Source organism: Strongylocentrotus purpuratus, unplaced genomic scaffold (assembly GCF_000002235.5).
Source record: "Strongylocentrotus purpuratus isolate Spur 01 unplaced genomic scaffold, Spur_5.0 spur5_scaffold_2, whole genome shotgun sequence".
Lineage (NCBI taxonomy): Eukaryota > Metazoa > Echinodermata > Echinoidea > Camarodonta > Strongylocentrotidae > Strongylocentrotus > Strongylocentrotus purpuratus.
The window spans coordinates 20,085,923-20,142,973 of record NW_022145605.1 but is presented as its reverse complement, the minus strand read 5'-3'; the positions used below and the strand labels follow the sequence as shown (position 1 = coordinate 20,142,973).

General features: G+C 38.2%; 3 protein-coding genes across 4 annotated transcripts; 1 reads left to right on the top strand and 2 right to left on the bottom strand.

The window, feature by feature from the left end:
- Positions 1-6,471: 6,471 nt before the first annotated feature.
- On the top strand, positions 6,472-28,675 carry LOC755286 (putative phospholipase B-like 2). Its single transcript, XM_030991930.1, has 12 exons — positions 6,472-6,633; positions 8,509-8,747; positions 9,604-9,847; positions 11,320-11,414; positions 12,680-12,897; positions 14,480-14,571; positions 20,296-20,456; positions 21,288-21,380; positions 22,320-22,391; positions 24,822-24,974; positions 26,430-26,589; positions 28,431-28,675. The coding sequence occupies exons 2-12, from the start codon at positions 8,527-8,529 to the stop codon at positions 28,599-28,601; spliced, it is 1,680 nt and encodes a 559-aa protein (XP_030847790.1). The 5' UTR covers positions 6,472-6,633; positions 8,509-8,526; the 3' UTR covers positions 28,602-28,675.
- On the bottom strand, positions 17,251-18,353 carry LOC115926726. The gene is made up of 2 exons (XM_030991931.1): positions 17,477-18,353; positions 17,251-17,415 (listed from the first exon to the last, which is right to left on the bottom strand). The coding sequence occupies exons 1-2, from the start codon at positions 17,959-17,961 to the stop codon at positions 17,397-17,399; spliced, it is 504 nt and encodes a 167-aa protein (XP_030847791.1). The 5' UTR covers positions 17,962-18,353; the 3' UTR covers positions 17,251-17,396.
- A 2,973-nt stretch (positions 28,676-31,648) lies between the features above and the next one.
- On the bottom strand, positions 31,649-43,477 carry LOC578165 (phosphoserine phosphatase). 2 transcript variants are annotated; one of them, XM_030991929.1, is made up of 6 exons: positions 43,339-43,477; positions 40,895-41,062; positions 37,936-38,070; positions 35,614-35,759; positions 34,237-34,385; positions 31,649-32,873 (listed from the first exon to the last, which is right to left on the bottom strand). In XM_030991929.1, exons 2-6 carry the CDS (start codon positions 41,032-41,034, stop codon positions 32,766-32,768), a joined length of 678 nt encoding a protein of 225 aa, XP_030847789.1. In that variant the 5' UTR covers positions 41,035-41,062; positions 43,339-43,477; the 3' UTR covers positions 31,649-32,765. The 2 variants fall into 2 exon arrangements, with proteins under 2 accessions (XP_030847789.1, XP_030847788.1); XM_030991928.1 differs by having other exon boundaries at positions 43,343-43,477.
- Positions 43,478-57,051: the final 13,574 nt, after the last annotated feature.

Below are 57,051 nucleotides of genomic sequence, written 5' to 3'. Positions count from 1 at the left end.
ATTCGCCAACACAGTTAAACTTATCAAATTGCATATCAAATTACTCGTCTGGTCATGAGGATTCCAAAAATGTATAGTTTGTTATACCTCCGACCTTAAATGAGGGCGCTATGGTCAAAAATGTCAATGCACTTTAGACTGGTGGTCAAATTCACCAACACGTCCGATTCTCATGATGTTAGTGTCTAATAATATGTTTTCTGACATGGCAAATTCAGCTACCGTATACAACTTTCAAAAGTAAAAGTGCCTTCATTGACCATGAACCTTCAAAATGGCTGCCGTTTCGGTGACAAACATTTAACAACTTCTTATCCATGGGTTTGGGGGAAATTTCAAGGTAATGGCAACCACTTTTGATTTTAAAAGTTGCTTAGATAAATTTTTGGAATCCTCATGACCAGACAAGTAATTTGATATGCATATCGACACGATTTGAATATATTTGAATGTCGACCCCTGTTTGACCTTTGTTGGCCCCTCACGAGACCTACAAGCTGGTCTCCTACTAATAACAAATTAAAGAAGCGATGTTTTACGTATTGTCATGAGCAAACCAGAAACTTTCGTCGTCTATCGGGAGAAACAAACTATATACGACAGTTGATTATATTGCAGTTAAAGTGAGGGTAATGACGAAATATACTTATTTTGACAAACTAGCTTGAACTAAAATCAAGAAGCGTGGGAAAGAGCGATCCTTATTAAATAAGACCTTGATCTTGTGTGTACATTTCTGGTTGAGGGAAGCAGAAGAATCAAAACATAAAATTTGAAGACATCAAACTTTTTTTCACTAAAAATAACCACATTGTACTGGTATTATTATTGTGAAGCAAAATATCTTTGCGGAAAACCTGGGGAAACCCCATGCAAGGCAGTCATTGTAAACTCGACATTCACATGCATTTAAAATCACGACATGCCTTACTCTTCGCACGCGACTATTATTTTGTTAGGGAACCAGTAACCTAACCGATAGCATTTCGCTGGTGTGATTGCTCTATATTAACTAGAAAGGAGTCAGCCATTTTTGTGAACTTTAAGAGGGTAACCCTGAAAACGCTTTATAGAATACAGGCCTTTTTTCATAACTTATTTTCCAAAAGAACATTTTATCTGGCACTTTAAAAACTAGATATACTCGTTCTCTCATATTTCGTCCATCCATCCTTGACCGGTATCCCCACCTTTCCTCCGTGAAACCAGCATCCGGCGCCCCCTCCCCATGGCTAGAACCACACTACGCCATGGTGACTGCCAATCTTGTTACTTGATCTTTCTTGTTATAGCCTGAACTATATATCAAATTAAAGAAGTGATGTTTTACGTATCGTCATGAGCAAACCATTATTTAATGGAATAAACATTTCGTCATCTATCATAATATATAGGGAGAAACAAACTAGAACGCGACACGATGTACCAACACAAATTAATTCAAACAACACCAAATTAACAGTTGATTGTATTGCAGTTAAATTGAGGGTAATGACTTATTTTGACGAACAAGCTTGAACTAAAATCAAGAAGCGTGGGAAAGAGCGATCCTTATTAAATAAGACCTTGATCTTGTGTTTACATTTCTGGTTGAGGGAAGCAGATGAGTTAAAACATAAAATGTGAACACATAAAACTTTGTTCACTAAAAAGAACCATATTGTGCTGGCATTAATATTGTGAAGCAAAATATAATTTGCGGAAAACCGGGGGGACCCCATGCAAGGCAGTCATTGTAAACATTCACATGCATTTAAAATCACGACATGCCTTACTCTTTGCACGCGACTATTATTTTGTTAGGGAACCAGTAACCAATAGCATTTCACTGGTAACTTTAAATAGAGGGTAACCCTCAAACCCTTTTTATAATACAGGCCTTTTTTCATAACTTATTTTCCAAAAGGATATTTTACTGACCTGGCACTTTAAAAACTCGATATACTCGTTCTCTCATATTTCGTCCATCTATCCTTGACCGGTTTCCCCGCCCTTTCTCTGTGAAACCAGCACACCCCCCCCCCCCCCCCTTATGGCTAGAACCACACTACGCCATGGTGACTGCCAAATTAATCTTTCTTCTTAGCCTGAACTATATATCAAATTAAAGAAGTGATGTTTTACGTATCGTCATGAGCAAACCATTATTTAATGAGATGAAAACTTTCGTCATCTATCATAATAGGGAGAAACAAACTAGAACGCGACACGATGTACTAACAATTATGTATTCAAACAACACGAAATCGACAGTGGATTATACTGCAGTTAAAGTGAGGGTAGTGACGAAATATACTTATTTTGACAAACTAGCTCGAACTAAAATCAAGAAGCGTGGGAAAGAGCGATCCTTCTTTCATAAATAAGACCTTGATCTTGTATTTACATTTCTGATTGAGGGAAGCAGAAGAATTAAAACATAAAATGTGAACACATACAACTTTTTTTCACTAAAAAGAACCATATTGTGCTGGAATTATTATTGTGAAGCAAAATATCTTTGTGGAAAACCTGGGGAAACCCCATGCAAGGCAGTCATTGTAAACATTCACATGCATTTAAAATCACGACATGTCTTACTCTTCGCACGCGACTATTATTTTGTTAGGCAACCAGTAACCAATAGCATTTCGCTGGTGTGATTGTTTTGTTCTCATATTTCTAAAGGGGTCAGTCATTTTGTGAACTTGAAATGAAGGGTAACCCTCAAACCCTTTTTATAATGCAGGCCTTTATTCATAACTTTTTTTCCCAAAAAATATTTTACCTGGCACTTAAATGTACATTCTTATCTCACAAATCCGATAGAACCAAATACAGGTTAAAGTCTTATCGTCGATAAAAGCAGACAAACTGAAAACTGACCGAGTGGATATGTTTTATTTTTTTGAAGGTGGAGACTGCACGAATGTCTTAATCTAAATTCGATACCAGTGTTTTACAAATGTTGCTGAAATGACATAATTTTCCGGGATTTTTCCTCACTTTTTACTAAATTATACTTTTTTATGCTTTTTTTGGACAATTACAAATTCCCAAATTTACAGTCAGGCCAAACAAAATTATGTTTATTTAGAAGCCTTCATGTCAGGGCCTGCAGAACAGCGGGGCTCGGGGGCCCCTCACTTTTTTGAAAAAGTATGTTAAAGAGAAAAAGAAGGACACCTGAGCTTCTGGGCCTTCGTCCCTTTAACCCCGCTGGGGTAAAGCCCCTGGACTCTACGCTAATTTATGCTCCACTCGCTTCGCTCGCTACACTGTACCCGATCGTTAATACTCTACTTTGAAAAACGTCCCACGGTCTTTGTATCGTTTTATTCAGGTAGTTGCAATGACATTAATTTGTTATCAAATCTCATATCTCAATAATTTGAAAGCACTGATATCGTAAACATAGAGAGAGAGACAGAGACAGAGACAGAGACAGACAGAGAGACAGACAGTGGAAGGGGGGTAGCTAAATACACAAAAGGAAAATCACTTTTTATCTCTCTTTCTGTCTTTTCTTCTTTTCCTTCTCTACATTCAGGTGCGGATCCAGGATTTTTTAGTGGGGCCCAAATTTGAAATCAATTTGTAATTTAGAGTGCTGAAATTTGAAAATCGTGCCGGACGATATTTCACTCAGTGGGGGGGGGGGGGGGGTTAGTGACTACTTATTTTTCTTTTCCTTTTCTTGCCCCCGGAAATTTGAAATTCGCGCCGGTTGATATTTTGCTCAGTGGGGGGGGGGGGGGGGGGGGGGGGCAAAAAAAGGGTAAATTTCTGGTCACAATTTTTTTTTTTTTTTAATACTTGTTATGTTGCCATTTCTTTTGGGGGACAAGACTGGGGGCCAAGACCCGCTCGCCCCCCCCCCCCCCTGGATCCGCTCCTGCCTACATTCTCTTTTATATTTTCCTGTCCCTCTTCTTTTTTCCCTTTCTCCCCCTCTCCCTCTCTCCCTCTCTCTCTCTCTCTCTCTCTCTCTCTCTCGATCCCTCCCTCTCTCTCTCTGCCAACCTACACAATTTGGCGTATGTGTGGGGGGATGACTCGTATTTTTAACATACATTTTCTTATGCTTAAAAATGGAAGCTATCCATTAAAAAAACCTACACGAAAAAATGTCGTCATTCTCACGAGTCTGTAATTACAGACTGTTCAATTTTGGGCGATTTTCTATCATAATGGTACGTAGACCGTCGAGGTATGGAGAAATATTATTTTTCTTATTTACTCGTTAAGGTATTAGAACCTTATGAGAACAGCTTGTATACTTGTATAATGCTTTTATACTAACACAAATATGAACTGATTAGCAAAATGCAGGCGCGTACGCAGGATTTTTTCAAGGGGGGGGGGGGTAACATTCAGCCAGCCGCTGAATAAGCGGGGGGGAGGGGGTGGTAAGAGGACACTTATTTTTGTTATTTTTTTTGGACTCGGAATTTGCAAATTTGACGTTTTGCTCCGTTGGGGGGGGGGGGAGTCAACTTTTTTTTTTTTTTTTTAATAACAAATAAAAATAAATAACAAAGGGTTTTTCCCCCCCCCCCCCAAAAAAAAAACACATAAAAATACTACAGGGGGGGGGGTTAACCCCCTAACCCCCCCCCCCCCCCTGCGTACGCGCCTGGTAAAATGAGAGCTTCAAGATCAAGAAATATAAATTTTAAAATCAATTTTCATTATTTTCGCTGCCCGTAGACTAAAGTAAAATTGCCTGGAGATGGCGTTCTAAAAAGATATGACAGGTTTGGATGTCACGCTCGTCTTGGAAAAGACAGTTTTGTGACAGGCGCGTAGCCAGGGGGGGCGGTGGGGGCGGTCGCCCCCCCCCCCCCCCCCAAAAAAAAAAAAAAAAAAAAACGCCGGCCAAAAAAAAAAAAAAGAGAGAAAGAGAAGAAAAAAAGTAAGAGGACGTAGGAAGAAAAAGGGAAAGGAGTCGATAATTTAATGAAACGTCAAAGCTTCCGCGCTTCGCGCGGAACGGGGGGAATTGAGTTCAAATTAAGTATTAAGAGTCGAGAACGGAACAAAGAATCGTCTTCTTTCTCTAATAATTTAATGAAACATGAAAGCTTCCGCGCTTCGAAAGAGGAAGACTGAATACAGATAAGGATTAAGGGTCGGGAAAAGTACAACGAATCGTCTTCTTTGTCTTCTTTTAATGAAACTTTAAAATTCCGCGCTTTGCGCGGGAGGGGAGGAAATTACTGAATTCAGATAAGGATTAAGAGTCGAGAACGGTACATCGAATCGTCTTCTTTCTCTAATAAATTAATGAAACGTCAAAACTTCCGCGCTTCGCGCGTGAGGGGGACTGAATACACGTAGGAATTAAGGGTCGAGAAAGGTACAACGAATCGTCTTCTTTGTCTAATAATACGTCAAAGCTTCCGCGCTATGCGCAGGAGGGGCGGACTGAATTCAGACAAGGATTATGAGTCGAGAAAGGTACAACGAATCGTCTTCTTTCAGACGTAAAAACTCCCCCCTCCCTGCACCCACCCCCCCCCCCCCCTAGGGAGCGCGCTACGCGCGCTCTTTAAGTGATTCGCACGCTTCGCGTGCTCACTACCGCCCGCCCCCCTAAAATGAAATCCTGGCTACGCGCTTGTTTTGTGAAACACTCCAGCTTAGTGGACAAGTTGAGCGACAGCGACGAGATGTCGTTGAGAAGGTAGAGGTTAGTTCCTGGGTCTCAATATTAACTTCCAAAAATACAAAATGCAATATTAATATATGTGTTGAAATAATAAAAAATGCAATATAAATATATGTTTTGAAATAATAAAAAATGCAGTATAAATATATGTTTTGAAAAGAGTATAGGGGAGGGCATCATTTGCCTAGTATAAAAAAGGGAGTTGAAGACGATTCGAAATATAAAGCCGTCATGAAGTGACTCTGTAAATGCTTGCAATTAGTTTTTTCTCGCATACATTAAATCAAGTATCAAGTATCAAGTTTATTTGTCTTCCAGAAAACACTTTGTGACAAAATATAATAGAGTATAATCATAACAGAACAATGTAGAATAGAGAAAGACGAGGAGCACAGCTTGTTAAGTTAAGGCCCCCTCATATGATGTGACAAAGATAACTGATTCATGAATACAACAACAAATGGAATATATAAAACTATTTACAAAATACTCTCAGAGAACAACTAGACTACCCAGCGATGCATCACTGCATCGAAAAGGAAAGAAGAACTAGAAAGGAAGAAACAAAAAACTAACTAACAAAAAAACAAATTGAGAAGGATAGAAAGAAAGAAAGAATGAAACAGTATTGAAAAAAGGAGAGAAAGAAAGAAAGGAAGGAAAAGTTGGAAGATATCTCTTTTTTTGGCAATTCTGTATCCTGTACAAAAAGTGGATCACCCATAGAGCGCATGCGCAGTAGTTTTGGAACCCTAGATTCGTCATCAGTCAGGTGATTTCCACCCTGTCACGTGATCGATCCGCTGACTCGATCCTGTTAGTACTAGCATCAGATGCGCTTGTGTGTGTTGTTGCTTATAAATTTGTATAAAAAACAACCTCATCCAATCTTTGCAGGCTGACCATCATTGTTTTGACGATCTGTGACTGTGTGGACAGGCATCAGTCACTAACAAAGCAGGCCTCTAGTCAAGTCAACAAAGGTAAACTCAAACTTAGTAAAAAATGTTAAAAACAAAACAAAGAAAGAATGAAAGATGATCATGAATATGAAAACCAAACCCAGGCCCAGCAGGAGTACTAGTAGATTCAAGTCAACACAGTTCGAGAGAACAAGAACTTGAACTTTGAAAAAGGGGAAGAAACGTATGGAACTTACAAGTTTCGTTAATGAAAATTTCCTTGGTTTTCCAGATATTTGAACCTACTTTTACCGATTGGGCCAATTAGCTATGCATGATCCACCATTTTCTAATTTTGTGACGTTTTTTTCAAAATGAAGCAAGACCTCAACATCTGATTAAATCTCATGTTATTTATCATTGCTGTCGAACGAGATCGGTTGTTACAACAGGTCAGCGGCAGGCTATCTGCGCATGCAAGATAGACAGCCACCCGTCGGCTATTGTGCAACTGCTATTTAATTTGATGTCACTGGTAGTGGTAGTGGTAGAGTGTGCGCAACGCACGCTTTTTTAATATTATCGATATCAGGAGGAGCTAAGCAGTAGTCTCTCAAAAAGGTGGAGAAAAAAAGGATTCGAGACATTACGGTAGATAACTTCACACAGGGGCAACCCACCATCGGTATGCACTTGTATTGTGCAGCGGTTCGCCGTGAAACCTGAGAAAAAGTGTATATTACTAGTATTACTAATATCATTGTTTTTCCGAAAAATACTCCAAAAATACAAGAAACTTGACACGAAACGGGTAATAAACATAACAACTTTTAACTCAGATCTTTATTTGGACATTTTCTGAACAAGCGCCAAAAAAAGAGTTCTAAAGTATAGTTTCCGAAATTTCTTTCCATTTTAGTACCAATATGCATAACATAACCCACATTATGTTGTATTTTACCGAATTACCGGTATAAAAGTTCAAATAATTGATTGTTTGATTTACACCTGTCAGCTGGTATGAGGTCCATTCCGTTTACAGTTGGACTTCATGCATTGTAGGAGTGGGTTCAACTTGGGTGGCTTCTAGTCCTGTCAATGTGTGGGACTGTACCAATGCCACTTAAAATCTACTTTTCAGTTGCAGAGGTATTTGTGCATGATGTGCATGAATTATTTACAAAAATAAGGGAGAAATTGCCTCTTATATATAAATGTCATGTAAGATGATCTAACCAGCCAGATTAGGATGTACATGTACATTTGATTTGTATATTGCACACAGAGTTCTTCTTGATTTGGTAACGTCTCAAGTTCTGGTCATGGAATTGCATTTTTAGAGAAATTGGCTTAATATTACTATGATTAGGCGAAATAAAAATTTTAAACATGTGTAGCGTCCTGCCTTTTTGAAAAAAAGGAAAGAAGGCACTTTATTTTTTCTTCAAAATGGCTGCTCGCCACATTTTCCGAGACCTCCGGCTGGGTTATATTACAAGATTGCCAAAGCTTTTTATTTCAAAATGGCAGAAAAAGATGATTTTAGCAGTATGTATTTCATGTTTTTTTCATGTAAAAAAAAAACAGGCGGCCTCAAAAACGGAAGCAGGCAGGGACGCTAAACATTTTTTTTTTTTTTTTTTTTTGCCTTACTGATTGATGAGTTGCAAAATGCAAACAAACGACCTAACAAAAACTTGCTGGAATTCACTGTAAAGTAAAAATTCATAATTCCAATGATACAACATTCCATGCACATGTGCATACGCATGTATTCTTGAGTGATCATCAGCATTTTCTAGATCAAAACTATATGGCAAAAGTGTGTCCTGAATATTCTGTATATTTTTAAGTTTCATTTCATTCTCTGAGAACAAAATGATATTGACCGTCATTACAAGAATTTCTCGAGACCTTCTTTGACCAGCAAGCTATTTGTCTTGTTCTCATTTTCAGGACAGAGCCAGAGGAGATATGAAGTCATCTAAAGCCCTGTACCTTTGCTTGATGGCAGGCCTAGTGCTTATCCAGCTAGGACACGCCAAGATCAAGGAGAGGGACTACACAAACTTCTCCAGCAATGTGATTGCATCCGTGACCTATGACCCTGCCCAGGAGACCTTTGACATTGTGAAAGGCAGGGTGGACAATGCAGTGGCCTGGGCAAACTTTACAGAGTCTGTTAACCAGACAGGGTGAGAGGAAGGATTTACATTTATAGTATAAAACAATAATCAGTGCATGGTCATCAACAAAATTATATTATATTGATGTATATTTGTTAATGTTTTTCAAGTAATTTTACCTTCTATTTCATTTCACTCTGTTTCCGAGTAGCTGCGCTATATAAATTTATCTAATTATTATTACTTAGAATATTTGTAGGATGTCAACCTGTATGTTCCCTGTAGGTACACCATATCTGTCTCACTAGTGAAAAGGCAATTTTGAAGTTCAGTAGTGGTATATCAAATGCCTATTGACTCACCTCGTAAACAAAGATGTTTTTTACAAACTGTTTGCTAAGCATACATACGTTCAAGTGTAAGGAGTACCGGTAGTCTTGTTGATTGGGTCAAATAAAATGTTCTGATCCTTGACTTTACTAGTCGTTCTCATTCTATTTAAAGGGATCGTTTAACAATGTTAAATCTGAGATGCACGGCCCTACGTGTTATCAGTGTCTGTGATACAGTGTTATATTGAAGCCCTAACAAAATTGCGCTTTACAATGATCAAGAAGTGTCTCAAAAAAGTTAAATCCTTTGAGTGACCAGTTTTACCATACTAGTTTTCCCCAATAGACTGTTAGTTTTATGAAAACTGTTTGGCAAACGCAAAATTCAATTTTGAAATTTAAAATAATAAATATCTTGATAATCAGACAGGTGATCGGCTTGTAAAAGTCACGGGGTTCCGGATTGACCTAAAGGTTTATAATTATCATTGCAGCATGAGCTAAATCAAGGATTTTTCTTAAAGGATCTAAGACAAAGTTACCGGATCCCTTTAATGATTAAATTCTCCATTTAATTTTCTGCATGTATCAAGATGGTCTCATCTGACAGTGACTACCAACGGGTCATACGCTGACTCCATCCAAGCCTACGGTGCGGGCTTGGCCGAGGGTCATGCTACGGCTCCATTCATCTTCATGAACTGGATGAACACCATCAATACCTTCTGTGAGGACGAGACGGAGTACTGCCAGAAGCTCAAGACGTTCCTGACCACGAACCTGGAGTGGATGCAACAACAGATCAAACTCAAGCCGCAGGATCCCTATTTCCATCAGGTATAATAATAATAATAATAATAATAATAATAATAATATTTAATTTTTATATTGCGCTTAATACAAATGTCTCTAAGCGCTTTACAAATATACTATTACCCCGGTCATTGGATTCAGGGCTTGGTATGGAGTTCTACCTCGTGTTCTCGTCCCTTTTTTTTTTTTTTTTGATGATCAAACCGACACGTGCTCCATGCTCAAAGACAGAGGCCAGTATTCTAAAATTTAAACCAGATACTGGTTATCAAGAGAACTATAGTCTCACATAACATTAAGTATTAGCAGGTGATTATTATCTTAAATTATCCATTTTCTGTTAAGTTAAGTATATATCAATTCAATTCACTTCAATTAAAAAATGATTTATTACATGCAACATATATGGTTTGCAGCCATATTAGCTGAATTGTACATAGCATTACATATATATATATATATATATATATATATACAAGTGGCAAATGAACATTAAAATTTAAAGTAAATGGCAATATATACAATTGATAAAAATGTTGTCAAACAACAATCATCGATATAATTATACTGATAAAATACCTTGTTAAAAAATCTGGAGAATTATTTACAAATATCAATAAAATTGAATACCTATAGGACTTATACCGTATTTGCCGGCGTAAAGGCAGTATTTTTGGAAGAGAAAATATCAAAAAGTCGGTGTGCGGCCTATGCGGCGAAAGAGTAAAAAAAAAAAATTAATAAAGTCAAAACCAGCACGAATTTGCACATATGGGACTAGATCTACGAACGGTACAATAACTATACATTTCCACACATCTTACCTACAATTTTATCTTGCATTGTTGACATGAAGACGAAAATAAACTTCCAAAAACAACGTCTGCCGATAGATCTTGATCTAAGTTTGTGCCAATGCATTACAAAAGTAAAAGAAGGGCCCGTTTAACGAAGCTGCCGCGAAGTCGCTATTTTGAATCCATTTCAATACACAAGAGAGAGGCGCAATGTATACATCACAGAAAACTCCATATGCTAGCATCAGTGCGGCATGGCCGACCTTTTTAAGGCGCTGATTTTAGTCACTTCAACATTTGAACGCAAGAGATCGAATCCTGACCTCGACAAAAATATTTATTTATTATATTTTTTTTTTTCCGAGCGGTCTTAGGCGGTGATTTTAGTCACATCAACATTTGTACGCAAGAGATCAAATCCCGTCTTCGACAATTTTTTTTTTTTTTTTTTTTAAAGTCAAAATCGGGGGTGCGGCCTATATGGCGCTGCGGCCTTATCGCCGGCAAATACGGTAATTGATTAATAAGACCTATTACTCAATGAATTGCAAGACTAATACCTGTGTTACGCACGAGCTCCCAGAGGTGAGACGATGGATAATGTTCTCTCATATTGCCCGCTTCTGCAGCACATGTGTTTAATTGAGCAATTGATCGATGCATGATGAATGATAGTTCTATTTTTCTCTGCCACCACAGCTGAATCTGCTTTTGATACAGATATCTGGACTACATGACGGCTATGTAGAAAGTCCAGACCATCCTCAGATAGACCTGGACCCGTTTGGATTCCTGTAAGCTCCCTTTTGATATCTGGGCCCTGTTTCATAAAAATTGATATCAATAACAAGTTACAAGCTACTGTTATAAGCTACTGAAATCATGGCATCTGATTGGCTGAGAGCAAATTTGTCATAGAAATTTAGCATGTGTTATAGATAACAAGTTTAATGAAACAGGCCCCTGTACCAGACTATTTGTAGATACTGTATTCACCAAAAGTCTGTGCAGCAGATATCATCTAATTTTCTGGATTTATATGTAGCCTAATACATCTACAATGTCTCAAGGCCCTTTACAGACATGATATTACCCCAGCCATTGTATTTGGGCTTGCCAGCACACAATGTAGACACTTTCTCCACTCCCTGGGGAGCATTCCAGGACGACATTGACTCTTGCATCCTCCCGGGTTCTAATTTATACACTTGGGTGGAGAGGTGCAAAGTAAATAAAATGCCTAGCTCAAGGACATTTTTTTAGGATGACAGTCCTGAACACAGGCATTTTTGCAAGCCTACTTGTATTAACAATAAATGTTTGCACATGCATGTACATGTAGCAGGCTCATTTTTGCATGTTGGTTATACCCTTGCGAAAATATCAACATATAGATTAAAGTAAAGAATTTCTGAGACGTATTCATATAATAGGGTTATTCATCCATTAAATACAGATTTTGTTGATAGATCATGGGTAAGTTACTTGTCTACCTATCAATTTATTTTTTTGGTTTCACAAGAGAAAGAGAAATTGAGAAAAGGAAAAAACAAAATGGATAAGAAGTTTAAAGGTACATGTAAATACCAGTTATGGTCATGCGATATTGCATTGTGAAAGAAACGTTGTGGAATCGATCAGAAAAGGTTGATCATCTAGCATCTAGCATCTGCAAGGTTCTGGAATCATCAAAATGATAAGAAATTTGGCCCATTCTTCGTAAAGTTACAAGCACTATACACAGAAAGATGTATATGGGACTACCCTATATCTCTCACAGACCATGAGAGAAACAAATTTACCAAATATATGAATTAGTAGGCGGTTTTCCGGCAAATTTTTTATCATCATGTATTAGTCAAAACATATTCTTTTACATGATTGGTAATAAGAGCTTCCATTTCATTTTTTGAAATAGGGGCGTTTCCAATACTGGTCTTTACCTTTAATAGATTGTCGTACGATTTACAATATATTTCAGAAATTTCCCAGGGTTATTATTATAAATATTGGGGCTTGATAGTTGGTATATTTTCTCTTTAAACAAAAAATTGTTCAGTCTTTTTCAAACTGGGGGAGACATGGAGGACCTAGAGAGTGCCCTCGGCAAGTCCAAGAAGGAAAGGTTACTTGGAGATGGCCACTGCTCTGCGCTCATTAAGCTGTTGCCTGGCAACACGGACCTCTTTGTATCACATGACACGTGGAACGGATACCAGGGCATGCTGAGGATCATCAAGAAGTACGACTTTGCGTTTCATCTCACAGAAACGTCGGGTAACTAGACAGCCCTGGTCGCACTAACTTTTATATCAAATGATTGCCAAACCGGGAACCTGTTTCATGAAACTTGTTATCATTTACAAATTCTAAATATCCCTGACAATTTGCTCTCGGCCAATCATAAACTAGGTGAACACACCCTAACAAGCCATAAACTTGGCTTTCATTGTGTTCACCATTTTCCAATTATCCACTTATGTTTTTTATGTAGTCTGTTAACACTAAATTATGTATTATATAGCTTACTTTGTCTCTTTCTTCACCTTGTTTCTCATTGAATGCTATACTTATTTTGTTTTTTTATCTTCTTGATCGTTTGATTGAAATGTCATAGTTTGATAATGTTTTTATTGCCCATTGACTGGGTTTTTTTTATGCATTGTTTTATTAAATTGATGTTGGAATTTGGAAATCAATGATTTGATTTGAATTGAATCAAATGCCATATTTTCAATTATCTTATTGTTGTATCTTGTTAGTGATAACAAGTTTTATATGGAACAGGGCCCTCATTAATATTGTGACTATCTTTTGTACAGGTATACACAAAATTTTTTTTTAATTGGTTCAAATTTAAATAAATGTAATTTGTGTTCCTTTGCTGTTGTTATAAATGTTGCACACTCCCCCCCCCCCCCCCCCCCCCCCAACACCATAAAATGGAGTGTACAAATTGGCCTGCAAATGTTCAACATTGAAAAAAAATAGTAAATGTAGAACCTTCCTGTTATTCCCCGACAATATTTCTTCAGAGGTTTTATTAATTTTGCACCCTGATTGATCATTGAGGTAGAAGCGATTTAGGAAACCAATTGTCAATAAAAATCCAAACTTATACCAATTGATTGCTGTGCTCTGTTGCAAATTTTCCATCAGGTAAAATTCCTAAGAAATTGCATTTTGGGGGGTTAAACATAAGATGAAAAAAGAAAAGAAAAGCTACAGAGATATCTACCACTTGGTTACTTTGGGGGGCACAATTTCAGTGTTTGCCCCGGGTGCCGTAATCCTAGATCCTTCTCTGTGTAGTGTATGCTACCAAGTAAGCGGTAATTTACAGAACCACTGCAAATTAATGACCAATGTAAAGTGCCCACAATGTTCACTGAAGCATATGGAAGAGTATTGCTCATGCTTATCTCCTTTCTAATGCGTATTTCTCTTTCCTCATCTTCTTCTTAACCCCACATATTTGCAGCTCATCATTTTGTATTATTTTCTGTACCTCTGATCTCTCACTTCTTTTTTGGCATTGTCTACTCTTTGTATTATGACCGTGTTCTTCTATCTTTGTCATGTAAAGTACTGTCTTGTCCCGTTCTCGTCTCTGTTGGCATCCCCCTTGTTTCCCTATATTTTAGTTCCTTTTGTAGTTACGGACTTGCTAATTTAATCACTCATTATTCCTAAGTATCATTTAAGGTGTTCACACTGGTACAAGCATTGCTTTTTAGTGGACCCCTCTGTTTGCAATATGTATTTCTATATTTGTTGTATGGTAAATGTTTATAATTGATTTGTAATGTTTTGTTGGAATAAATTAAAATTGAAATTGATGTGGTTTGCTTCTTTTCAGATGAAGTTGTCCCTGGTCAAGCTGCATCCTTCTCATCAGCTCCTGGTATGCTTCTCTCAGGAGATGATTTCTACATCACCACCTCTGGCTTGGTGAGTTTATGATGCATGAAATGCTATGTGTGGGGCTGTAGAAATGTAAACTCTCACTTGAAATCTGAGCTATTGCGACTGAAATGTCAGCTGATTACATTTAGTTGTACAGATAGAGTCTCAATTGGGGTAGACAAAAAAACTGGCACACACTACATTGCATTTTCATACGGTTGTCAAATTTCTAATTTCATCTGAAATTTAACATACATAATTAATACATTTCTTAAAGGTAATACAAAGTTTTGGGAAATTTTGAAAATTGGGTGGATAATGATTCTTTACAATTTTGATATATTTGGATGCCCCTGTGGATGTAATATAAGCACTAGCAAATTTAGCCCCTAAACTACTTTTACTTTCGAGAAAAATTGAATATAAAAATTTACCGGTGCTCCCGGTAAATTTTGATAAATTTCAAATAGCGCCTACGGCCGTACAATTGTAGCTGCGACCATGAAAATCTCAGAATGTGTAGCTGTGATATATAATTTCCGAACGGGAACAACTAATCGGTAGTTATTAGTCAAGAAACATTGTTTTATAGCTTAATTTATATCTTGACCTTGAGAGGGAGCTATACAACATAAAGAGTTAATTATTTACAATTTCATAACTTTAGACTCTATTTCAACCGCGACAATGATCATTGAATATTGTAGGACCGCATATGCGTTCAATATGTTCATTTGAACCAAATTCATGACCTCATACTAAAACTTTGTATTACCTTTAAATTGAGTCTATTTTTAGCCAATAAGGCAATTGAGAGATCCTCTTGCCTTGTCTACAGGATTTGAAATGTTGTCTTTAGCCCTTGCTCCTGCTATAAGACCAACTAATATTATTCAGTATTTTAAAAGATACACTGTACATGTATTTTTCTAGTCAGATGGAATTAAATGCAGTAATATCATCCTTTGGATGCCTCAGCCCACCAAAGAAAGTGTTGAATGACTTCAATAATCCCACTGTCAACTGGCACAGGGAAAAAATATTTTAAAATTTCTGGGGCTACTTTTCAAGCTTGCTTGCATGAAAATAACACTCTTTAATTTGTTTTGCATTGAACTCTATGCATAATTTTGGGGGCTAGCTCTTTTTTGCATTTTTTCCCCCTGAACTAGCAATACCCATGAGATGGACTTTATATTGGGGGGGGGGCATAAGCTACACACTTAATGTTTTCGTAATTCAATGTTTGAGGACACTCTCTTTTGTTTATGTTGTTTCTACATTTTCTACTTGATACTTGATGTGGTAATCCCTGAAGCAGCTTTTCCAAGCTATACTGGGATGGGATGTGTTGTGACAACAGGTGAAGGTGCATACAACAAAAGGGTGTACAATTGCTTTATACAGTAAAATAGTGACGTGCAAGTAAAAATAATCATGCTGCTATATGGTTTACAGCATTCTGGAACCTACAGGAGGTTCCAACCCTCTGATGACAGGGAGGGCGGTCATCTGGAAAGCAGCAACTGATGGGGCAGTAACTGCAGTGAATGGTAGTTGATTCCAGATGCGAATGGTGCGGGGTAAAATGAGTACTTGTAGGAGTCGATTGTTGCCTCAGGAACAGAGAGCTTGAGTGTGTGGTCTCTTCTGCTGATGTATGTAGCTTTGGTTATGAGGTGAGGAAGACAAATGTTGACTAGCTGGTGGTGTATTTTAAAGAGCATGGTGCTTTGTGCTAGAAGACGACGTGTGTGCAGTTTATCCCATCCCAGCTGGGAAACAAGCCCTGTAGCTGACGTGGATCTTCGGTAGTCGCGGAAGACAAAACGAGCAGCTGTTTTCTGTACCCTTTCCAGACCTTCTGCAGCACCAGAAGTGTGAGGGTTTCAGGCTTCAGCGCCATACTCTAGCTGCGGTCGAACCAGGGCTGTGTATGCTCTTGACTTCACATCCTTGGTGCATGGTGACAGGGTTCTCCGCAGCAACCCAAGGGTTTTGTTGGCCTTGTTCAGTAGGAGTTGGCAGTGTGTATTCCATCGAAGGTCCTTGGTTACAGTTACCCCGAGATACTTGTACTTGTCTATCCTGGGTATTATCTCGTTGGAAATCTGGTAGTCATGCTGTATTGGTGTTCTTTTCCTCGTGATGGTAAGGGAGGCGCACTTCTTGACATTGAAAGCCATGAACCATTTCGCTGACCAGTCAGACAAGGTTTGAAGGTCTTGCTGAAGGATGGAGGTGTCATTCTTAGTGTGAATTTCTCTGTAGATCACACTATCGTCAGCAAAAAGGCGCATTTTGGACTGGATATTTGCAGTGATGTCGTTGATGTACAGCAAAAAGAGGGCTGGTCCGATCACTGAACCTTGAGGTACCCCAGAGGTAACAGGCATCCAAGATGATCGGGAGCCCTTGACAACAACTGCTTGCTGCCTGTTGGAAAGTAGCGACATAGTCCAATGTAATGTGTCTCCTCGTATGCCATAATGCTCGAGCTTGGTCTGCAAGTGGCGATGAGGTACTCGGTCGAAAGCTTTCTGGAAGTCAAGGAAGATGACATCTGTTTGGCCTCTGCATTGTAAGGTGTGTGCCCAATCCTGGGTAGCAGAGATGAGTTGTGTGGTGGTGGAGAGTTTCTGCCGAAATCCATGTTGGTCATCTACCAGGATATTGTTGGCAGCTACATGTTTCGAGATATGGCTGAGCACTATGTTGTTCCATTAGCTTGCTGCAGATGCAGGTCAAGGAAATAGGTCTGTAATTTCCTGGATCACACTTATCACCGGACTTGTGGATGGGTGTTACCAATGCATGCTGCCATTCAGCTGGAACAGTGCCAGAGTTGTAGCTCTGCTGAAAAAGGAATCCTAAGGCAGGAGCAATCTCGTCAGCTACAAGCTTGAGGAGTTTAGGTGGAAGTTCATCTGGCCCACAAGCTTCGGATGGGTTGAGATTTGACAGCTGCTTTGCCACACCAGGACGATGAATGTGTAGATGGCCGATATCAGGAAAGTGTGAGGAACCTTCCATACGAGCATGACAAACCTGTTGGTTGGTGAATACCGAGTGGAAGAAGGAGTTGAGACACTCTGCTTTGTCTTTGTTGGTCGTGTGGATGCCTTTGTCAGATCTAAGCGATGGGATTTCCATATTCTCAGTCCGACACTGCTTGACGTAGGACCAGAAGGTCTTGGGATTCCCTTGCAGACTGTTCCCTATGATGTTGTTCACGTAATCGTGGTGTGCTTGGTGAACTAGTTTCGCTACCACGTTGCGGTGCTGTCTGAAAGCCTTCCATTTTGACGTACTGGGGTTTCTACGGGCTTTCTTAAAGAGCCTATCACGCTTCCTCATTTTTCGTTTGAGGTCGGTGGTGATCCACGGAAGGTGTCGCCGGGATTTGCTCATCTTTGATGGTATCAGATCCTCCATACACTTCTTGAGGAACACAGATATCCTGTTCCAATTCTCATCTACAGTTTGGAGCTCTGGAGATGAAAGGAAGAAATCGATTGAAAACTTTTCAACAGTTTCTTTAATGATCTGGTGGTCTGCTCGGTGGAATTGGTAGATCTTCCTGGGAGGGGCACGGGCTGTTTTCGGATTTCCTGAAAAGACGAAGGACACAATGTTGTGGTCTGATATGCCAGGATGAATGGATACATCTGTAATGAGGCCAGGGTTGGACGTCAAAAGAAGATCCAGGATGTTACTAGACGCAGGACGGGTTACATCCCTTACCAGTTGTGTCAGTGAGAATTCCAATAAGGTGTCAAGCAAAAGTTGATGGATGCTTGCACGGTTTGGATTGGTCAGTTAGCAGGATTCCCAGTCAATGTCTGGAAGATTGAAATCTCCTCCAATGATGATGTTAGGGTGACTTCTTCTGTGTTTAGACATAACCTTAGCGATGGAGAGTTGGAGTTCCTCAAGGTCTTGCTTTCCGTTACTTGGGGGACGGTAAAAGCTTGCTATAAATAGTGGCTTTGCGTTGGTGAATTGTAAGTTACACCAGATGATTTCACTATTTGAGTCGAACTCCGGACAGTTGGTTAAGATGAGAGACTCATGCACTGCTACAAAGACACCACCCCCACGGTCGTTTCGATCTTTCCGGAATACTGTGTAATTTCTAGGAAATACACTGTAAGTAGGGGTTGTCTCGTCAAGCTTAGATTCGCAACCAAGGATCACATCTGGCTTGTGATGACTAATCAATGCTTGGAATTGAGAGTACTTCGCAGAACTTTTAAGACCATTGCAATTGATAATGACGCCCTTCAGGATCTTCCTGCGGTTTTTAGATGGTGAGAAGTGAGGGCGTGGTGGTAGCCTCGATGCATGACCAGATGACGCTGAAGTTGGTGTTGACGTCTGACAATCATATTGAGCATCATCGGTTGTGTCGCTGATGCTTAATGACTCAAACTGATTGCTTGTGGAGAGGCTGACATTGCTGCTGAGGGAAGCTGCTGTTTCTGCATTTATGCTATGACATCTGCAGCAGACCCACGAGAACCTGTTGAGTCTGGCGAGGACTTCATATGATTGCTCAGAAATACCATTGCATGTAATATGGCACCACATGTTGCAGTTATCACAGAGAAGGGCTTGGTCGTTGTCCGTGACATTCGCATTACAAACAGCGCATGGGAATGTCTCTATTGGCCCCGGGTTTCGCTCAACTTGGCCGCTTAAGAGTAGTAGAATAGCGAGATGACTAGCAGAGCGAAGATTCAGCACACTGGTTGAATTTCTTTGATTCTGAAATGCTTGAAGAAGTAGCAATGTGCTTGATTTGCATACAAGGTGCACGTCTGCTTGAGGGCAGAGAGAGGTATCCAATGAGCGAAATTCATGCTCATGATGAATATCCTGCTGAAAGAATGGCTTAATTATCAGTAAGCCTGTGCTAGCAATAATCAAGAAGACCATGATGACAGGATGTTTCCATGATGAGATCATGGCTGGAGGAATATGTCTACCCATGCTAGATGTAGAATGATATGATGTTGCATTTAAATGTACAATGTACAATGCAAGTCGATAATATACACTGTTACTGACCGGGATACATGAAGTTGGACTACTTTTGTACTACTATTTACTAAGTACTATTGTAGCAATCTCAGTCTAGTCTCAAAAACCAGCATTAAGTCAAATTTATGACAGCTTCTCACTTCAAGTCAAGATCAAGATCTAGAGTTGCCTTGAAGAAGAATTTATGACCGAGTGACCAACACTTGTCATCAGAGCAAGTCCTGAAATTTGTTTTCTAAACGAGAAAGGGGTCTGTAAGCTATGCACATGTAATGATTGAATGCAAATCTTGATCTGGCAGCCGATTTCTGTTAATTTGACCTCAATTTCAAACTAATGGTAATATGACAAGAAATGCCAGAACGTTTCTAAGCTTTGGGGACAAACCTAATTGGTATTCTAGTTGCTCAGCACCTTTGGCGCATTGTACATGTAGCATTGTGTGTATGTGCAGTGTGCAAAGTTTAACAGCATGTGTAGCTTTTGGACCCATGGCCATACATTTTCATTCTCCTTCTGAGATTGAAGCGCAGTGAAACTGTCTATCAAGACATTGAGCTCAAGGGAGACAATGGTCTTCATGTACAAAGTACCTTTAGTAAGTGTTTCATTGACAAACCATTTTCAAAGGAAACGGTAAACGTGGTCTTTATAGACAGGTGGTCACTAAAGCAGGTTTGACTTTATCTGTTTTATCAAGCAGCTTTACTTGTCATTGTTTTCAAGGTAACCATAGAGACGACCATTGGAAATTCCAACAACGAGCTGTGGAAGTATGTACAGCCTACGGGTCAGATCTTAGAATGGGCTAGGAACATCATCGCCAACCGACTGGCAAAGAACGCTTCGCACTGGGCAGACATCTTTGCTGAATACAACAGTGGCACGTGAGTTAAAATTCAGAGAATTTCCTCACTCTAGAAATTGACCAGTAAACTACCCCCCCCCCCCCCCCCCCCCCCCAAAAAAAAAAAAAAAAAAAAAAAAAACATAACAAATAAAAATAATTATAATTATATTTATGTTTTTAAAAATTGTATATGTGAAATAAATGGCAATTTTGCACAACAAAGGACTTCCACATTTTTTTACTGAGCTCTGTGTTAGCAGATGCAGAAAGGTGATCCGTATTACACTTTAAGTCATCATTAAAAAAAAACGCAGTGGTTTTGCCCGGTCATATCTGTTCGAGCCTATAAGCTGCAAAAACCTTGTAAACTTGTACTGGTAGTAAAGCTGTATATAGAATCACTTATTGGCGTATTGTCTCGTTTGGAGGGTGTTGCATGCATGACTAATATCCTATAATCCATTCTGCTTTCTTTGGTTTGTGCCCTTCAGAAACATAGGAAGTTTGGTTAGAGAGATTTAAATGTACCGTCTTTTGATCTGAAATTAATATGCACATACTTTCATGAACTCATCTTCCTGATACAGATAAATATTTTTGTTCAGTTTTTGAGGGCTCGTAAATACCCGATAGGGGCTTCTAACAAGCATCTTCTGCTCTGCGTGTTATATCCGCTTTGTTTGCAATGTGAAGAAGAAGAAAAAGGAACCCTTCACAGAAGATTAAGTTCAATGAAAATGCAGTCATCATATTTAGGGCTGACATCATATCTCTCTGCAAAACACGCTGTATCCTGTATAGGATTAGCACATTCTTTAATGAACATTTATATAGAATAATTTATTTTTTTTTAATTTCATTTTTGAAGGTACAATAACCAGTGGATGATTGTCGATTACAACAAGTTCACCCCGGGGCAGACTCCATCAGATGGACTCCTAGTAGTATTAGAACAAATCCCGTAAGTCATCAAATACATATACCCCTCAAAAAAGTACAGTAGTTCAAGTTTAAACATTTATATCTCTCTTAATTGTTACAGTCAAACCTGTCTACAGCGACCGCCCAAGGGAAACACAAAAAGTGGTCTTTGTAGACAGGTGGTCTTTGTAGACCGGTTCCTTTAGTACATGATTCAATGAAAAACCATTTTCAAGGGAAACGAAAAATGTGCTTGTTGTAGACAGGTGGTCTTTGTAGACAGGTGGTCACTAAAGCAGGTTTGACTTTACTATGTTATCATACTTTAATTTGATATCATTGAAAGCCTTTGTAATGTTTTTGTAATCATGAGATGTGCGGTACACCCTGAATGTGGGGCCCAACTCAGAAGTGAAATGTTGCAAAATGCATTGCCTTTATCAACAGTGAATTCTCCATTTGTTTGAATGGTATTGAGAGAGAGAGAGAGAGAGAGAGAGAGAGAGAGAGAGAGAGAAGGGGGAGTAAGAGGGAGTAAGAGGGAGTAGGGTTAAGCAACGAGAGATAGAGAAGTAGAAAGGAGAGAGATAGAGAAATAGAAAGGAGAGAGAGAGATAGATAGATCGAGGAAGCATGAAAAAGAGAGGAATCGTTGCTCATGTATAATTTTATCTTGCAGAGCCAAGGAACTGATTCATTTTAGGGTCATGAGGTCAAAGGTCATGGGCTCATGTATGCAAAAATAGCTTGTGAACGCATTATCAACAGAACCGATGGATGGATTACTATTTTAAAAAATGGAATAATGAGTAAATATATTGTTCATTCTCATCTTTTAGCATTCTGTTGTTTAGCATTCACTGGTATCAATATCTTGGCATTGTCCATGGACCTTTATCCTCCAGTTTCACCCAAAATTCTGAAGTAGGTTCTGACATGCATCACGTTCCTCTTGTTTTGACTCTTGTTTTGTTTGAAGTGGAAAGATACACGCAGAAGACATGACGTATTTCTTGAAAGAGCACTCCTACTGGCCAAGCTACAACACACCGTACGTATCCCCACCGATTGATGTTGGTAGAGGTGTCGTGGCATAGTGGATGCATCGTCAGACTGTGGATCACATGGTTCGCAGTCGAGTCCCAGCCTGGCACTATTGTTCTTTGGCAACATAATATATCATACATCAGGGGGTGTTTCACAAAGATCAGTGGAACTTAAATCTAAGTTGGACTTAAATATTATGGAGAGCCATTTGTAGCCTTAAAATAAAAAATATTCAAAAGCAAAAAGTATTTTTTTTAGACTTTTCATAAATTCCACATCAAGAACATGAAATCTCCTTGATAATAGACAATATGAACTATTTGAATCAACATTTTATGCCTTTTAAAATAACTTTTACAAAATATTTTCATTGATGCTAACAGCTTTCCATAATTGTTAAGTTCAACTTAGAGATAAGTTCAACTTCAGATCTTAGTGAAACACCCAACTTAGGATCTTTGTGAAACACCCCCCTTAATATATGTGGGCCGGCCAATCTTATTGAATTAGATAAAACAGTTTATATGTGTTAAATAAAAATATTATAATAATCTACCGGTAGTATAAAATTTAGAGAAAGATCAAGTTCCTGGAAATTCCACAAGTGCAACATCATGCATTATATACCTCACTTAAGAAATCCAGCCATCTGATTGGTCGAATTGCATTCATAAACTTCAACTGTTCCTGTAAAATTCCCGTTAACCATGCTTAAAACATTTCAATATTTTTAATAACCATGGTTATTAAAAAAATAGGTCAGTCTCCATGGTTACCCCATAGGTTTACATGTTAAAAAATGGTTTGAGCGATGGAGGATACCATACGTGTGCGAAAAATTGGTCGGCAATTTCAATACAATTGAATCTCGATCGATCTTACCGACAATTTTATCTTGCATTGTTGACATGAAGACGAAAATTAACTCTCAAAAACAAAAAAACAACATCTGCCGATAGATCTTGATCTAAGTTCGTGCCAATATGCATTGCAAAAGTAAAAGAAGGGTCCGTTTCATGGAGCTTTTGCGAAGCATCCCTCACGCGGAGCCGTTTTCAATCCATTTTAATGTATATATTGGAGAAAACTGCCAAGCATGTTAACGGCGCGCGATAGCCGAGTGGTCTAAGCGTTGGTTTTCGATACACCTCTTGTTGTACGCAAGAGTTCGAATCCCGTCTTCGACAAAAATGTAAATTATTTTTTATTTTTTATTTTTTAGTCTATTTTTTTTCGGCATATAAAAGTATTAATGACTGCTTTAATATTCGAGAAATAGTTGTTTTCATACGCTCTCGGGAAGGTTACAATTGGGCTATTCCCCTCGGCAAGCCTCGGGGAATAGCACAATTCTAACCTTCCCTTGAGCGTAATAAAACAACTATTTCTCTCAAAGCAGTCATTAATACTATACTATTGCCCATGATAACAGCACACGTTTCTACATAGCAAATGAATAAACAAGTACATTTCTAATTATTAGCATGTTGTTTATTATTGTGTCCTGTTCGCAAAAGTATATCAAGCATTCAAGACTGATGTCATGAGTTTGCCACAGTTTAGTAATAGTTATTTTGTTGTGCCACAAAGCAAATTTCTGATAACTCATTTCCAAGGTTTTGATTGCTCTTTACACACATATTATGCCATTTTGTAAACATGAGAGGGATTTCTTTCCTGGGGAGTGTTTCACAAAGACTAAGATCGGCTTTAAGTTGAACTTAACTATGGCAGGCAGTTCATGCCACTGTTTGCTCTCACCATTTACTGGCATTGGTCTCCAGAATCTACAGATCTACAGAATTTACCTTTTTTCGATAGTTCACTATTGAAGGAAAAAATATTATCTAAAGATCATAATTGAGAGATCAATGGTGAGAGCAACCTGTGGCATGAATGGCCTTATATAGTTAAGTCCAACATAAAGTCGATCTTAGTCTTTGTGAAACACCCTCCTGCTGATCAACTATTAAAAACTAGATAATAGATGGTAACCATGTACACTGTACCTAATTTGAGTAGTATCGTATAAATAATAAATATGGCACATATTTTTGAAGTTACATGCATTTTAATGCTAATGCCCTTCTACTCAACTCAATAGTCATCATCCGCGTTTAGCTGAACAGCGCAACACGCTTTCGTCCTTCTACCGTTGTGCATTTCACTACTTTTTTTTTGTTTTAAAGCCTATCTGCACTAGTTTGGCCTGGAGGGATTAGACCTCCCTGCGTTGTCACTGACAGGTGGTTATCTCCTCAAATCAGCTCTCAATTAAAACAAAAAAGGGGACCATGGGGGACCAATGGGTACCGCTTAGGCATTGTTTGCTATATAGAGGGCGCACGTAGCTACAAGTAGTGCAGTCCCGCTTTAATGGTGGCCGACCATATCATGAGTGAATGTAGCCTTACGGTCGGCTTGGTTTATTCAGGTTCTTTGTAGATATCTACGACAAGAGTGGCTGGCCCGCCGAGAAACGCAGGTATGGTGATTGGTTTTCCTACAACAAGACTGCCAGAGCTAACATCTTTAGGAGAAACCAGACAGAGGTGACCGATCTGGAATCCATGATTAAACTCATGAGGTATGTGGTCACTTCAAGACAGTTTCTTCTTTCGCCTTTTTTCTCTTCTCTTCATTTTGAATTTTTCATTCTGTATTCTCTCTTCTTTTCAATTCTCTTTTCTCTTTTTTCTCTTTCCTCCTTTCGTGTCTTTTTTCTTTATCCATCCTCTTCTGTCGATTTTTCTCTTTTCTTCTCAATTCTCAATTCTATTCTCTTCCCTCTTCTTCCCTCATCTTTCCTCCTCTCTCTCTCTCTCTACCTCCTCTTTTCTCTTTTTTTCATTCTTCTTTTCTCTTTATTTCTCTTCTTTCATCCTCTTTTCTAGCTTCTCTCCTCTCCTTCCTTTCTTCAATTGTTTCCTCTTCTTTTGTATAGATATCCAGCTAAGGAATTGTATGGTGAACCATGTGTTAAGAGAACTTTAGACTAAGAATTGCTATAGTTTAATTATTCCTTTTTTTTTAAATTTATTCCCAAGGAAGATATGTTTAGCAGAATTGTTATGATTTTAAAAATCATCTTATAACAATTTAAATCTAAGTCTTGACAGTTGATTTTATCCATGTTCTGACAATTGTTTAAATACCAAATGGCAGATACGAGATTAAAATGACATAGGGTGAACTGATCTTCATGTACACAGTAGCTCTGGTCTCTTAAAGGCATCGTTTAACAATGTTAAATCTGAGATGCATGGCCCTACATGTTATCAGTGTCTGTGACATGGTGTAATATTGAAGCACTAAAAATAAATCGCACTTTAAAATGATCATGAGGTGCCCCCCAAAAAGGAAAAAATCTTTGAGTGACCGGTTTCACCATTCTGGTAATCATTTTTCCCAATAGACAGTAGTGTTATAAAAACCGTTAGGAATGCATTTTTTTTTAAATTTAGATTTCCAATCATAAATATCTTGATAATCAGACAGGCAAATGACTTATAAGGCATAGGATTCCTGAATGACCTAAAGGTTTAGAATTATGATTGCAGCATGAGCTAAATCCAGGATTTTGTTCAGAATCTGAGGCAAAGAAGATACCCATTAACTACATGTTCATGTTCATAATGTGACCTGCCTACTCTTCCTGCCATCTTTTAATCCATGCGTAACTCCTTTATACTTTCACCCCTTGAATCAGGTATGATAACTATGAGCATGACCCCTTTCTGCTCACGACTGTTACCCCCCCCCCCCCCATACAGTACAGAGAACAGCTGCCAGCATCACTACTGCATCTTCAAATTTTATGATTTGAATGTTTGGACCCCAAATGCCCCTCTCGCCTCTTTTAATCACCATGTACATCAAACTCCGTTATATATCCGATGATCCTATTGTACGACCATTTTTACATTGTGAACATTAAGCAATTAGTCCCTGCCATGGAATGCTACTTTGTAGTTTTAATAGAGCATTGAATTGAATGGAATTGATTTGAATATACTTAACTCATATCCGCCCCTTGTCACAGGTATAATAACTACGAGCACGACCCTCTGTCCGCGTGTGACTGCAAACCACCGTACAGCGCGGAGAACGCTATCGCTTCCCGGTCCGATCTGATGCCAGCCAAGGGCCGCTATCCATTCTCAGCCCTAGGACATCGCCTCCATGGAGCTACTGACATGAAGGTAATGGGGGTGGATTGAAGGTTCTGTAGTTGTGTGGGACAGCTTCTCCGTGGAAATTTCCCATTTTCACTTACTGAAGTTGAACTGCAGTCCTGGCCCCGACACTATACCTAACCCTTACCCTAAACCCAACTCTAAAACTAACCTAAAACCCAATTGCAACCCTATGCTTTAGATGAAATAAAACCAGGAACAATATGTCAGTCCACGGTTGCGTTCCGAGCATGAGCAGATAAAGGTCATTGCAAAACAAATTGTGAAATACACGGAGAAGAAATACTGGATATGTACGTGCTCATGAAAGTTATTTAATCATTATTCATTTATGAACAAGCAGTACACTCCATGATACACAGGTGGAAGTATTCTTTGAAAAGGGAAAACAAAGTTAAGGCTATGTATGTAGCACCTCCATAGCTGTAGGAGTGATTATTTCAAAATGTACAAAGTGGGACCTCTTCATGTGTTAAAGATCTGTGGATATTCAGGGTCATTTGAGACATGTGCTGGTCTATTGTTGTGGGAGCTGATGTTGGAGCACCTTGTGTGACTGTGGACATTAGGTTGGGAGATCATGTAATGCATGTGGGTTGAAGCCTTGGTGGAGATGACTTTTCAGGGGGGCGTTTCATGAAGCTGTGCATAAGTTACGATTGACTTTACAAATAATTTAAATATGAAGAGCCAAATGGGATACCCAAAGTTTCTCCTAACATTTTAACAAAGTGTTACTGTATTCCCATAATCTCAATAAAATCATAGCTTAAAGTACACTTTGCATTACGGTAAAAGGTCTTGTTAAGAATGATAAGTTTAATTTAAATCTGCATGTTTCAACTTTAACTTATGCATTTTAAAGGATTTGAGAATCCCTTTTAGCTCTTCATATTCAAGTCATTTGTAAAGTCTGATTCATTCTTGTTAAAGTTTTAGAAGTCGCTATGACCAGAATGGAGCCAATAGGTGACTGATATTAATACTAAGGATAATTTTTAAATGTTATTGATAATTACAAGGAGAAAGAGAAGGGAAAAAAGGTGAGAAAAGGAAGAGAAAGAGAAGGAAAAATAAGGAAAGTAAAGAGGAAGAGAAGAAGAAGAAAAAGGAGAAGAAAAAGAAGGAGAAGAAAAAAAGAATGAGGAGATAAAGAAGAAGAAGAGGAGGAAGAAATTGATAATAGTAAGAACAAGTAACAACGGCCACAGCAATGATGACTATGATGATAACAACATTAACAAAAACAACGATAGTAATATTAGTCATCATGGTACATGAAATTGCTCCGGAACCAAGGAACATACTTAAAGGTATTACAAAGTTTTGGTATGGGGTCATGAATTTGGGTCAAATTAACATATTGGAAACATACGTGTTCCTACAATATTCATTGATCGTTGTCGCGGTTAAAATCATGTCTAAAGTTATGAAATTATAAGTAATAAACTCTTTATGTTGTATAGCTCCCTCTCAAGGTCAAGATATTAATTTAGCTATGAAACGATGTTTCTTGACTAAAATCGACCGATTAGCTATTCCCGTTTGGAAATGATATATCACAACTACATATTCTGAGACTTTATGGTCGCAGGTACCATTGTACGGCCATAGGCGCTATTTGAAATTTATCAAAATTTACCGGGAGCACCGGTAAATTTTTATATTCCATTTTTCTAGAAAACAGAAGTGTTTTAGGGGCTAATTTTTTTAGTGCTTATAATACATCCACAGGGGCATCCAAATATATCAAAATTGTAAAGATTCACTATCCACCCAATTTTCAAAATTTCCCAAAACTTTGCATTACCTTTAACAGTTTTTTGTGTGTATTTTTTTTTATTCAGGTAACTACAAGTTCTATGGTGAAGAGCCTGTCAATGGTCGCCGTGTGCGGACCCACGACCGATCAGCAACCTCCTTTCCAGTGGAGCAAGTCTGACTTCAACCAAACCCTTCACCTGGGACATCCAGACCTGTTTAACTTTAAACCCATTAACGTGCAGTGGTACGATTAGAATAGAAATGAAAAGAGAGAGAGAAAAAGAGAGGGGTGGAAAGGAAGAGAGAGAGAAAGAGGGAGATAGGTGAGGTTGAGAAGTGGTAAGAGAGAGAAAGAGAGAGAGAGAGAGAGAGGGGGAGAGAGAGAGGGGGGAGGGAGAGAGAGAGGGGGAGGGAGAGAGAGAGGGGGAGGGAGAGAGAGAGAGAGGGGAGAGAGAGAGGGGGAGAGAGAGAGAGAGGAAGAGAGAGAAAGAAAGGGGGAGTAAGAGGGAGTGGGGTTAAAGAATAAGAGAGATATGTAGAAAAATAGAAAGGAGAGAGAGAGGGAAAGAGAGGAAGCATGAAAGAGAAGAAGAATGAAATACATGTGTATATAAAAGATGCCAGGAAGAAAGAAAACAATTTAAAAGAATATTAGAGAGAAAGAGTAAGAGTGAGAGGAAGAGAAAGACAATCCAAGATAGAAAGAGGGCAACAAATTGAAGTACATACACTGTAGGCCTAGATGCACATGTACATGGAGATTTGAACAGAGACTGATTTTGTTATACGTTGCTGTTAAACGTTGTCCTGAAATATTTTGTCGTTCAAATTATAATGAGTAGGAGAGAAACCACATTAATACTGATTTTAATGGAAAAAAACATACCTATATGACTCAGACTGTCGTAGATTATTCCTATATACATAATGATATTAAAGGAAAAGAAGATGGACAAGAGAAGGCGATTTATATATTTTGTTACTGCAATTTTATATCTACTTGTTTTATATGAAGAGATTGTTTTGTACGTCAAACCTCAATGATTTCTGTCAATGAAACTTCCTCAACAATTCTTCTTGTGTTGTTGGGATTTTTTTTTAGGACAAGCCGCTATGATACAATAAAAGTAAAATGTGTTAACATTTTTTTTGGGGGGGGTGGGGGGTGGGGGGGGGGGGGCTAATGGAGCTTTTGGATTGATCTTCTAAATGATCCTTCATAATCTTCCATTATCTGAAATCAATGTTGTGCAATGTATCGATTGTTAAGAGGTTTAAATGCAGGTCAGGTTGTAATTTTAGTCGAAAATTAGTTCTAGTTACATGTACATGTCCAGTACACAGGCTTGAAATGATTTGACTTGTAATTCTGTTTTTGTTTAAATGTATATATATGTATTTTTATGCCTCCACCACAAAGTAGCTGGAGGCGATGTTTTTGGGTTGTCCGTACGTCCCGTTCTCGTAATCGCGTTTTCTCAAGAACCAATTGATGGATTCCCGCCAAACTTGGGTCATGTATGTATCTTACAGAGCCAATGAACTGATGAGATTTTGGGGTCATGAGGTCAAAGTTCAAAGGGTCATACATGTATATGAAAAATAGCATGTAATCACGATATTCTGAGAACCTGTCAATGGATTACAATCAAACTTGAATTTTAAAAATTGCTTCTGTTTTAGTTAGATCGCTTTATGGCGGAGGCATCTTTTTCCGACTGTGTGCAGTCGAAGATCAATCTAGTTTTTCTTATACATCTATACAGGTATATGAATTTGTATGCTCATTATTAAGTATTAGCCAGTGCGAGTTATCACTAATTATACATGAGCAACAAATAAAGTGTGTAAAATTAAGATTAAGAGCCTTTTTAAAAAGTGGTTCAAAAAAAAAAAAGTTTTCCCCCATCAGCAAATAGCTCTGTATGTAGTACATACACCTAGGTAAATTTTAATCTTATGTTTTACCAAGCGTCACTGTCATTGCTGTATATTTCATTAATAACTGCAATACTGTAAGAAAATGATTGAACTAAATAAAAAATAAAATGAAACAGATATATTGATTTCATTGTGACAGGATTTCTGTTGTTCATTTTTAACAGAATTATGACATTTATGAAATGAGGTTGACATTCGTCACTCCATAAATCATTGGACATGTACTAACTCTGCCCAGAACTTGGCATCTTTGAACCAAGGAAAGAGTTGATTAGTTTTTTTGTTTGTTCTTTCATACCAATGTTTTCTCACATATCACCGAACCAACTTTACGTGCCTTGATGAGAGTTGATTAGACTAAGGTGTGTGTTTTTCATTTTGTATTTGTTTATTTTCTATTTTCGTGATTAAATACATCCTATGAACTAATGAAGAAAAGAGGAGTGAATACACAAGAGATTTGTACATTTAGCCACATTACAAATTAGCCAAAATAAAAATATTCTGTATTTTCTTTCATGTGAAAGTTATGGACTCTCTCAACTTGAAAGTTAATGCTCTACTTTCATGACATAATAAAAAAAGAAAATGAAGGAGAAGATAGTTTGAAATCATTTGAATCGTCATTTAATAATTGTATGTCATGGTCCAAGGACCGTTTCATTAAACATGTTATCAATAGCAAATGCCACATTTCTATGACAAATTTGATTTGATTTGATTGCTTATAACAGTTATTGCAACTTGATATCGATTATAGAAAATATGAAACAGGGCCTAATTTAAAGCCAGTTAAATGTCAACAAAAGATCAAGTATTTGCTGTAAGCTGCACACCCTGAGAATTTAATGCAAATTTGACAAAATTCTCTGCAATTAGACAAACAAATAAAAAGGCCATTGGCATCAAAGAGCAATGAACTTTCTGGGCCCCGTTTCACAAAAATTGTCATCAGTTACAAATGACAGTTTTTGTTGTAAGCTACTGAAATGCTTATAAGCAGATTTGTCATTGAAAAAAGGCTTTGTGAAACGGGTCCCAGGTTGCAGGCTCAAGCCCCATGGTAGACCTTGCAAACCCTGAAAGGGAAATGAAAAGGTCCAACCCCACAGTGTGAGATAAACGGTTGCTAAGTGACGATGATGAAACCCTTGTCATTCATAAGACCTAAAAAAAAAGATGTTGTATTGCCCTTTAGGTGACAAAACATGGGTCGGTTGGTTGGAAATCTTTTTTTTCTTTCTTTCTCTCTCTCTCTTTGGGATATTTCTCAGTTTTGAATGCTTTAATATTTTTTTCCTTCTAAAAAACGGTTTTAAAAAAAACCTTAAAAATTCTTAACAGAGGGTCTGAGCTATGAGACTATACATAGAGTCAGAGACTGTAGTCAAATGGCCTTTTTTTTTTTAATGACACAACCAGAAACTGACAAAATCAGGCTCTGCTCAAGACATTGTGGAATTGTCTTTAATTGTTAAAACGAGTAGACAACGTACATTGCCTGGATATTAACCCAATATTGTCATGGAATGTCTTTGTATGCACTTATTTCTGAGCAATTACACATTTTCTCTCAGAATCCTTTTTTTAAAAGCTTTTTATTTTATTTATGTATACATATTGGATTCTGTATAAATTGAAAGTGTCCAACTTTTTCAGTAAAATTCTTCCAAAAAAAAACTTTTTCCACTTTGCACAAGTTGACCATATAAAACTATGAAGTAGTATCTACCGTATCTACTGGTACTAAAACTGCCTATTTTGAATTGATATTACATGGTGTGTATTATACTTTTTTTGCAAACTGACTGAGAATTACATGAATTTATAAGTTGTATGGCATAATTACACGTACTTGTATATGAAAAGTGTAATTTTTCAACAAAAAAATAAAGTACAAATGAATTTGTATTAGTCATTTTAGTCTTTGTTTCTTAGTCACTTTTCATGACTGAAGCCTGAATGTGAGAGCGAGTTTAATTGTTAGAGTAATACAAAACCAAAAAGTTTCACAACCTAAAAGTGAATTATTTACGCGACAAGAAACTTTTGCAAGCAGCAAACATTCAGTGTGTTGTAGTTTACTTATTTTACCTCAATATGTCGGGACGATGAAATTTCAAAAAAGTTTCTAGTCTCAAATTGTGAGTGGTAACAGACCCATGTGTACGGTATCTTACAAAACGGTTGGTAGGTTTTAATTTTGCAGCAGTTCATGCATATTTGTACAAGGTGTTTCTATCACCCCCCCCCCCCCCACCCCCTCCCTCCTAGTTCACATTGCCAGAGTTCATACAATGAAAACATTATTTTTGTGTAGTCTGAATGTCGTAAAAAGAAACGTCATATGAAGAAACTTATAGCAATATTCATGATTGAGCATACTTTCATAAAATATATTCTTTATACAACGTTTATTTAAACGAGTTTCGTATCAATTCCCTCTGGTCTGAACATGCTAATTATGTTTACTAATGTCATGCGTCCAATACGGTGATGAGTTCCTGGAAGTCGGTCACAAACCACTGCGCTCCTTCCTGTACCTTGGAGCGGATCTGATTCCCTCCAAATCCAATAAAGGCATCCTAAATGAGAAGGAAAAAAATTAACAAAGATGCCATGATTTTCAACACACTTCCCTTTATATAAGGCCAGGACCCCCGTCTTGTAAGAGTTGCGATTGATTCGGATACTCCAACCAATCGCAAGTTTGTTCTTTGTACACTTTGTTAAAAAATTAACAAAGATGCCATGATTTTCAATACACTTTCTTTTAAATAAGACCAGGCCCCCGTCTTGTAAGAGTTGTGATTGATTCAGATCCTCCAATCAATCGCAAGTTTACAGTCTCCTATGTCTCCTATTCATATCTTCTATATACACACTTGCAATGATATATGTACGCCACATTATCAGCAAAATGGTGGGAAGTCTTGTAGATTAATTGACGAGAATGAAATATACTTCTCAGAATAACTCAAGATATTTCTTGGGTGATGTTTTCTTTAATTGTCCTGAATGTTTATATGAATTGTATTAAGACGTAAGCCACAAAATCAGCTGCAAGTCATGGTGACTTGACTGACTTCACACGAGTCACACGACTACCAACTAAGCGACTTCAACATTGTAGAAGTGACTTCAACATTGTAGAAGTGACGTAGTCGAGTGGTTTGAGCACTTGACTTGAAATTCAAAGGTCGTGGTTCGATCCCTGATACGGCACTAATGTCCTTTGGCAAGGCATTAATCTTCATTTGCCACACTCGACCCAGGTGAGGTAAATGGATACCTGGCAGGAATTAATTCCTTGAAATGCTAGAGCGCTGTAATGACAGCTAGGCTAAAGCCAGGGTAATAATAAATGCACCTCAGAATAGAAATTCTAGATAGATGGCACTATAGAAATGCCTATTATTGTCATTTTTATCCGATTCATCTTTATCTTTGTCTGAAAGGCATGTAATACCCACAATTTCAACAATACTGTCATAATAGGCCCAATCATCTAGAACAGGCAATTGGCTAGTTTATGGGTGTTGATGTTGTCGGTAGTGGTGTTGATGGTGTTCTTGTTGTTGGTGTTCAGTTGTTGCTGTTGTTGTTGTTCTTCTTCTTCTTCTTCTTCTTGGTGGTGATGATGTTGTTGTTGTTTCTTTTTCTGCTTCTTGTTGGTTGTAGTGGTGGTTGTGGTGGTTGTGGTGGTTGTGGTGGTTATTGTGGCTGTGGTGATGATTTTTGCAGTGATAGTGTTGCTTTTGTTTTTTATGCTGTTGTTGTTGTTGTTCTTCTTCTTCTTCTTCTTCTTGGTGGTGGTGGTGCTTGTGTTGGCAATGGTGGGGTTGTTGTTGGTGGTTGTATGGTTGTTGTTGGCATTGTTGTTATTGCCATTGATGTTGTTGTTGTTGTTGTTATTATAATAATGAATGCACATGAACGTATACTCACAGCTGGAGGGCAAGCTTCCATGTCGGTTGCTCCATCTCCTATCATGACAAGCCGTTGATAGCCAAACTTCTCCTTTAAGATGGTCATGACTTTAGGTTTGCCTCCTGTACTGCATGTAGGTTCAGACTCATCAAAGCCCCCATACTCCCCTATGGGATAAACGTAAAAGAATTACTTTAAAGGTAAAGACCAGTTTTGGAAACGCCCCCCTCTCAAAAAATGAAATGGAAGCTCTTATTACCAATCATGTGAAAGAATATGTTTTGACTAATACGTAATGATACTAATTTTGGCGAGAAACCGCCTACTAATTGATATGTACAGTGTGTACTTGGTAAAATATCTATTTGGACCTGATAGAGATATCGCGCACGTGTCGCGTAGTCCCATATACATCTTTCTGTATACAGTGCTTGTAACTTTACCAAGACTGGGCCAAATTTCTTATCATATTGATGATTCCAGAACCTTGCAGTACACACCAATACTTATATGCTAGCTGATCAACCTTTTCTGATTGATTCCACAACGTTTCTTTCACAGTGCAATCGCATGACCATAACTGGTCTTTATCTTTAACATTTATACGCAAGATAAGAGAGGTAAAATTGTTGCCATATTTGATTTATTTCATTTTATCACTCCATTCTATCATCGTATTGTGAATTATAAAGAAATTCTTGAGACCAGGTGATGACAGAAAATAACATTTCACAGAATCACACAAAACTTAGATGACCTCACATTTGCTTTTTAGGCTTGGTCTAAGTTTTGAGTAGGTTAGGGTTGTGGCCAAGATTAGGGTTACCGGTATGTAAAGATAGCGTTAAAGTCAGGAATTCGGTTAGTGTAGAATATTTATTGCCCATCAAGCAATATTTTTGCTGGAGCATGTGTCGTTAAACTGAAACTTAGGCTGAATGTTCAAGGCTAAACACTAATAATATCTGTCATAGAACTATGTTGAAGACAATGAAAGTTAGGGAGATCTAGCAACTAACCCCCCCCCCCCCTCCCCCCCCCCCCCCACCCCCTCGTTCCCCATTATCCCCACATACTCAACCTCATAATCAAAGAGTTTATTAGCATAGATATTCAATATTAGCTGCTTGAATACAGAGTTCCTTGTCGAAAATTCTTAAATATGCTGGTAAACATACTGTAAACCTACGTTAAACAACATACCACCCCTTGCCCCTTGTCATCTCTGTGCACTCACCATCATATTAAAATAGGAGCTTTATAGTAGCATAGATATTTTCAGCTGGAATGTTAAATTCCTTGGTGAAAATTTCTCACTATTTGCAGCCTTTGGCAGTTAAACATTCTTCAACTCCATGCAAAACACCCCCCCCCCCATTATTCCTATTTACTCACCATCATAATCAAAGAGGAGTTTATTGGCATAGATATTCTCTACTGGAATGTTGAGCTCCTTTGCAAAGCTTCTAACTATACAGGTGAACCCACCCGTCACCAGATAGATGGCTGTCCCTCGCTCCTGCATTTTGCTCACTAGACTCCTACACAAATAATAATAATAATAACAATAATAATATAGAGCATTAATAAATGTGCCAACTCCACAGGAATAATGTGCTTAGGATGGAAAAGAAAAGTAGAAACCTGAAAATTCACAAAAGTGAGACAAGTTAGAAATTACTACAAGTAGATCTACTGGAAAGAAATTTTCAAAAGATCAGTTTCGAGGGCTTTTTATAAACACTTGAAATATTACAAATGTCTTGTGGCAACTAATTCCATAGGTAAGGTCCAGCCTGCACAAATGACTGTTCCAGACTATGAAATCTTAGTTAGAATTTGATGATCTTAACCCTATTTTAACTGGGCTATTTCAGACCAGGTTTTATATGGGGGGGGGGGGGGGTCAATTTGACCCCCCCCCCCCCCCCCACCCAAGATCTCGGCCGTTTCACTGCCGATCGCCGCAAAAATTTGCATACAGGTCAATTGAAGTGTATAGAATACTATAGTAATTTCAATTTTTTGAAAAATTCACTCATTTGCATATTTATGGTAATTTATGCAAATAAGGTCATACAATTCACATTTTTGCCCATAAATCATACATTATTCATATTTAAGCATTCTTTTTCTCTACATATATTTGTTAGACAGTTTGGAATAATGACACAACACAAAAAATTGGAAGAGCCAGGTTATTCCTTATGTTATCTCTTGTTTTGATAATTTCTTATGTATTTCATTGTTTTTTAACATATGTATTTTATTGTTTTTGTTGTTTTATTTCATTTATAACTACAATTCATCTATTTTGACCTAAAAACAAACACCCAAACTTTAAACAAGACTAAATAACCAATGTTTTATCTCTTTTTAGGAAAAATGACATTTCCATATGTTTTGTACACAAATCTCAAAAATGAGTGATTTTCAGGCTGACATTTAACAACAAAATGTCATGTGACTTTGTAACTATACGTCCGATTTTCAAAAAAAAATCGTTTTAAAAGATGCGTAAGACTCGAAAGGAAAAAGTTGTGAAAGGAAAATTTCATATCTGCCACGGTTTTAGAGTAGTCACGAAAACGTAGGGTTAAGCATCTGGGAGTATTACAATGTATAAGGCATCAACAGATTAACATTGTAGTCTGGAACAATAATAATTTAAAAACAATGTGGAATTTCACAGGTAACCAATATAAACAGGACAAATCTGGAGAGATGCGAAGTTCCGATTTTAAAATGTACTTATCATCAACAAATAATTAGCTCTGTATGAAAGGGCTTTAACATTGCTATACTACATGTATATTACTGATATGAGCTCAAAATATTATTTTTATAAAGAGATATTACAAGTTTAAATACTGATGCATCCATATGCACAAATATAGATTGGGTTCTATGCGCAGGGTTTTTATATTTTCTCTTTTTTCCTTGAATTCCTTAAAGGGGAAGTCCACCTTGATAGTAAGTTGGTTTTTAATAGAAGAAGAAAATGAGAGGAACAGGGCATTGAAAGTTTGAACTAATTCTGATTTAATATAAGAAAGTTATGAATTGTTGAGGGTGCATCAGTTAAACACAAAATTGCAACTCTATGACATATCTTGTGGGCTCCCCTTCCATTTGCTCAGCTCAGTACTGACAAAAATCAGAAATAAATATATTTTCCATCACGAATGCAAGGTAAATTTTTGGGGCATGGTTGATTTTATATACAATTTTTTTTTTAAAGTGAATTGGTACACTTTAATTCACTCTTTTGTACACAAGGGTGCTCAAAAGCCAGCAAACCCCTACCCATTGCTCAGTCAACAATTTTTGGTTGATCACATTATCTTGTCATATTATCATAACTCCTAGATGAAATAGATTTCATGTCGTTAGTGTTTCGGGTTTTATTGTAATTAATGGAATCACTCTGAGTCTGCCTGAGAGTTTGTTGTGTTTGGTATTTCAATGTAAAACCTCGGTCACAAATGCCATTACGTACAGCTACCAATGCCGTACGAACGATTTTCAGACAATGGAAATTCGGGAAGACAATGGAAAATCAGGGAGATTCGTACGAAATTATCGTTCGTACGAACCTTTGTGACCGTAGCATTAAAAAATGATGTACACTGAACAGTCAAAACAAGTTTTTGAAAGATTTCACTTTTGCTCGCTCTGATGGAGACATTAACTTGGGGGGGAAGAAAATCAACTTACGTTATTCCTTTAGTGAATTTGATTGGAGTTTGCGTGATAAACCTCTCCATGGTTGATTTACTAGGTTTGATCAGGTCAAGTCGGGCTTCTAAGGATTCTTTGTAGCTCTTCTGACCTCCCATAGCCTGTCTGGTTCTGATAATAATAACAATCATAATAATATGATAAAAATAATAATACCGTATCTTGTACACTCATTATCATTGATGATCACCATCGTCATCATCACCATCACCATCATCACCACAATTCATCATCGATCACCATCATCCTCACTGTCACCATCATCACCATCACAATTCATCATCGATCACCATCATCCTCACTGTCACCATCATCACCCCAATTCATCATCGATCACCATCATCCTCACTGTCACCATCATCACCACAATTCATCATTGATCACCATCATCACCACAATTCATCATTGATCACCATCATCCTCACTGTCACCATCATCACCACAATTCATCATTGATCACCATCATCATCACAATTCATCATCGATCACCATCATCATCACTGTCACCATCATCACCACAATTCATCATTGATCACCATCATCATCACCGTCACCATCACCACCACAATTCATCATCGATCACCATCATCATCACTGTCACCATCATCATCACAATTCATCATTGATCACCATCATCACCACAATTCATCATTGATCACCATCATCATCACTGTCACCATCACCACCACAATTCATCATTGATCACCATCATCATCACTGTCACCATCATCACCACAATTCATCATCGATCACCATCATAATCACTGTCACCATCATCACCCCAATTCATCATCGATCACCATCATCCTCACTGTCACCATCATCACCACAATTCATCATCGATCACCATCATCCTCACTGTCACCATCATCACCACAATTCATCATCGATCACCATCATCCTCACTGTCACCATCATCACCACAATTCCTCATCGATCACCATCATCCTCACTGTCACCATCATCACCACAATTCATCATCGATCACCATCATCCTCACTGTCACCATCATCACCACAATTCATCATCGATCACCATCATCCTCACTGTCACCATCATCACCCCAATTCATCATCGATCACCATCATCATCACTGTCACCATCATCACCCCAATTCATCATCGATCACCATCATCCTCACTGTCACCATCATCACCACAATTCATCATCGATCACCATCATCCTCACTGTCACCATCATCACCACAATTCATTATCGATCACCATCATCCTCACTGTCACCATCATCACCCCAATTCATCATCGATCACCATCATCCTCACTGTCACCATCATCACCCCAATTCATCATCGATCACCATCATCACCCCAATTCATCATCGATCACCATCATCCTCACTGTCACCATCATCACCCCAATTCATCATCGATCACCATCATCCTCACTGTCACCATCATCACCACAATTCATCATCGATCACCATCATCACCCCAATTCATCATCGATCACCATCATCCTCACTGTCACCATCATCACTCCAATTCATCATCGATCACCATCATCCTCACTGTCACCATCATCACCCCAATTCATCATCGATCACCATCATCACCCCAATTCATCATCGATCACCATCATCCTCACTGTCACCATCATCACCCCAATTCATCATCGATCACCATCATCCTCACTGTCACCATCATCACCACAATTCATCATCGATCACCATCATCCTCACTGTCACCATCATCACCACAATTCATTATCGATCACCATCATCCTCACTGTCACCATCATCACCCCAATTCATCATCGATCACCATCATCCTCACTGTCACCATCATCACCCCAATTCATCATCGATCACCATCATCACCCCAATTCATCATCGATCACCATCATCCTCACTGTCACCATCATCACCCCAATTCATCATCGATCACCATCATCCTCACTGTCACCATCATCACCACAATTCATCATCGATCACCATCATCCTCACTGTCACCATCATCACCACAATTCATCATCGATCACCATCATCCTCACTGTCACCATCATCACCACAATTCATCATCGATCACCATCATCCTCACTGTCACCATCATCACCCCAATTCATCATCGATCACCATCATCACCCCAATTCATCATCGATCACCATCATCCTCACTGTCACCATCATCACCCCAATTCATCATCGATCACCATCATCCTCACTGTCACCATCATCACCACAATTCATCATCGATCACCATCATCCTCACTGTCACCATCATCACCACAATTCATTATCGATCACCATCATCCTCACTGTCACCATCATCACCCCAATTCATCATCGATCACCATCATCCTCACTGTCACCATCATCACCCCAATTCATCATCGATCACCATCATCACCCCAATTCATCATCGATCACCATCATCCTCACTGTCACCATCATCACCCCAATTCATCATCGATCACCATCATCCTCACTGTCACCATCATCACCACAATTCATCATCGATCACCATCATCCTCACTGTCACCATCATCACCACAATTCATCATCGATCACCATCATCCTCACTGTCACCATCATCACCACAATTCATCATTGGTCACCATCATCCTCACTGTCACCATCATCACCACAATTCATCATCGATCACCATCATCCTCACTGTCACCATCATCACCCCAATTCATCATCGATCACCATCATCCTCACTGTCACCATCATCACCACAATTCATCATCGATCACCATCATCCTCACTGTCACCATCATCACCACAATTCATCATCGATCACCATCATCATTTTGTGATATGCTATCAAATTATCTTTACTGTAGACAGCCATACTTTCTCCTGGAAAGCTAGCTTGAGAATGAAAGGCTCCCATATTAACTTTCACCTTTCCCAGAACTCAACCTTCTCGTTTGGGGATGGGATTTTTGAGGACGGTTTTATGTACATGTACTTACAGTTCTTGGACTTCATCACCAACCCCACAGAACTTGGCAAGATCATCTATTGATTCATCCTGTATGAGAGTGCTATCAACATCGAAGCAAACAGCATCTGCTTTTTGAAAGATTTTCATTGTCTCCTCAAGATTTGACATGATGATTTATCAAGCTGGTGGTGGCAATCTGGAAAAAAAAGTTAAGAAATCAAATTGATCTTATATTGTTTTATGCAAGCTGGTGAAAATCTAGAAAAAAAAATTACGAAATCAAATTGATAATACTGTGTGAGTCAAAAAAAAGTTTACACCTAGAAAATTGCTAATTATTTTTAAAATAATCTATGAGCGGTAATTTATTATACATCTTATGAGAGAGTGTTTTATCCCAAATCATTTGATACCATTTTTGTGTGGTATGTGTTCACGCTTGAATGAACAGGAGGCATTGTTTGCGAGAGTGCAAAAATCGACTTGCGCCAAAGTGATGCCTACAGTATGTATCATGTTGGGATTAGCGAAGTGATAGAATGAAATGAATGTATCAAATAAAATGCATTGCAGAGGCATATAAACAACTTTGGCGCAAGTCGATTTTTGCACTCTCGCAATCAATGCCTCCTGTTCATCTAAGCGTGAATACATACCACACAAAAATGGTACCAAATGATTTGGGATAAAACACTCTTTCATAAGATATATAATTATTTACTGTTCCTAGATGATTTTAAAAATAATTAGCAATTTTCTAGGTGTAAACTTTTTTTTGACTCACTCTGTACATCATTTTATACAGGTCCTATCCTGGATGTAGATCTAATTCTAAACGCACACAAAAGTCAGCAAATCATGTTTGAGCATTGATTTCTTTCTTGGTCTTATATTATCATACTTGGTTGGTGTCATTAAAAAGCCTGATTATTCCACTTACAATGATGCCCCATTATGCTAATGAGGTTGAGATGTCGGTTTACTTTTTTGAATTCCTCATCAATAATAGGATTTATGTATGTGGACGATCGAAGCATAGGGTAATTAAGGATTGCGGTAGTACTAGAATTAAAGAGGAAATCCACCCTGATATTAAGTTGGTTGTAATAAAAGCAGAAAAATGAGAGAAACAAATTAGTGAAGGAGTTTGACCAATATCTGATTAAAAAATAGGAAAGTTATGCATTTTTTAAGTTGTCATCAGTGAAACACAAATTGGCAGCGCTGTTACTTATGTTGCAAGTGTCTCTACACTTCGATCTGTACATAAAATTTCCTATTAATAGTGCTTAGTTATTGATGATGGAATAAATTTGTTTCCTACAGGGGTTGCATATTAAAATATAATATTCATATTTTAAACTGTTACTGTCAATGGATGATGTCATATTCCTTCATGCACACTAACAGTTTAAAATACGGCTGCAAGAATTTCAACACAGAGTTCAATTTTGACAAAGAAAATCCAGAAAAAAGACCCTTGAACGCATCATATAGTCAATCTGTTAAGTAGAACCGATGTTAGCCTAGGCCTAACTTTTGAGAATAAATATGAATCCGCTAAAGTGACATTTTACTTAGATCTATATAGTCCAAAGTTTTGTGGCATGACTGTGCCACCAAAGTTTGCAGAGCAGACCCTATGGTTGGCTTCTGTCTCTAATATTCCCAAATATTAGGCTAACAAACAAAAGAAACAGAAATTTACGGTCTAGGTAAACCGCTGGGCTGCACAATTACAGTACAATTGAATACCGTACACTGACGAAGGGGTTCGGCTGTAATCTCAGATCCTTATTAAATTCATGTAATTAATTCACATTATCCTGATTATGATGATGATCGATGATCATGTATTACGGTCGCTAACTTCACGCACCCGCCCCGGCCGCCCGGCCCACATCCCTTCGCTGGTAAGGTATTGTAAATTGTGCAGTGGTTTAGACTCCCGTGACAGACAAAAACCTGTGAGAAAATGTATAGATATTAGATAATAATGTCTTCCATTTTCAGGAGAAATACTCAGAAAGACTAAAAGAGAAAAGAAAATTGACACGAAACAGGCAAGCATATTAAACGACCATATTTATACAATTGATGTAGACTAGCCTAGATATAGTTGATTGGTATGTTTTAGTAGGTTATCTCCACGCCGGATCGGAGTTACGGGTCGAAAATGGATACGAATGACTAGCGCCGACAAATGTCAGTTCTTCTTATCTTCTTCCAAGTAGTTCCAGTGTAAGTGTGACTCCAGCTCCAGGAAGCTCCGACGCCAACGCGTCGGCGTCGGAGATTCCTGGATCCTGGAAGGCTGGAGTTAGTAGATCTAAGTCTGCTTCAACTTCAAGGCTGGTGATCGACAAATGTCAGTTTTAATTTTAAAAAATGCCCGTACCAGATGGTTATTTATGTCTATATCTAATTACATAATTAAAATGATGATTTACAGTTACACTGTAGTTAACTTACTTACAAGTTACAAGTTACAGTTAGAAAGTAGCCCAAGCCAAGTTGTCTCTGAATGATGATGATCACGATCTGGGTAGCGTTTCTCGAAACCGTCATAAGAACAAGTTCACCGACATCCCATTGACATGCGTGTATTAAGTTTAACACGCGTTTCAATGGGATGTCGGTGAACTTGTAGTTATGACGGTTTCGAGAAACGCTGCCCTGCACGCAGAGCATAATGTGCACATCATCATGCTGCGCTATTGCAAGGCCTCGGTATTATGAGACGCTGCCCTGGATCGAGCATACACGTGTTACATACCAAACTAAAAAAAAAGACTATAGAACGCCATACGTTTATTTTTGTTTCATCGCAAAGAAAATCTGAAATTTATTGTAAAATTATGTCCAGTCAATGGGCAATGATGAGCTGAATGCCCCTATCTCGGTTGATGAAGTTATAAAGATTATCCAGAAACTAAAGAATAATAAGGCATGTGGTGTAGATTTGGTTAGAAATGAGTTTTTGAAAAATTGTTCAGCAGCTGTAATTGGTTGTATTACTGCTTTTTTAATGTAATACTGGAGAGTGGTCTAGTACCAAAAGACTGGTGTCTAGGTAGTATAGTCCCTATTTTCAAAAATAGAGGAAAGGATACAGATCCAGATAACTATCGTGGGATAACACTTTTAAGCTGTTTGGGAAAATTGTTTACTTCCATCTTGAATTATAGGATAACAATTTATTTCGAAAATGAATGCAAGCTTGGAGAAGAACAGGCTGGCTTTCGTGCTGGCTATTCTACAACAGACCATATTTTTGTTTTGAAATCCCTGCTTGACATTTACTTGTCTAAACGGAAGAGAATTTACTGCGCTTTTATAGACTATAGAAAAGCTTTTGATATGGTTGATAGGGTTTCACTTTGGCACAAATTATTGAGGTCAGGGGTGGATGGTAAGGTGTTCACAGTTATTAAGAATATGTATTCTCAAGCAAAATCGTGCGTGATAGTAGATGGTCAAATGTCTGAGGCTTTTCAATGCGATGTTGGTGTTAGGCAGGGTGAAAACTTATCACCACTGCTCTTTGCAATATATCTTAATGATTTCGAGGATTTTCTCAGTAAACACTTTAAAGGTCTCAAATTTTTAGTTGAAAATGTATGTGCTGACATTTTAGATAAAGAAGTAAACAAAGATCTTTTCTTACAATTATACACATTGTTGTACGCAGATGACACCCTAATATTGGCTGACACAGCAGAGGAATTGCAAGTGGCTTTGAATGCCTTGTCTCAATATTGTAAAATTTGGAAGTTAAGTGTTAATGCTATGAAAACTAAAGTACTTATATTTTCAAGAGGCAAAGTACGTAAATTTCCAGTTTTCAGATTTGGAGAAGATGAAATTGATGTTGTGGATGATTTTGTATATCTTGGGGTTCAGGTTAATTATAATGGAAGTTTTAAAAAGGCTATTTCAAAACAGGTATCACAGGCAAGGAAAGCCCTCTTCTCTATGTCATTAAAGGTTCAAAGACTCAAACTGCCACTGGATATTCAATGTGAATTGTTTGACCAACTTGTATTACCAATACTCATTTAAGGATGCGAAGTGTGGGGATATGAAGATCTGAGTCAAATTGAAATATTCCATAGAAAATTTCTCAGGTCAGCGTACGTTATGTGTAAATAAATTTACACCAGATTGTATGATATATGGAGAAACTGGGAGGGCATGGCTAGCTAACAGTATCAAACATCGAATGGTTAGTTTCTGGTTAAGAATAGTAAAAGGTTCTCCCTCTAAATATTCAGTCAAATTTTATTTTTTGCAAAGGTTAATTAGTCAGAATGTAGATATGTCTACTTCTTTCAAGTGGTTATCTTGTATTGAAAAAATATTGAACCATGCTGGTCTTGGTATTGTTTGGCTAAAGCAAGGGGAAGGATTTAGCAATAGTTGGATACTGAGCACTCTGAAGTTGAGATTAAACGATATTTCAAAACAAGATGTGATGGCAACAATTTGGACAAACAGTGTGTGCCTAAATTATAGGATCTTTAAAGAGGATTGTCTCTTTGAAAGGTATTTAGTTTTGCTGAGTAAAAAAGATAGAATAACACTGAGCCGTTTTAGATGTAGGTCACACCGTTTACCAATTAATAATAACAGATTCAAAGAAGCTGTTAATGAAATTAGTATTGAATGCCCATGTTGTGATATGCATGAGTCTGGTGATGAATTCCATTATGTTTTTGTATGCCCTTTTTTCAGAAAGGAAAGAGAGTTATATTTAGGTCGCAAAGTAATAGTTAAACGCCCTTGCACATCACACATGTTGAATTTATTTTCATGTTCCGGTATAGGACAGCTGAAGAAATTAGTACTCTTCTTAAGGATAATAATGTCATATTTTGCTCGTCTATATACATGTAAATCTGAACAATCCAATCATATGTCGCCCATAAAAAGAAATGTTACAACCCGAAGTGGTAGGTTAATTAAGCAACCAACAATTCTTGATCTGTAGTACAGTCTTTCTTTAGGTCAAGTATAGTTTTGATGGTTTGTTTGTTCTTTTGTTCATTTTTTTGTTTTTTTTTGTTAGTATACTTTTTGTTTTGTTTGTCTTATTACATTATATTCCATTATGTTTTTGTTTGTCCAATGGACGATTATGGCGTATTTTGTTAGTCTGCATATATCTTAACAATCCAATCACAACTCACTTACATGTACAAAAATGAAACTTATAATTTCTTTTTTAGTTAAGACAATAATGTATTTTTTTTTTTTTTTAAATTGTAAAATTATTTTTTGTTTTTATCTTTCTTTTTCTTTGTGTTTGTATTTAGATTGTTCATGTGGTATTTTCCACTTTTCATGTATGCTTGCCATATTGTATAATATTGTATTTATGTTTAGCATAGGCTAGGTTTAGATCATTCCTATTTATCGTTATACTTTTATATTGTTGTTTTGTTGTATTCTGTATTTTTTCTATTATTAAGCTATGTTTGTATTCTTTATTATGTATCATTATCATGACATGTACATGTGTTGTACTCTCATACCCCAGAAGGGGGTCGAATGAGTCAATAAATTCTATTCTATTCTATTTTATTCTATGTAATTTCTAATTATACCCCATACCATACAGTGGGGTAGACAAGTTTTTTTTTAAGTAGGAGGGAAGCATCTAACAATTGTGTTGACCTGTGCTATATATATATATATATATATATATATATATATATATATCTGTATTTTTGAAGACATTTCACCATGCAGCTCTTATATTTGTGCACTGCATGATTTTAATTATAACTGCATGAGCAACTAGAAATTTTATAAGCTAGGTCTGCGAGGGTAAAAATTGAAGAATACATGTATATATTATGATGAACTGCACCAAGCGCGTACGGGGGGGGGGGGGGTTGAACCTCCCCCCCCCCCCCCCTTTAACTTTTTTTTTATGTGTGTGTGTGTGTGTGTGTGTGTGTGTGTTTTGAGGGAACCCCCCCCCCCCCCCAACTTTTTTTTTTTTTTTTTTGGATAATTAAAAAAATATATATATATCGACCGGCCAAATTTTCAAATTTCGAGACACACACAAAAAAGTGCTCTTCTACTGAAAACAAATTAGTGCATCCACACAAAACCATATTACTATCAATATAACTTGGATATTTTTTCATCATCATATATACATGTATTCTTCAATTTTTACCCTCGCAGACCATAGAGCTATATACACTACTAACACTATCTCTATGAGTCTATAGACGTCATTGCCTCCATAAAAAAATGTTATTTCCTAACAAGTTATATTTCCTTCCTTCTCTCTCTTTTTTTTTTAGCGTGGACGGGGGGGGGGGGCTAACATTTTTTTATGGAGGCAATGACGTCTATAGACTCATAGAGATAGTGTTAGTAGTGTATATAGCTCTATGGTCTGCGAGGGTAAAAATTGAAGAATACATGTATATATGATGATGAACTGCACCAAGCGCGTACGCAGGGGGGGGGTGGGGTTGACCCCCCCCCCCCCCCCTTTAACTTGTTTTATGTGTGTGTTTTGGGGGAACCCCCCCCCCCTACTTTGGGTTTGTTTTTTTTAATAATTAAAAAAATATATATATCGACCGGCCAAATTTTCAAATTTCGAGAAAAATATAACTTGGATGCTGTTGTTAGGAAATAACATTTTTTAGGGAGGCAATGCCGTCATAGACTCTTGAGTAAGTTGCCATTTTGTTTTCTGACATCCAAAGTTTGTCATGTCCGATTTCATTAAAAATTCATAACTTTCTTATTAGTTATCCGATTTTGCTCAAACTTCTTTTGATTAAAACGGTCAGATTTTTCTGCTACTATTGAAAATAATGTATTTTTGGATTAGACTTGCCCTTTAATGGTTTTGATTAGTTTTCAGGGGAAAACTAGTAGAGACTAAAGGTCACACCTAGTGTCCACACAGATTATACTTTTTTTTTAGAATAGAAGCAGAAACATGAAAGGAGCAACTAGGTCAGTTGAAGTTTGAGCAAAATGCAATTAATTAAGAATAAGAAAGTTGTGATTTTTTAAAGTTGAGATCATTAAAAAAAATTGGCAACTCTGTGACGTTTCTTGCGAGGTCCCCTCCAATTTGCTCTGTACTAAAAAAAATGTAATCAGAAATGTCTATTTTCCCTACAAAAATTGTCTAGCCATAAACGCATCCTATTAAGATACTATTTCCCTTTTGCAGCCAACATCAAATTCTGCAGAACTTTGCAGAAATTATGAATATGTCATGTATGTCCTATCTGTAAAATTTAAACGTTAGCAGTGTCTATAATATTCAAATTATGCAAGGAAACCCGTTTACTTCATAGACTTCACTGTCAGACACTATTGAGTTACTGACTGGCTTTTTCTCTTCTTTGGTAATAACATACATAAAATGAGCTGTAAAGGGTAGGCCTACATGAGCATTTGTCTACATCAATAACCCACTTCTTGTAAGGCCAAATAAAAATTTAAAAATGTTTAGCGTCCTGTTTTTTTGAAAAATAGGAACGAGGAGGCCCTTTTTTTTCTTCTTAAAAATGGTCGCTTAAAATGGCCGCTCGGTACATTTTCCCTGAAAGCCGACATTTTTTTTTTAAATCAGAAATAGATCCATTTTAGCAGTGTTTTTCATGTTTTTTTTTCTGTTTTTTTTTTCTGATTATCGTTATATACCAGCTTATTATTAGGGTGGACTCAGAGTTTATGGGTTTTTTTAATAGTAAGCAAATTATGAAGTATATTTTACATTCTAGGCCAAAGGCGGTGCTCCGTGGGGCCATAGAGAGGCAAAGTGTTTTACTTCGATAAGTGCCCCTTTTTCTTCGTAAAATATTAAGTGTCCCTGTTTACCTCTTTTCCATTGGCGGTTACAAATTGTACCCTTTTGCGGTCATCTAAAGACCCATAATATCTAGTTTCAAAGAGTTGGAGTAGCTTTGAGTATAGTAATACATTATTTTTCTACATTAGCCGGGGGAGGCTGGGGGGGGGGGGGCAAGGTACGCAATGCCCCCAAAGTAATAAGAACGAACTGTGTCCCTTTTAGAATTATTAGTCGTGCCCGTTTTCAAGGCTATCTGTACCTTCTCTATTAGTATGCTTCAAGTTTTACACTACATCGTTTGCTCCTTTAAACTACCATGGCAACAGCTAAAACAGGTATCTTATTCCATCAGCGACCTATCATTTTTTAAACCACATGCCCATTTAAACTTCATAGCATGCCACGGTAATTGCCCTTTGTTTAGTATTATAAAAGTTTAGACAATGCAGTAGTTTTCAAACTCAAGGCAACTGCATTGAAATTACATTCATGTTGAAAATCCTGAGACATACGAGCCGCCATCGAATTTTGTTCAATAGTAATATAATTATAGGCGACAATTTTAGGACAATGCACCTATATACAGGGGCGGATCCAGCCGGCGGCAGGGGAGGGGGCCTAATTTGTGAGAAAATATTTAGCGGCGAAACAGCCGGCCGATAATTCGCTTAGGGGGGGGGGGGGGGGTATTGAGCACTAATTTATTTATTATTTTGCTCCCGAAAATTCGAAAATCGTGGCGGCCGATAATTCGCTCAGGCCCCCCCCCCCCCCCTGGATCCACCACTGGTGTCCAACAATTTATCACAAAATAACTAAAATTCCTATGGTGCAAAATGGATGACTCCGGAGAGTCTTTGCATTTTAGAGTACCTAGATAATATGCTTTCCATAATACTCTCATTACCTTAGCATGCTTATGCAAAAAAAAAAAATTGTGCTTTGTACCCCCCCCCCCCCCCCCCCCCCCCCCCCCCCCCCCCCCCCCCCCCCCCCCCCCCCCCCCCCCACTGAGCGACTTTTCGGCCAGCGCGATTTTCAAATTTTCGGGAGCAAAAAAAAAAAAAGTTGGGCCCCCTCCCCTAAGAAATCCTGGATCCGCGCCTGGTTTTATATGCTAAGGAGTATAATCAATCCATCGGAGTGAAAACATGATTGGAATTAGTACATACAATCCATGATTGTGCAAATCGATATCTTGGGCAGGCAACGTTTGGTCAGATTTTAGCTTTATATTTAAACAACGTTTTGCGTAACTTTTTAAAGTTTTGTTAACAAAAAAAACCTTTATAGACGCCCTGTATATATTTGAAATGTTGGTTTATTTTGCTGAGAGAATATAAACAAATTGTTGCTGAGACATGTTGAAGAAAAATGGTATAATGGAAAAAGGAATAGATTACACTTTTCTGCTCATTATTGAATACAGGGAAGGGAAGTCCACCCTGATTTTAAGTTAGCTTCATTAGAAGCAGAACAATAATTTGGGTTTTCTGTTGTACGCAGAAAAATCTAAATTTGTTATTCCTTCATCAATTTTCGACTTTAAACGCATTTGTTTTGTAATTTGTAACCGATCTACACTTTGTTGGCGGAAAAATCGCAACTTCCCCTACGTTTCTTCTTTCTCTTTTTTTCCTCTTTCCCTTTCTATCCGCATTTTTGTTTTGCCCCGGAAATTGAAAAATTACGTCGTTCAATGGCTTGGGGGGAAAGAACACTTTTTTTCAACAACAAAAAATCTTTCCCCTTTTTTTTTCTTTCCCCCCCCCCTTTTTTTTCCTTCTTTTTCCCCCTACTTTTTTTTCCCCAGGGGGGGGGGGGGGCGGGTACCCCCACCCCCTGGATCTGTCACTGCCTATATAGTAGGCCTACCTAATATTAATTATTTATGCTCTTAAATGAATTAAGTTGATCAATTACCTAATGTTAGTTGTACAGATGGGTTTTAGGCAGGTCAGGGGCGGCGGAGCGTCTTCCAAAGCGGGGGGGGGGGGGGGAGGGGGGCGTCACCAAAAAGACACTTTCTGGAGGAAAACCTCAAAGCTAAAATATACACATTTGTACAATGGTATATACCCCTCCATATACCACAAAAGGGCACTTGTCAAAGTTAAAGGGGCATCTCTCAGATTTCTATAGGGGCGATACCAGGAGTAATGGTGACAATATAGGCGCGGGCACTTACACAAATGTGGAAAGGGCACCTATACAAATGTGGAAGGGCATCCGGCCGGGTATTCGAAAGAAAAGTTGGCACCTATATCTGTAGTAAAAGGGGCACATAAAGACAATTCGTTGTGAGCAACATGATCGCTCTTTGCTCAAGCTAAACTCTTTGCTCAACTATTTGCGTCCCTTATCTCTCTGGGAGCCTCTCTGTTCTAATCATTCATGAGTCTGCACACACAAAAAGTTGTAGTTACAGAAGAGTGGTCAGTCCGAAGAAAAGCACGCGAGCATATTGTAGGAAAAAAATGTTAAGGCTGTATAGTCAATACGTTTATTTTTTATTTTTCTCTTTCTTTTACTTGTTTTTTTTTAATCAATAAATTAACCGTGATGTAGTCCATTTTAATGATAAAATATATGCATCCAAGTACTAGTACCAGTGGAAAGGAAGAGGATAGATAGGAGTGCGAAACATACTTTAAAACTGCCAAATAAGCCAAGGCGTGGGATCTTTTCAACTTTATGACCATTTTGACCCTGAAATTTCATGCGAGTCACATTTTCCATAATTCATGATTAGAAATCCTATGGGAATTGTAATCAACTGCATTATTTTTGAAAATAGAGGCATCAATCCCTGGGATTTATGCGGGTAGCTAGCTGTTCGACTATTGTGAGTAGCATCTTTTCCACGTACACGCGCGCGTACATCATCAAATTAGTTGCCTTTTACATAATAATTCAAGGAAATGCTTGCATGGGGGGATCGATGTGCCATCATCTTAGAACCAAGCAGACGACTTTATCAAAACCATGCATACAGGCGCGGATCCAGGGGGGGGGGATCGAGCGGGCCTTGCCCCCCCCCCCCCCCCCCCCCGCAAAAAAAAAAAAAAGGAGAGAGAGAGAAGGAAAAGAAGGGAAAGGAAAAGAGGAGAGAAATGAAAAAAAGAAGAGGAAGGAGAAAAGAAAAGAGGAAAGAAGGAGAGGGGGGGGAAGGACTTGCCTCCCAGGCTGTTGCCTCCCCCCTTCCCCCGCCCCCCCCCCCCCAAATCAAAAAACAAAAGAGAAGGAAGGAAAGGGAAAGAAAACAGAAAAAGTGGAGATAAAGGGAAGGACAAAAAGGGAAGAAGAAAAGAAAAGAAGGGGGATATCAGTTGTAATTTTCCCGCCAACAAGTTGTGTATCGGGGGGGGGAGGCCCTAGCCTCCCCCCCCCCCCCGTTAAAAAAAAGAGAGAGAGAGAAGGAAGGAAAAGGAAAAGAGGAGAGCTAAAAGGGAACAAAAAAGAGGGGAAAAAAAAGAAAAGGGAGAAAAGAAGCGGAGATCAGTTGCGGTTAATCCCGCCAACAAAGTGTGGAGCGGGGTGGGGACCAAAATGACCTTGCCCCTCCGGCTCCCCTCCCCCCCCCCCCCCCAGCAAACCTAAAAGAGAGATAAAAAAGGTAAGGGATATCAGTTGCAATTTTCCCACCAACAAGGTGTAGATCGGAGGGGGGGGCACTGGCGTACTGATAGGGGAGGGTGGGGGGGGGGGGGAGGGCTTTAGAGAAATAGATTTCAAACGTGGTTTATTTCTAATTCCATAATGATGCTGAAATGAGATAATTTTCCGAGATTTTTCCTCACTTTATGCGCTTGTTGGAAAATGACAAATTCCTAAATTTACAGCCAGCCAAGAAAATGCTTCTTGAGATGCCTACATAACTATCAGGGCCCGCGGAACGGCGGGGGTCGGGATCCTCGAGCCCCCCCCCCCCCCAAAAAAAACACACTATCTTTGAAAAAGTATATTAAAGAGAAATAGAAAGAAAGAGAGCTAGAAAGAAAAAATAGTTAACTGCCAGTGTCACATTATAATGGGGTATCAAAATATGCTCATCTGACCATGATTAAATGCCTAAAACCCCAAGGGCCCTGCCCCCTGGATTCCACCTAGGGCCCTAAGGCGGACCCTTGAATGCTAATCTGACCGTAAATTAAAACCTTAAACCCCTGAGCTTCCGGGGCGGACAACATTATGTTCATCTGACCGCAGGCGCGTAGCCAGGGGGCGGTGGGGTGGTTCCCCCCATAAACGCCGGCCAAAAGAAGAGAGGAGTGAAAAGGAAGAGGACGTAAGAAGAAAAGGGAATAGACAAAGAACATTTTTGAAATTTAGACAAGGATTAAGAGTCGAGACCGGTACAACGAATCGTCTTTTTTCTCTAATGAATTAATGAAACGTCAAAGCTTCCGCGCTTCGCGCGGAGGAGGGGGGGGGGGAGGGGAACTGAATTTAGACGAGGATAATTTTCGAGAACGGTACAACGAATCGTCTTCTTTCTATAATAATTTAATGAAACGTCGAAGCTTCCGCGCTTCGCGCGGGAGGGGGGAAACTGAATTTAGACGAGGATTTAAAATCATAACGGTATACAACGAATCCTCTTCTTTCGCTAATGATTTAATGAAACGTAAAAGCTTCCGCGCTTCGCGCGGGTGGGGGAAACTAAATTATTTTCGAGAGCAGAACAACGAATCGTCTTCATTCTCTAAAAATTTAATGAAATGTCGAAGCGGGGGGAAACTAAATTTAGACAAGGATTAAGAGTCAAGAACGGTACAACGAATCGTCTTCTTTCGCTAATGATTTAATGAAACGTAAAAGCTTCCGCGCTTTGCGCGGGTGGGGGGAAACTGAATTTAGACGAGGATTAAAAATCATAACGGTATACAACGAATCGTCTTCTTTCGCTAATGATTTAATGAAACGTAAAGCTTCCGCGCTTCGCGTGGGAGGGGGGAAACTGAAATTAGACGAGAATTAAAAGTCATAACGGTACAACGAATCGTCTTCTTTCTCTAATGATTTAATGAAACGTAAAAGCTTCCGCGCTTTGCGCGGGTGGGGGGGAAACTGAATTTAGACGAGGATTAAAAATCATAACGGTATACAACGAATCGTCTTCTTTCTCTTATAATTTATTGAAATGTCAAAGCTTCCGCGCTTCGCGGAGGAGGGAGGGGGAAAACTCGCCCCTCCGTGCACTCACCCACCCCTATAATTACGTCACTGCTGGTCACCATTAAGTACCAATATTTGGCTCGCATAATTTCAAATTTGGGCCTTCCCTCCTAAGAAATCCTGGATCCGCGCCTGCATGCATATATCTATGTAAAAATGACGCCTGGTTGGAATGCTCCCCAGCTAGGGAGTAGAGAAGGTTCCATGTCAAGTCGCCCAATGTCAGCCCGCCCCCTTACAAAGTCGCCCCCAATTGGTCATGTCGCCTCCCGATTTTTTTTGCCGATTTTGGGATTCTTGGTCAGCTCGCCCCCACTTTTTTGGTCATCTCGCCCCCTAATTTGTTGTTTTAATTTGATGTATTTTACAAGTTCAAAGTCAAGCCATTTTTAGTTCCTTGTATCTCAGTACTATGTTATTACTTTGTTATCCCTAAATATTGAAAATTTTCCTCGTAACTGCATATTTTCGAGGATATTTGCATCTAAGTTTCCACCAGCTTTACGTACTAGATCTAGTACTACCACATCGCTCGTTCTGACTCCACTGACCGCTGGCTTAGCTCTAGTGACGGAGCTTACGGATGTAAAATAAACTTGAATACAACCATATTTTCTGTATTTGTAATGAAAGAAAGTGTTCTCACAGTGAAAAGTTGTTAAAAGTTGAATTTTGAAACGGCTACATTTCAACTCTTAGACTATTGAATTATTCATTGGGAAGTCAGCTGCGACCTAGCCTGCGCCTGCATGTACTGGCCGTACAACCGCCCACTCGCACCGGCGTTATTTTTGTAAACAACACACCCCAAATCCAACACAGACAGACGAGCGAAGCTACTTATTTGCATCTGGCCCATTCTAGGATTAATGTAGGCCTATAAACTTGTTTTTATGTATGTGTTTTGACAGTATTTGATAGGTAATGTATGGCAATAAAATTTATTAAAATGTAAGAAATTCTTTTATGGTATGATTGGGTTATCAAGTTATCATAGATTTTTTGTAATTAACAACAAAAGCTAACAGTATACACCACAACGCTGTTAACAGTAACACAGACAAACAACAACATGAGCGAAGGTTTTTTTTCAATACAGCTTCTTATTTGCATCTGGGATTAATACATTTAATTTATGCATACAATTTGTGTGTTTATGTATGTGTTTTGACATTATTTGATAGCATACTGTCTTCTGTTTGGCGATTTTCGAAAGCACGTTTCGACATACTCCTCAATAAGAATTGTTAATCATAACGCATAGCCAGATTTAACCCTATCTAAAATATTCATTCAAAGATATTACAATCATGCAAAGATAAAGGAATAAACAAGAGGATGAGATTAAGTATTGTCACAGACGAAAAATGATAGGGGAAATGTTTGCTTCTCTCTCGCTCGCTCGCTCTCTCAACGCCATTTTCCATCTTTATCTCTCGTACTGCTTTTTGTTCCGCTTTTTGTTTTTATACCGAAATTATTTCTTCCGATTTTGAGAAAAAATATTATACAATAATTTTTAAATGAAGAAGAAAAGAAACCCGAAACGAACGGCTGATATCGAAATGAGAAGAATATTACTGTACAATAATACATTATTATAAAGTAAAAGTTAGGATATAAAAGCATCTCTTTTGCATACAATTAATATGAAAAAAATATTTGTTGACAGTACTAATATACGTCGGACGAAGGAGATAACTCCTTGGTCGGACATTATAATTTAGCGAAAAGATATAACAAACAAAAAGAAAGAAACCAAAGAAACATTCGGAAGGGGGGGGGGAGGGGGGGTGATCGGAGAGAGAACTAGCATAATAATAAATACAGTACAGACTATACGTCCAACTTTCCCCCCCCCCCCCCCCCCCCCCGCTCTCTCTTTCTTTCTCACTCTGTCTCTCACTCTGTCTATCTGCCAATGTTGATCACAGAAAAATGTCACAGAAAACATGATTATGAAAAATGATTGTTTCTCTCTCTTTTTCTCTCTCTTTATGTCCCCCTCTCTCTCTCTCTTTCTCCATCTATCTCTCGCTCGCTTTCTCTGTCTGTCTCTCTCTCTGTCTATCTGCCAATGTTGTTTCACCATTTGCTTGTATGCCGGCGACATTCCTTCTTTGAGCTTAATTATTATTATAACATTATCCCTGATGATGTACAAAATTATATATAGCGTATATTTATTATAGGGAACGAAATAGAAAACGAGCGGCTGATAATGTCGAAAAGGGAAGAATGTATACTGTACAATAATAATATACAAAGTCAAAGTTTGAATGTAAATCTCTGTTTCATCAAATTGATATTAAAAAAATGTTTATTAATATATATTGACGGTACTACTATACGTCGGACATTGTACTTTAGCGAAACGATATAATCAAACGAAAAAGAGACGGACTAAAGAACAAAATCAGAGCTTGGGGGGGGGGGGGGGATCGGAGTGACAAAGACAAAAATCATAATAATAAACACAGTACAGACTACGTCCAACTTTCTATCTCTCACCCCCCCCCCCCTCTCTTTCTCTCTCTCTCTCTCTGTCGCCCTATTTCTCTCTCTCCCTCTATCTGTGAATGTCGTTTTCCATGTTCATCTTTCATAATGTTTTCTATTCCTCCATTTGCTTGTACGCCGGCAGCATCCCTTCCTTGAGATTAATTATTATAACATATCCCTGATGATGTGCATGCACAGTATACCTTATATTTATTTTAGGAAACGTTCTAGAAAACGAGTGGCTGATAATGTCGAAATGAGAAGAATATTACTGTATACATTTCGAGTATATTATAATTGGACAAAATATGTATGATACTTATAATGCTTTTAAAACTGTCGTATGACATTTAACTGAATAATGACTGCCACCAGTTAAAAGCTGAGATGTTATTCTTTACTCTCATTAATTATGTCACATTCTGAAGCAAGTTGTGTGGGTCTTACTGTTTCAAATTGAATTTAGAGCTGAAACCGGCAAGTACGGGGTTTATCCGGGCATTTCGAGTATAATTATAATTGGACAAAATGCATTTTGTAATTTGAAGGTAATTAAAACTGTGTTATGACATTTTAACTGAATAATGACTGCCACCAATTTCATAGAGGGAAGAAAGTGAGCAATGCCATAAGAGAGTATCCACAAGCTATATAGGATAATAAGG

What these genes read in the sequence shown, in the direction of transcription:
- LOC755286 (XM_030991930.1), top strand. Translation starts at nt 8,527, where the DNA reads ATGAAGTCATCTAAAGCCCTGTACCTTTGCTTGATGGCAGGCCTAGTG. An exon ending in GCTGAATACAACAGTGGCAC is followed by an intron (nt 20,457 to 21,287) that starts GTGAGTTAAAAT and finishes TCATTTTTGAAG; the next exon opens with GTACAATAACCAGTGGATGA. An exon ending in TCCATGATTAAACTCATGAG is followed by an intron (nt 24,975 to 26,429) that starts GTATGTGGTCAC and finishes CCCTTGTCACAG; the next exon opens with GTATAATAACTACGAGCACG.
- LOC115926726 (XM_030991931.1), bottom strand. Translation starts at nt 17,961, where the DNA reads ATGGAGGATCTGATACCATCAAAGATGAGCAAATCCCGGCGACACCTT.
- LOC578165 (XM_030991929.1), bottom strand. Translation starts at nt 41,034, where the DNA reads ATGTCAAATCTTGAGGAGACAATGAAAATCTTTCAAAAAGCAGATGCT. An exon ending in GGTGATGAAGTCCAAGAACT is followed by an intron (nt 38,071 to 40,894) that starts GTAAGTACATGT and finishes TATTATTATCAG; the next exon opens with AACCAGACAGGCTATGGGAG. An exon ending in AAATTCACTAAAGGAATAAC is followed by an intron (nt 35,760 to 37,935) that starts GTAAGTTGATTT and finishes TTATTTGTGTAG; the next exon opens with GAGTCTAGTGAGCAAAATGC.